At 41.6% G+C, this 57,594-nt stretch overlaps 1 protein-coding gene and 1 long non-coding RNA gene across 2 annotated transcripts; one reads left to right on the forward strand and one right to left on the reverse strand.

Annotated features, from left to right (window-relative positions):
• Positions 1-17,365: 17,365 nt before the first annotated feature.
• Positions 17,366-18,867, reverse strand: LOC108639502. The gene is made up of 3 exons (XR_001920566.2): positions 18,657-18,867; positions 17,895-18,120; positions 17,366-17,417 (listed from the first exon to the last, which is right to left on the reverse strand). It is a non-coding gene; the product is annotated as an uncharacterized LOC108639502 (long non-coding RNA).
• A 329-nt stretch (positions 18,868-19,196) lies between these two features.
• LOC103764165 (N-chimaerin) lies at positions 19,197-49,515 on the forward strand. The gene is made up of 7 exons (XM_018071804.2): positions 19,197-19,448; positions 32,411-32,495; positions 43,899-44,072; positions 44,779-44,856; positions 46,010-46,147; positions 47,136-47,241; positions 48,882-49,515. The coding sequence occupies exons 1-7, from the start codon at positions 19,197-19,199 to the stop codon at positions 49,051-49,053; spliced, it is 1,005 nt and encodes a 334-aa protein (XP_017927293.1). The 3' UTR covers positions 49,054-49,515.
• The last annotated feature ends 8,079 nt before the right edge of the window (positions 49,516-57,594 follow it).

Genomic DNA, 57,594 nt, shown 5'->3' on the forward strand with positions numbered 1-57,594 from the left:
TTTCTTGCCTGTTGGGTACCAGTAGTAGAGGGGTGGGTTATCACTTACAGTGCCTGACAGCTGCTGCTTTCAGCGTGCTGTTTCAAAAGGATTTTTTTTGCATATTATCATAGATGGTTTATTATAATGCAAAGCCTGGGTAAAAATCTTCTGTAAGACTTCTGGAAGTCACTGCTTTGAGTTTCTTTGGTAAAATTAAGCCTTCCTGCATTTAGAAACTTTCAAGTGACAACTGAACTCTGTTCTCTTACAACGTTTTTTAAATTGATGAAAAAGTGTTCATAGTAAAGGAATTTCAATGATTAGTATTGAAGAATGCTGGTTTTTCCATAGATTATGTTGTGTTATGTCACTCACCAACAAGGTATACATACTATTTTGAAATATTTTTCATTAAATAGCTCAAAGACTATTGAATATTTCTCAAATATTGAAATTTTAGGTAAAAACATTTAGACAGGTGAGTTGTGTAATCACAACATCACACCCTCTTTGTCTGGAACTTAAAAGCAACTAAAGGGGCTTCATCCACAACATAGTTCAACAGCAGTGGTGTTTTCTGTCCTGAAGCACAGCTTTTGAGCCTTTTCTTTTTGTCATGGAACCACATTGATGTGAACACACTGAGGCACACAGACATCACAGTATAGTTAATTGTGGAGATTTCAATTTGCTTTCTGAGTCATTATCCAGTTGGGATTGCTACCCATGGCTGCATGGGAAAGGTACAGTGTGATCTTTATCACCGTGGAGTGGCACAGAGGTGACATCTTTGCTGCCTTTGCAGCTCTTAGGATTTTGGTGGAAAATGACACATTGTCCTTTCACCCTGCAAATCTCCAAGGAGAGTAAGGCCTTCAACCCCATGACCAACACCTGATCCCAGAAGCAGTCTCAGCATTTGGAACGAGCTGACATTTATAAATAGGTCAAATGGTTTTTCTTTCTTTTTGGTGGGAGGAATGGCAGAGTGATTCCTATCTCTATAAAGAGTATATCATTGAATCTCAATGAATACAAAGAAAAATGTTCAGAGTACAACAAAAAAAACCTCATTGTCTTTTGATCCAAACAGCAAGATCTGTGTGTACATTAGCCCCATGGTGAGGATGAAAATTCTGAAGGGTGTACAGTATTTGACAATTAATGCATCTTTATCAGTTCTATACTGTAGTTGCACAGCTTCTCCCTACACAGTATGTCTCCTCCTCTGTAAAGAGAGAAAGAAGCCTGGGTCTTTAACTCTGATGGTACTGAGCCTAAATACGTTCCCAGATTTGCCGAGGCTGTTCAGATACGAATCTAAACTTTGTGCCTGTGACTGTTGCCCAATCATTTGTGGGTGGTGTATGAAATATAAGCCCTTCAGAAGAAGGAGAGACACAAAGACACAGTCGCAGCCTAGGGAACAGCTGGTGGGAATGGAGTTTCCCTTTCTGCCATGGAAACTGGGCAGCTAGAGAACACACCCCAAGCCTGAGAATGAAATATTAAAGAGCACTCACCTAGTCTTCAATATGGGGGAGGCAGTAGCAGGGAATGCCTCATATTAGTGTTAGATGTCTCCCAGCATGCACTAGAAATACTTCATTTGGTCCCCACTCCTTTCTGCAATTAACATATTGTAGAAGAATTCAGCATGTGTTTTGAGTGACACTTTTCATATGCAATACCTGAGCCTTAGTAAAGGGGAAAGATTTAAAGACCATAGGAGATGAAAAGACAAAAATTAAGCAATCATTAGATAAGGATGGTAGGACACAAATGGCAATACTCCTGAGTCCTGCAAAAGACCATATTGTGGTGTGATTTAAGATGCAGTTTTTAATAGGAAAAGCATGAGAATATAATCCACTGCACAGCATGTACTTCACTGATTATGAGAAGGAATATGACTGCGTACCATATACAAGTATATATTAAAAATTAAAATTCCTGGTTAATGATTTAATGCTTTTCATAACCTATGAAGAAATTGATAAATAGTCAGAGATAACTGGAGGAGTAGAGATTAAAAACAGGAGTGCTTGTCATGCTTGAGTGCCCCGAATAGACATGTTAGCTGCTGGGCTAAAAAGGTAATGCTGGTTCCCAAAACAGTCTGCAGATTGTTCAGAACTCAATTGTGGAGCCTTCATGGTCTGTGTAAGAGAGGGCTAAGATTAATTTGAAAGAGGGCTTCCTGTGTGGATTCAATCTGTATGGCCTAGTGTGGAAGTGAAAATAATACCAAGTATCATAAGATTTAGTATTCCTCCTGTGCCTTGAATGCTGATGGATCTTTGAACATTCTCCACCTTCAAATGTAATTATGACCTTAGAGCAGATGACTTAACTCAGTTAAATACCTTATAAAAATGGTAGCTCTCAGAAATTAGTAAATATCTAGATACATATATCAAAGTCCTTCTTTAAAGCCCTGCAAAACATGTTTTGGTTTTTTTTTTATTTTGACATGCTTTTGATTTCTTTATATTAATTTAAGAAGTTGTATGAGTGATTGATTCAAGATTTAATATTTGTTATGAGAAAATGAAATTATTAGTTATGAGTTATCCTGTATTTCAGAATGAAATGCTGAGGTTAATATTAGGATAGCAACTGAACCACATTTATTCATGTTTACTTTGGTGATGTGTGCTATTTCTTCATGAAACTTCAGTGGTTACAATCCAATTAAAGACCCCTTTTAGACTGTACTACACTCAAGTCAATTTCCATAGACAGAAGGAATTGAGAGAAGGTTTGTAGCACCAGTCACCCAACAAAGGCAATCTTCTGTTTTCAGTTACCTTAGTGGTGATACCATTTTTTCTCCATAGTAATGAAGGCTAATTTTCCACAGCCCCATCTGGAAATGTAAATCTGTATGATTTTACTGGAAAACATGCTCTTACATCTTCCTCCAAAAATAATCCAGATTACAAAGTTAAATGCAATCTCTCTGTACATTCCTAATGGATTCAGAATAGACTCCACATGAAAAGTCAAGGATCATGCTTATGGGTGTTTGCAGAGGGAGCAGTCTCGCTTTCCAACCTTGAACTGACACTGATACTTTTGTTAATGACACTACTACTTTTTTACTTTTCCTGTCACTCAGGTCCGTTGGTAAGATCTCCTTAAACCTTTCCTTTACCAAGGGTTTTTGTTTTATCTTCAGTGAAAGGACATGAGAAACTGTAGCGGAGGAAGTTACAGCAGGCTGTCATAGAAGCACAGGCACCCTTATCAAGGTCTGTGATGGAGGAAGACAGCTTTGTACAGCACTGTTTGGTGCCCAGCAATGCCAATTCTGGAACTGATAGGAGCTAAAAAGAAGACGTGGTTGTAATAATCAGGGAGGAAAGTGTGGCTTGAGACTTGAAGCGATCTTCATGCTGGAAATTGTTTGAAATATTTCCATTTACTTGAATTAAGAGAAAAGATGGGCATATAATGTATACAACATCTAAATGAGCCATAGCTATAACAAGGGTAGTGATGAAGCAATAATGTTCAGGAAGGATATTGAGGTGCTGGAACAGGTCCAGAGAAGAGCAAAGAGGCTGGTGAAGGGACTCGAGCACAAGTCCTATGAGGAGAGGCTGAGGGACCCGAGGTTGTTTATCCTGGAGAGGAGGAGGCTCAGGGAGACCTCATCTCTCTCTACAACTACTTGAAAGGAGGTTGTAGCCAGGTGTGCGTTGGTCTCTTCTCCCAGGCAACCAGCAGTAGGACAAGAGGGCATGGTCTTAAACTGTGTCAGGGGAGGTTTAGGTTGGACATTAGGAAGAAATTTTTTACAGAGAGGGTAATCAGACATTGGAATGGGCTGCCCAAGGAAGTGGTGGATTCTCCATCCCTGGAGGTTTTTAAGATGAGACTGGATGTGGCACTGAGTGCCATGGTCTAGTAACTGCAGTGGTGTTGGATCAAGGGTTGCATTTGATGATCTCGGAGGTCTTTTACAACGTGGCTGATTCTATGAAAAGTACAACTAAGAAATGTTTACCTTAAAGTACGTTTAAAAGATGCAGGAGACTGAGGAGTGAAGAATCCCATGGGTTAACTTGAGGAGATTGTCAACTCTTTTCTCACAAATGTTCCTTTCCAGTCCCTGCGCGGGTGTCCATGACAATCACTCTGTAAGTTTAATGTAATTTATAAATAAAACATAACTCTGTGGAAGGCAAAAACTTCTATTTATTTCTTCTGGGTTTAGCCCATCTTTCAGCAGAGACTTCAAAGTACAGACAATTTTGTCAATACCAACAAAATTCTTTGCAGGATGAAAGACAAGCCTACTTTTTAGGTAGCTACTCCAGCATATCAGCAACACTGTACTCAGAAGAGTTTGCCCCGGCCTCAGTCTTCCTCATCTTTCCTTTCTATGCATTAGCATTTATGGTGGTGGGAAACTAGTGTCATATATGTTTTTATATATGGCACATGCAGTTCAAGCTAAGACTGCAAATGGTTACAATGCCTTTTTATAGGCATATATGTCTTTAACTTAATCCTATATTTAATAATACCCAAGAAAGGAGAGTTAAGTGCATGTGTTGCCCAGCATGCAGACATCAGCACAAAGAAAATTCTTTTCTACAAACTGCAGGGTGCTTTTTCTACTCGTAATCACCAAGAGTAACCTCAGCCATTATTTATGTTCATTATGGCAGTAAAATTGATTCACTGAAAAAGATTATATAAACTGATCTTGTTTTAAGATTCAGAGCTTCCAAATGAAGCATACACTTTGTTAATTTAAACCCTGGGTCAGACACAGAATATCTAGTTTACTCTTATCAGTATCTCATGCTTATAAAGGATAAATTAGCAAGCAAGACTTGTTTTTTAAGGGTCTCTAACTGGACCTGTAGCTCAGCTCCAATGCCAAACACTGTCCCATAGCTTTTCTGTTTTTCCCAGACCAAATTCTTTATTCTCCTCTTGGTGCCAGCTCTGGTTGGTTCTCAGCTGTGCACTGTTAGTTCCTGCAGGTTACTAATGCCGTGGAAATGGCATCCCAGCTAATTCCAGTGAGCCTCGCAGGACCTTGTTTGCCTGCCTGCCTGCCTGCCTGCCTCTGGGGGGAAGGAGAGGGGGAGTGTCTATCTGTCTGTACATACCTTCAAAGCACATCATTGTAATGCTTACACAGTAACGTGGGATTAATGTGAAGTAAAAGTCGTGTGTTTGTGCTGGTACCCTGATTGTGTGTTGCTGATCTAGTATGATGAGGTTCAAAACAAATAAGGCTCCACAAACTTCAGCCACTGAGGAGTGCCTTAGGTCAGGTTGCATTTCAAGCACAAACTGCACCTCCTGTTGCTATGCAACTCCTGTAGAGGTGTTTGCTCCCCTGTGTAGGTAAGCACAGTTGAGAATCCTGTTTCAGCCTTTTGTTAATGGGTACAAGTCACTTCACTGCTTGCTGAGATGACCTTTCTAGTTACTTTCTGCTTTTTCAGCTAAGTGTGGCTCTCTTATGATCTGGCATGTGGGATGTGTACACAAAGATACAATCTTCAGAAAGTTTGGTGTCTAATTATACTGCAACAGGCAGCTGCCATGTGAAATCAGAGGGGGGGTTAGTCTTTCAGACTCACACATCAGACCCTCAGCAAAAACGTGGTGAGTAATTACCCTCAGCATATGCCCTGTGCCTGATTGAGCCTTTCTAAGATGAATAGTGTACATAACTGTTAAAAAGGCTGTAAAGCATTACAGTTGCTGTGCAATTAATTCTGAAGAATAATGCTTGTTACTGATAAAATGAAACCATTAGCAGTGAATAAACTACTCTTTTCCTGTTTCTCCACGTGATGAGGTCAGTCAGTGTGAATCCCTCACCACAGTTCTTTTCAGAGTTTCTAACAGTGGGTTGGATCTGGTTACATTTTACTGTATAGCCCTAGTCTCTCTTACATATACTGTCAGAAGTCTCCTTCCTTTTTAACTGGGATAGGCTAGTGCAAGAAGACTCACAGGGAGGGAGGAAATAATCTCCCTTCCCTCTGGAATAGCCAAAGATGGTAGCTTGCTTTGTGTGCTCTTCAGGGTGAGAGAGTTTTCCCATCCTGGTGGATCTTGGTAGATGGGACATAGAAATACAGAGGTCCAGCTCAACTCCCAGTGAGCAATGGAGAACCATCGTGGCTTCAGCCTTAGCACACTGTGGAGTCTTCTTACCTTCCCTATGGGCCTCGTACGTGAGGTTTCCAAAAAGGCTGCCTAGATGTACAGCGGGGGAGCCCCATAGACATATATAAGGAAATTATAATTTTCTTTCCCTACTTTTTAAAAATACCCTGTGGTTACCCTTGACTTTTTATGCCTTCTCACAACTGAATAATCCATGCAGTGGCCAAAGAAGGGAGAAGGTGGGTCTCTCTCAGAGCTGCCTCTAAAGCAGGTGTGTGGTTCTCATTTATTGCTTATGCAAAGGGCTTTCTGGCTGGTGAGGGACTGCAGTGGGTTGCTAGCTGGCAGCTCCCTCGTTTGTTGTTCTCATTCCTTAGCTGTGTGAGTTTTGGGTCTTTTTTTTCTAACTCCTCCTCCCATCTGGCATCTCCTAATTATTTTCTATTACTAATCACTTCTACAGGAAACAGACTGGACTGTTGAATTAAGAGCCCTATAAAAGGATAATTTTGTTATTTACAAGTTTCTTACCTCACTTAGACTTTATAACGTGACACTGTATAGCTGGTGATAATCACCTTGGGCTACGATTGCATCCAATCTCATAAACTGGGCAGGGTCAGATTTGGTCAGTAGTAGAACATGAGAGACCCAAGGAAAAGCTGGGGCTGCAGGAAGTGCAGTTGGTTGCACCTTTGGCTGTGAACTAATATCTGATATGTCTTGTGTTTTATGCCTTCTTCAGCAATGTGTAGCCTGTTCAAACCTATGCTCAGTCTGACTAGCAGGGATTTTCTTTGCTTACCCCTCTCTCTTTTCAGATGAACTCCTTTCTTTCCTTACTGTTTGCTCTGTCTGTGTGTCTATGTGTATAGGCGGGAGTGGAAAAAGCATTTTACACTGGTCACTGTTAACATGCTCACAAGTACAAATCCATGTCATTTGGCTTCTGCACAAAGATGGAAAGGACATGAGTCTGTGGTGGTCTGGTGTGTCACCCCCCATCCAGTTAGAAAATCCCCTGATAGACAGGTGCATCTGCTCCACTAATAATTGCCCATTCATAAGTGGTTACCAAATCCTTAAGACCCATGAAGAGTGAAATGATTGGTTTAGAAGTGGTAGCAGAAAGAGTAGTAGTTACGGGTGCCTAAATGAAGTATTAGACTATAAAAATAAAAAAGAACAACCATTTATGCTTTGCTTAATGCCACAGCTGATCTGTTCTGACCCTCTTTTCTTTCTTTTTAATCTTTTGCAAGAAAAAATATATTTTCAGCTGAAACATCTCATGCTTAATTTTAGTCTCTAGCTGAATGTTTTCTGACTTTGAACAAAGTAAGGAGAGCAGTTTTGTTACTAACTCAGTAAACTACTTGCTCCTATTATTTCAAACCTGTCACATTTGTCATCAGTGAAGACAGCAACTCTTGACAGTTTTGCAAAGTCTTCCTTTGATCGTTAACTTTTTAGAACATAAAACTTTTCCATATTTAACCTTTTTTCTGCATAGCATCAGCAGTTAGAAACAGTGTTGCTTTTGGCATTTACTGTTCCTACAGTCCTAATGTTTAAGCAAGGTAAGAATTGCCACGCTGAAAGATGTGGTTCTCAGTTGATGAACAGTTCTTGCTCTAATCTTCATCATTTTAGTATTGATATTCCTCCATAAAACTTCCAAGATAATTACAGGATAATGTGTTTCTAATAGTGAAGTTCATATTATAATGCACTTTGATTATATTGCTGTTCAGTGGGGATTATTACTGCATTTTCTTAGAGCTTAAGCAGTTTGAAATAGGTTGCCTAAGGAACATTAGAGCTAGTATCACAGACTGAAATGTCCTCTATTAAGCCTTAGTCATATGTGTATGTGATTTAATAAATTTTTTCATGTTTCCCAATTTGTGAATTAGATAGTAGCACTTAGAGGCAAGCAACTTTTACCCTTCCTGAGAGATGATTGGAGGAATTCTGTGAAAATATGAAAGGCCGTGTTCCCAATTTCCATTTTGCGTGTAATGGTGCAATATTTTAAAAGCTCTATGCTTTATATCATGTATCAAATAGTTTATTGGTAGAAGATTTCTGATGATTTTACATTGCTGAAAAATGTTGAAGCCATTTCCCAGAGTTAATATGGTAGTGAATTGCATTTGCATTCAGGCATTTCTGTGAACTGGCTGATAATTAGAGTAGTGATGTGTTTAATGCAAATGCACAAAAATTGCAAAAAGTATTCTGTGTTTTTATGTTTCACAGAATTTCAAGTGCTCAGTCTCTTAAGTGACAGCTTCTCATTCCCTCCAGCCTCCACCCAAATCCTTGCTAGCGTTCGTCGCAGTGCTGCAGCCGTGTGCCTGGGAGCTTCCAGTCACCTCTGTCACACTGAAGTTTGCCAGGCAGACTCACTGCTCAGCAAGCTGATCATGCTGAGAGCTTATTGGATAATTATTTTCTTTATAGGCTTTATGGGTTAATTCTCTTGGGCTATTTTTATTGTTGAAAATTCAAACCACCTCGGTGTTAGAAATAAGCAGTGTCATTTAAAGTGCTAGTTGACAGTGGCAGTACAAATGAAAAATTGCCCTGTAAGATGAGATGAAAAGCACACTAAGAAAGAAGGAAGCAGATGTGCTGATTTAACATTTTGTTCATTTCCAATGAATTTAAGTAATGGAAATATACCCCAAACTTAGTCTTTTAGCTTTGATGTGACTCATACTCACAATAAAAGCTGCTGTTCAAAAATTGTGCACACCTGAAATCCCAAATGTACTGATTGGGACCTGGGACTAGTGTTTTTAAACTGAAAATAGACATCAGTTAAACATTATGTTGTAAGAAACCACAGACTTGCTGGGAGGGTGGGAAAATAAAACCCCCTGGAGTCTCTCCTGTGTAACAGAGGTTGTATAACTTGTCCACATGCCAATGCTTCTCCCTCAAAAGGTTAATATTCTGTGTAGCCCAAATTTATGATGGGGAGTTGCGTTGCCAGCCCCATTTTGAATCATTCAAAATCATTCAATTTTCAAATCAAGTCATTATTTAAATTTATATCAAAGATGCTGTGTTTGACCATTTGAGATGATGGTTTCTTGAGTGCCTGTCTCAAAAATTTTTAACAGTCATAGCTTTCTGTAGGGAAATGGGATGTTTCCTGCTCTTACACGAAAATTTTCATGATAGAAGCACTTTAAAATGTCAATTAGGAAACTAAGAGGGAATAAATAGGAAAGATGAACCATATGTGGAAAAGGAGAGAGGAGAAAATTGGAACACTGGTTAGCAGAAGTAAAAGGGGCCTTTTCAGAGAAAGTGATCAGGGATTAGATGATTTTATGGGTGGAAATAAACTGATAATTTGTTAATAACTGGTAATTTGAGTTTGGGAGCAGAGTATAATTCCACTGCCAATGCCACTCTGGTATCATTCATTGCAGGTTTCAGAGCAGTCTTGATTTAAATAGAGATTTATGCAAGAGTAGTGGGAGCACACACGAGACTCATCTGAAGGGTGATCAGCCCACCTCATTCTCCAAGTCTGCCTAATTACATTGTATAAAATGAATAGACCCTGACCCACAGCACTGGTGCAGCTATGCCCAGGGACACATATAGACCTAGAAAACTGGTAATTGGGGTCCACAAAGAGTGCTGGTGAGCACTGGGAGTCACCCCATTTTTTAATTTTTTTTTGCAGTGAGATGGTCCATAATCAGGTTTTCACCATTATAAATTTTGCAAGAATGTTGCATATATCCATGTGACAACTATAATATTCCTTCAGGTTAAAAATTGTTTTCACCTTGACTCATGGGTTTGAATCAAGTGATAATTGAGGAACAATTAGGAGACTTTGCATTCTTAGTCTTATTTATGCTAAATAAGTATGATTATGGACTGAAAGTATGTTTAAGAAAGAAACTGTGACAGCACACGTATCATAGCAACATAGCTTATTCAGGAAGAAGAGGATGGATTTGAAATAGAGGATATGCCAAAGGAGCAGGTGTAGTCTGAAATACAAAGAGTGTTTAGAAATTAATGAGCTGCAGTTTTCAATTATAACATTCATTGAATTATTCCAAATTGAATTACTGCGTAGAACAAAAAAGGCTAATATTAGATGCATTAGACTGCCAAATGAGGCTAATGTGAAATGAGTATTATACATCAGGTAAGAAAATATCAATGAGACATAAAAAGAAATTTCCATACTCTTGCCCATGTTATACCAGTAGCCCAAGCTCCTATTCCATAAGGAATAAATTAAAAAAACCTAATAAATACAATAATAGAAAGACATTGTAGATTACATGGTTGTCATTATCCCTAAGTTCATTTTCAGTTCTAAAAAGATATAGAGGTTGCTTGTAAAAACTGCTTTTATCAATATGATTCTTAAATTGATATTATAAGGGAAGTGTTGTAACTTATGTATTTCCTCATCAAAAGGGTATGGTTAAACTTTTTGATGTGCCTTCTCTTTTATTTTTATTTTTCCTTTTATTTGAGGAAATCCTTATAACAGTATGGGTCAGATGAGGAATAAATTATTACCAGTCCCTTGTGGTTTCGGAAGATTAGTCTTAACAGCGTGTTTTCTCTTATGATACTTTAATGTAGTATATCAGTAAGAAAGAGCATTTGCCAGAAGAGTGGCATTCATGCAGCTGCCAATTTGTGTTACATTTTGATTCTTATCACTGCTATAGAGCACATGGCATTTAAAAATTACTTTTAAGGTCTTTTTGGAATACAGTCTGCCTTGACATGTCACGAGTAAAGAGGCTTCTGCTGGAGTGACCCCTCACTACTGTGAACGTCAGTCATGCCTTGGTCACAGCAGCACAGCTCTCTGCAGGCCAGCAAGGAGACACACCACAGACCAAGGGATGGGAAGGAAACACAACACTGTTAGCTGAAATAGAAAATGCTGACTCAGTGGGAGCAGGATGGAGGAGCTGTTGAGGAATAGGCTCTCTGTTGCTGACCAGTGTGAGGATTCCTCCCTTAGGCAGAGCTCCTTGTTTCAATTCTTCTTCCCAAAGGTCTCATAGCTGCAGAATAGATCTCTCTAGCCCTGATTTAGTGATGTATAATGGTATAATAGTTAACTTAAACTATGTGAGTAGTCCTCCCAGTATTTCTGCTTCTGCCTTTCCCAGGGAGAAGAGTACCTGGCACAGGCCTATTCTTTAATTGCTTTAACTCACTGTTTAACTTACCACCTTCATGGCCCAGGCTCCTGGCAGGAGGGAGGAAGATAGGATGGACCAAAACCAAAACTATGGAGGATGGAAGGGTGGATGGAAAGGATGGAAAGCAAAATTGCAAAGGACAGTCTTTGTCTGAAGGATTTACTGGAGACAAATTCCAGTGTTTAATGATGCTTCTCTTCTTGTTCACGAATCTGGAATGCTTTGCCTGGGAAACAGTGAGGCTGACAGCCCCCTGAGGCAGGGAGGTGGTATCTTCTGTGCTCTACCAGTTCTTGGTCCCTTTCTGTACTTTGCAAGTTTGGCTGGAGTTGGCCCCCTGTTAATGCAGTTTGTTTTCCCCGTGGAAGAATGGAGTTGTGGTAGCGAGCTGCTACAAAGCAAGGAGACAGTTGCTGAGGCTGATACCTCAACTTGAACTTGTGGTCGTGGGGAACTGCTTTCCTCGCCACAGTCAGAGTTAGGAGTGAAAAGAGCTCGTTTTTTAGCTTTCTGGGTAGCTTTTATCATGGTGTTTGATTGGCATCTCCTGCCTCGGTGTCACACAGCTTGGTAGCAGCTCCGCTTTTGTCAAGCAGTCATATCCTGCCTCTTGCAAGCAGACTGGTAGTCTGTCTTTAAGGAAAGGGCTGGAGCAGTTGGTTATTTTTACAGAGGCAGCTGGGGTCATGGGGGCATCTTGCATTGGGGTCTGCAGGGAAGAGCCCTGTGGCTTCAGCTGGCTCAGGACAAGGCAGGAGCCCTGGGAATAGGGCAGGACTGCACTTTGTCATCCAGAACACAATCCTGTTGGGAACAGGAGCATATTATTATTTATACAGCGTAAAGGAAGTTGTAGCTATAGCTTATAAAACCCAGCTTAGCACCATTATTGATTGCAACATTCACACCCCTACCTGTGCACATTCTCACATGCCCACATACACCCCTGTAGTGAGAGTTGTACCTATGGAGTGTGGAGGAAATAAACCCCTGGAATTACCCCGCTCTGTCAGTGTACGCAGTGCGTCAGTTACTGACCTCCCTAAAAACTAAGTTGCTTGACATTAGCGAAGTCCCCCAGAACTAGACCAAAAACAGAACTTCTTAGTGGAGGCACTGTGACATTTTTATTTTATTTTTGCCATGGCTAGATCCATAGTTATATACCAAAATAGCCCTCTCCCTAAGGAGTAAAATGGATTGTATTTGCCACTGAAAAGTATCTTGCTTTTGTGCCAATATCTCCAGAACAATAAATGTTCATTTGCTTTGTCTTGCCAGTTTCTGAAAGAGAGAAATAGTCACATGGGTGCTTTTTGCCAGTGCCCAGTTTTGAATTGTCATTTCCAAAGGCCCATATTGGTAACTGCTGGGAGCAAATCTGCAACCCATCTTGCCACCAGGAACAAAATAAACTGGCTGACCCAGATCCCAATCAACTGCAGGGACCAGTAGGTTAAAGGACTAAAGCTGCAGAAGAACTTTTCTGTTGGCTTCCTTTAAGATCTCTCTGCTTTTTTATGAGTATGCTCCCTTGTTAGGAAAACATGGTAAGCACACCAGTGTGAACATACAATCTTCCCAAATAATGCCAATACACTTTAATTATATTGCACAATACAGTACTGAATGAACTCACTGTCAGTGCTGTAGTTTCTAGCAGCAATATTGGGCAACATTTTTTCCATAATTTAAACTAAACTAAATTTATTTTTTTAATTTAACAGCCATACTTTAAATCAAGACAACATTTTGGCTGAATTTGTTTGATTAAATTTTCAATTTAAAAATTGAAATTTAAAAACAACTTCTAAGATTCTAGATATAAAAATATTCATTACTTACTGTGGAAATTATATACACTTACATAAAAGATGTAAATAGCCATTTTATTGGATTTTGCAATAAGTATTTCATTGGAGGGGGTGGGGAAAGGTCTGATTTAATTAGAATTCAGTCCATTTGGAAAATTTTGTTATAAAAACCAGAACTTTTCTCAGCAGTAGGTTTTCATCATTTAACCGTGTCTTAAACCCCAACTCCCCTGTGGTTAACTCTGAACTGAAAGCGGGGTTCTGTGTTGCCTGAGGATTCCATTATACTTTGAGCACTGTGGGAGCCTGATGGTGTCCATGTGCCAGGTAAACGTGGTTGTGTTGGAATGGCAGCAAGAGAAATCCAGCCCTGATGGTCCTTCCCACCCAGCTTCTGAGATTGTCAGCTTTCAGGTTGGCCTTTTCTTTGAATAGCATTCCTACCCTCTGCTCATGCCACATGTCTGTGGGCAGAGGCTATGCCTGGTATTAGTATATCTACAAGTGAAGAAAATTTATTGAAAGCAGCTGATCACTACTTTTATTTAAGAAGTAGCATTTTCCCCCTTGTAACAATCCTATGAAAGATGACTGGGGAAAGTATATTTAGCATGGAACAAGCTTCCACTAAGAACAGCATTGAGGAAATTGGGCTCAGTTTCACAATCTGACTGATTAGCTTTTGAAAATCATGTACTGAGCCCATAAAATATGCTCATAAAGTGTTTAGACAAGGAAGGATTTTCTGAGCACATGCATTTGGCTAAGTTAGCTATACAGAATATGGTAAAATGTACAGTGGCTCACTGCATAGCAAACCAAATGTCTTGTTTCTTGATATATGTACAATAGGGCATCATCTTTGATGTTTTTAAAAAATGCGTGCAATATAACTGCTGGCTAATATTATTATTAAAATACGTTCCTTTGAGGGAAGGAATCATATTATATATAAAGTCTGAAATAATAAAGGCCTATTTAGTCATAACAACATGAAAATACCATATGAGAATGAAAAGCCTGCTGTCTACTGCACATGCATTCCTGAGACTGAAGAAAACATGATAATGTGTTTAAGAGCAGAGCCAGGTGCTCATGAAACTAAACACTCCATTGTATTGGAAAGGCACACAGTCTTCAGGAGACCTGATCAACTCTGGTCTGGTTATTTTAGGACTTGTGAGCTTAACTTGACTTGAAGTTTTCTGGTTTGGTTTGGTTTTTTGGTTGTTTTTTTTTTTTTTCTGGAGTAACTTCAGTGTATTACTCAACAAATGGGAATGCATTGGTTTCGCGTTTTAGAAAGATAATTTGTATGATGTTGACTGAATTGTGTGACTGGATTAAACTTCCACAATATGTCTTTCAGTGAGTAACTAATTGGAATTTACTGCAAGTCAGGGATGACTTTTAAATCAATTCTGTGGAGGCTTCATAATAAGACTTACTGATTGGGAGATTAGGACCAGAAAATACGCATACATTATGCAGCTAATACTGAGAGCAAATAGTGCTCAAGAAAACAGCTGTTTCTCCTGCACTCTGAAGGACTACTCCAGAGACAAGTAAGGAAAGTGGAGTCCCAGAAGAATCTATACTGAACCACTCTTACAGTTGAGGTTTTATAACAAATGAGAACATTTGAAATAGCAGGTTACAGTCTTTTCCTTTTTTTTTTTTCCCTTCAGTCCATATGTACAATGTAGAATCTCTAAACAGACATCTTGGTTTAAAGGCTGTCGTGTTGCTGGGTTTGGTTTTTAGTGCTTAAGTCACTAAAATGTAGAGGACTGAGAGGCTGCTCTGGTTGCATGTTCTGCTAACAGGCTGCTTGGCTATTGCTTCCAGTCGTTCCATTTTCATTTCACCTCAATCCTGTGAAATCATGTCCTGAAATTAAATTTAAGAATGACAGCTCTGCGGTTTCTTTACTCCTGGAGTCTGCACAGCATATTGCTCCTTACACATGTAATGATGGCACGTCTGTCACAAACAATTAATAAAAAATAAAATCAAGACTTAGAAAAGTGGAAGGGAGATTACTTTCCTCCCTGGATTTCTGCCTCATTTTCATCCAGTATGTAGCAGGCAGTATCAGATAATTGTGCCCATTAAGATAGACTTCAGGCACAGCAAGTTAAAAAGATAACTTGTTGGAAAATGAAAGGGCTCTGGAGAGGAGATTTTGCTGGCGGGTGGGAATGCAGGAGCCAGTGGTGGAGAGCAGGCATTGAATCAAAAGCCATCCAAGGGTGTAAGGAGAGCAGGACCTACAGACTGTAGGCAATAGAGACAGCATGGAGCGCCTGGAGCAGGAGAATGTCTCAGGAGAGTATAGCTTCCTGCAGGATTTGAGTTGAAGCCCCAAGTCTGTGACTTCACTTGTTTGATCTCAGGAATGATGACTCACCTCTGCAGTGACTAGGGCTACCTGAGGACAGTAGCTTGCTCTCTCTTACCTTTTATCTCACATACTGGTTAGATCTGGGCCTGCCTGATGACCCAAAACGTGGTCAGGAAGCTGAGTACAACAGAAATTTCATTCTTCATTTTGGTTTTCGAAAAAAAAGGGAATTGGTCTGTGTTAAGAAGAGCACTACGTTGCAAAGCCAAACTCCCAAAGTTAGGCATACGCATTAAAAAATTATGTCATTCGAAAGCAGCTGTATAAATTTTAATTATAGCACAATTTTATGTTGGGGAAACCTATGTAAGAAATAGATAGCATATATGTATTTTTTCATAATTTTTCAGTTGCTGAATTTATGACTTTAACTCACTGTGATATAGGAAAGATATTAAGCTATTAGAGAGCATCCAAAGGAGAGCAACAAAGATGGTGAAGGGCCTTGAGGGGAAGCCATATGAGGAGCAGCTGAGGTCACTTGGTCTATTCAGCGTGGAGAATAGGAGACTGTGGGGAGACCTCACTGCGGTTACAACTTCCTTGTGAGGGGAAGAGGAGGGGCAGGCACTGATCTCTTCTCTGTGGTGACCAGTGATAGAACCTGAGGGAATGGCCTGAAGTTGTGTCAGGGGAGATTTAGGCTGGATATTAGAAAAAGGTTCTTCACCCAGAGAGCGGTTGGGCACTGGAACGGGCTCCCCAGGGAAGTGACCATGACAAAGTTTGTATGATCTCAGGCACGTGGTGTGACTCTTGGGGATGGTCCTGTGCAGGGCCAGGGTTGGACTTGATGATCCTTGTGGGTCCCTTCCAACTCGGCATATTCTGTGAACTTCCTTTCAGTGTAGGTTTCTGGTGTACACAACTGTAGTGCATATAGCACAGGTGAATGTCTGTAGGTGTAGGTGAGCCCAGTATTCCTTTATTTGTAAACAGGAGAAAATGCTTTGCACTGAACAATGGGAAGCTGATTTATGTATAACCAATAAGCAGTCTGAGTTAGATTACTGTAACACAAAGCAATGTTAAAATTAAAATTCATAATCATATAACTACTTTCCAGATTATAACACATTTTCATAATTACAACCATGAGATAGGACATTTCCCTGTTGGGTAGTTTCACTTGTCTTTTTATTGGCATTCTTAAATTTAATTTTCCAGGATCCAGAGATCTGTTTCTGCTAGCATGACTCTAAAGTGCCATTGAAAGTAACTCAGTTCTTCAGAATTAGGAAAAGGGATGCTGACAATTAAGGAGTAAGTATGTCAAAAAACCAGATACGTGCTCTACCAATGATGAACCAAAGTTCAGCATGCTTTGTCTGGCTTCTTAAGGTAGATTCTGATAGTAAATGTATTATTGGAAATCACTGGGTTATTTATTTCCAACAAATTAAATTTTCAAAGAATCTATTTCCCAATATGAAATTTTGTTGATGTATTTTTTCCCTTTAAAAAATAAGAGGAATTTTGGGTTGGTTCCAAGGAAAAGTGTAATGAAATGTTTCTAGAATTCACAATTTGCTTCCTGAGCCTGTTGTTACTCAAAGTTGTCTGGAGAGGATGACTCCTCTGGGGCAGCTGTAGGTCCACATTGTTCCATGAGGACTTTTACCTGACGTAGTTCTTGGGAATGAAACTGTGAAGTGACTTTAGCTAGAAGGAAAGGAAAGAATGAGCTCAAAAGCCTGCCTGCTTCCTCCTCCCCTGAGAGTCCCTACTATTCTCACACTTACGTAGATGAAGTGGTCAGTTTTTGCCATCTCTTACTTCTCACCTCAGTTTTCTTGATCTCCTATAGCCATGGAGTGTTATATTTGCAAGGATGTGCAGAAAAAGGCCAGAGGAGTATTTATGCACCTGCAGGAGAAGGGAGTGGTTAAAAGCAAGACAGGCAGATTGAGGTAGTCATTGGAAAATTATTTCTTGATAGGATGGGTCAGCCAGCCCCCTGTCTGTACTGAAAGTGGGAATTGAGTCAGGTAGTCCTAATGCCTGACAACTTCACCCTGTATAATCTGTAGCCAGTGTTTTGATTATTAGTTATTAACTTCTATTGCAGAGTGTTTGGTGAAGCACCAGCCTTGATCCTTAATCTCTGCACCCTGACCCTGTGCTGAGACCCAGCATATTTTTAAAACGTGTAGAGAAGGTACAGGTGGCCATGCAAGGGAACAGAAGAGGGGCTCCCAGTGAGTATTACTCTCAGCTGTATTGGCAGGACTGAGCTAACCTGTAACACTCTGATCCAGCTGCAAAGCACATACCCATTCCACCCAGAAGCCTGTGACAAACTGTGCTTGTCTTTGGTTACTGACTCAGGAGAGATAAAAATACCTTTGCTGCAGAAGGGAGAGCAGTTGCGGTGCTGCAGCCTGTGGCAGGGGAGGGAGGGCTGCGCTCTGACTGCACAGGCAGGCTGTGCACGGGGAGAGGTCTCCTGGCACCCTGAATGTCAGGATGGTGGTCAGCCCCACGGTGTAAATCCTGGCTGTACTAAGTCAGATCAAGAGTCCATTTTTGCTGTGTCTGGCAAAGACCGTTCACACATGCTTGGAGAGCACTAGAAGAAAAAGCAGAGGAGTCGAGTGGCCGTCTTAGTGTCTCCTCCCGACTGTCAGTGCGCAGCTGGAGGGAGCTGCCTGGGTGAGCAGCTCCGGGTGGGTATGTCATGGTCTGCCCTGTCCTTTGTGAGCCCGTTGATTTTTGCTCCTAAGGCAACGAGTCCAGGGCTTTAATGGTTGTGTGAAATACTGTTTCCTTTACTTTGTGCAAGGGCTAGCCAGGACCTGACTGCCCGTTGCACATTTCACTGTCAGTTGCACCCGTCCAAACTTCGGGTTTCGATCCAGTTGGAAACTGTGGTCATTCACCTTCTGTTAGTGTCTGTAAACTCCTAAAAAGAGGCACCACCAGCAAATCGGGGTTCGGGTCTTTGGTGGATGGAGTGGTGCGATGAACTTTGAGTGGCATTTGTGTTCGCATCCCTACATGATTTGAGATTGGTGACCCTCTTTTTATATGAAAAGAATCGAAAAATGTAATTTTAGGGGAAAAGTGATGAGCGTCAGCGGTCTCGTTAACCGCTCCCGGCCGTACCTCCTGGTGCACGGGCCACGTCAGACGGGGGGATCGGGGAGAGCCGCTCCCTGCCTTGCCCCCTGGGGCTGCCGGTCGCTGCCCCGCCTGTCCCCGCACCCCCGAAGGGCGCGGAGGTGCCATTTTGCAGCGGTGCTTGATTCATCCCGCGGGTGCCTCTCCCGGAGCCCACCAGGCTCCATTGGCTCCCTTGGCTGCGGCCGCCCCGGGGCGGTGCCGTTCCCGCTCCCTTCCCCGCGGAGCCGCGCGGGAGCGGGGCGTGCGCAGGGCACGAGGCGTGCGCAGGGCACGAGGCGTGCGCGTCCCCGCGCCCCCCGCGCCGGCCGCCGCCGATGGAGGAGCGGCCGCGGGCTGCGCGTCCCCGCCGCCGGCTGCCGCTGCCGCGCGCCCCCGCCCGCCGGCCGCCCGCGGGCGCGCCGAGCCCCCCGCCGCCGAGCGCCGGCCCTGCATGGCCGCCCCTGCACCTGAGCTCCGCATGTCCGCGCGCCCCGCCAGCCCGAGTGTGACGGGCCCGGGCCGCGCCGCCTCCGCCGCGCAGCGATGCCGGCCAGGGAGCCCTGGGCAGCGCACCGGGCGAGCGGCGCCGCGGGGCACCGCGCAGGGCAGCACAGCCGGCAGCGCGATCTACTGCTCGCAGCCTTGGGCATGAAACTGGGCGCTCGGAAGTCGTCCGTGACAATCTGGCAACCTCTTAAACTCTTTGCTTATTCACAGTTGACATCGCTTGTCCGAAGAGCAACTCTGAAAGAAAATGAACATGTTCCAAAATACGAGAAGGTTCATAATTTCAAGGTAAGAAATGTTCCTACTTAATTTCTTTTTCGGGCATAGAGACTATAGCTTGTGTTCTAAAATGGGTCCGGTATTGGAAGGAAATCATATGTATGCAGACTACGACTTTCTAGGAACTTAAAAGCTGCAATTAAATCTCATTGTCCATTAAATCAATTAGGCATCTTTAGAACATACCAGCAGAAGAATGAGGACTTTGTTCTTGTCTGCTTGTGTGCGTATGTTTGTTTCAATAATATTTGCCATATCTAGGTTATCTCTTTTATTTAGAATTGGTTTATACTGAGGGAGATGCTAAAGCTGAGAAAAACTGGCAAAGTTTTCTTTCAATCCAAATTAATGTAGTTCAGTTTTACTTACGATGCAAAAAAATCTCTTAGATCTGTGGTTAGATGATTACACTGATCTTATCTCAGTTTGTTGCTGGTAAATAGCTTTGGAGGTAAGAAGTGTGTTCTACTGCATCTGGATCGGGCAGATGGTCTGCATTTCCCATAGTTTCTGGCTTTTCTCCTCTGTCAATGAATTGAGTGTGTTGATACCAGCATGGCTTATGCCATGGGGCTGTTGAAGCTGCTGGCATGAGCAACTGTTTTAATAAAATTTACTTAGTCTTCTGTGTAGGTTCTAATTATTGTTTTAATTGTTTTAAATAAACAACACTCTTTGATAAGAGAGAGATATGTCAGTACAACATATGCATGTTTTATGTCTGTATCTGTAATAAGCATCCGGTAAGGATTTAGTAATTTAACCTTTTGGTGGTCAAATGCATTGGATGATAGGCAGTTTTAATTGTAAGACTAAGTAAATTGATATTATACTGAATTCCTGTAGATGATGGTACAAATTTCATATATAGTATCGGAAGCCCAAATTTTATCTTTAATGTAAAAAAAAACAACTTATCTTTTATTTCTTTTAATAAAAGGGGAGATTGTTAATATAATACATGCATCTGATGATATAAGAATCTGTTAAATGTCTCTTATTTTCAGTTTTGATTTCCATCACATGCCTGGGCATATGTGAATGTACACATGCATGCACATATGTAAATTTACCTATCCTCCATTTGATTTTAATTAAACCACATTTTGGCTTATGAGTTCAGATAATCACCAAAAGTGGAAACTTTCTGTGATCAGGATGGTTTGTTTGATTTGAGTTCTTATGTAAAACATGAATTCAAAAACCATGTACAAAATGGTATGTAAGAAATGTTTTAATATGAACACTTGGCATAAAATAATCCTGACTGTCAGTTAAATACAGAGCATTTCTTCACAGGCTCCTGAGGTGTCCTAAAGATATGAAATGTCTTGCATGTCTCGTTTGTTCCTTAGAGTTTGAAGATAATTCTTGCAGATGGCAGCAGATAGTGATCTTTCCATGTACTACAGTGTGTGTAGGATAATACGGATTTAATTTTGTGCACATCTGTATTCCCTAGTTGTTTTCTTTAACAGCCTGAAACACATCTGTTTTGAAAATAATCTGATCACCTGATTTTCATTCATTTGGATTTGTTTATTTGTTTTTCTTCCAGAAATTGTTTATGGAAAGTTTGGAAGCTGTGAGCTTTCCAGTCTTTTTCAAAAACAGACTGTATGTCTGCTCCAAGGTCATAGCTACAGTACAAACTTTCCACACGGATTTTTTTCTTCGTGATAGTTTTACTGTAGTTCCTCTATATGTACAGTTACCAGAAAAATATACCTTGAGAAGTAACTCTTTTCTCCAGTAAGTGGAATGGAGTCACACAGATAATTTTTGCTATAAAAAAGCAGAAGAGGACAAGCCTCTTACTGCCTTAAAGGATGTGCTGCAACGAACCTACCTGCTGAAGGAATGCTGCTGATGTTCATGAACTCTAAATATGGCAACTCTCACACTGAAAACAAAAAATAAGCTCTTAGTAATTATTGTGTTATGTATCTAAAATGTATGACCATCATTAGCTCATGTGCTTCTCTCCTTTATCATTTCTTGCATCTGTCAAATTTTTCTTCTCACATGTATAGATGTCATCATTTAGAATGTCTGCGCAAGTCTCCTAGGTTGCCTGGCAAGTAGCAAATGTGCCACCCATCTGGGAAGGAAGGAAATGTCATGTCCAGAGTCTTCAACCTAGAATTTTGAAACAAAACAAGAAAAAACAACCCAGAAACAATATAAATTTATCTAGTTCAGCTAACCAACAGTGACTGCTGTCCCCAGAGGCTCCACGGCAAACAGGAGGACTCCCGCTGCTTTGTACCTCTGCGGCTAATCTGCTTTTTCTTTTGCAGGCACAAGGCAACAGATAGGGACCCAGCTGCTTCTTTGATCAGTCACATCACTAGTCACAGAAATGAAGGGGGCTTGGAAATCCTTTTATACTGGAAATGCTCTAGCATCCTGGCAGAGGGGGAGAAGTGAAGAGTCATTAATGCACAATAATAAGCGCCGTTGTCTTGGAGAAGGGAAGATGACAGCAGCAGCCACTCCAGATGCAGGCTGGGGTTAGCAAACACCCGAGAGACTTGGCCGCAGGCTAGGAGACCTCAGTTCTCCCTCCACCCCTACAGCTCCTGTCTCTTTGAGGTGGGTAGGTGGAGATACAGGTGAAGTTTGAACCCTTAGTCCCTGCTGCCTGCAGCAAAACTCAGGTAGAGGAACACGTTGGCAGAGGAGCAGTGTAGCAATGGTCATCATAGAAGTGCAGATGCCTAGGGGAGGGGTGAACATGAAAGCTGCTTTTAAATCATCGAGAGGATTCCTGAATAAATCTATTAACCTATGTTTCGCTCCAAGGGTTGTTTGAAAGAAGAATGTAAAGATAGTTTTGCTAGGAGTGCTGACACAGCTGGGGTTTTGAGAGATTTTAATCTTATTTAAATCTCCTGGAATGTGAGTTGTCTTCTGCCTGAAGGGAGCAGGCTGACTAGCCAGGGTGACAGGGAACTCTGAGGGCAGAGCTGGTCGGTAATGATCTTCAGCTCTGTAATATTCTCCTGACTGCAGAGGTTTGGTCTCTGATGAGCACATCTCAGATGCAAATACAGAGTGGCTGAATTCTCTTAAATTGATCTCTATAAGTAAAGAAAGGGATGATGATTTATAAATGTCAGTTCTGACTAAGTTTTTAATTCCTGTCCCTTGGGGTGAGAGCTAGGTATTAAAAATATTTTTAAGCATATTTTTACCTTTTCAAATTTATTAAAAAAAATTAGCATTTCTGTGTTCTCCTCTATAAATCTAATATAGACGATTCATCTTCTATTAATTCAAATATATCAGCTGAAAGAGACTTACATTATTTGACACAGCAATTTATTTAGCTCTAATTGAATAATGGGATTCGAAGGTGAGCTAGGACTGTGAGTGTGATTTGACTGGGTCTGTCTCTTTGCATATTTGATTACTTTTGCTTTCATTTACTCTGCTTTTCTGAAATCCAGCACACCGAATGAGATCTCTTGTAAAATGAATCATTAGACAAAATCAGGACAGTCACTTCACAGTCCTCAAAATTTCAACCCCACCTTCTCTCACAGAAAGGCTTTTTCTTTGTTTCAGTTTCTTACCCACCATGGGGAATAAATTTCCCCACACTCTCTGGTACAGACTTATCCATATGGACATGTGTGTGCTCATTCTTCCACCCAATGTAGATGAACAAGAGCATCTTCTGTTTAGAAGCACTGGGAGACCTGTGGTGTGCTCTTTGAAATACTGACAGGGAGTATAGCTGAAGCCAGTGGCATTACTTTCTTACAAAAAGAAGCTTTATCATGGGGGAAAGTTCTGTAACAGAAGAGTTACAGAGTTCTGTAATTTTATAGAAGTGGACAAAGTAGAATCATGCTTAGTTTTTCCCTGAAACATATTTTACACCTCAACCCAATAAGAATGCTGTTTACTGTCCCTTATAAATCTCATACTTGCTTATCTTGTCCCCAAAAGGCAGTAACTGTGATAGCTTGTAAATTAAAATCAAATTTCTTGACCCAGCTGATATCTAGTCTGTTCAATAACTTTAAGGTAGGAAGCAGCTGCACACCTCCTGGGCAGGCAGGTGAAAGAGGAGCTTCAGGCAACAGCAGAAACCACAGATTTGAGGAGAAAATGGGCCTGTGGCAAGGTGCCATGTGGATTGAAATGTTCCAGGTTGGTTATTGAGAGGAGGACTCAGTGGAGCTCTGGGTTGGGATGTGTGAGGTGGGCTCTAGGCCAAAGGACTTACACAGCAGGGTAATCCAAGTTGTGTTTAAGGTTTTCTCCGTCTTCTCTCTCTGGTGAGGCAGTTTATTAGGGTAGTGAATACACAGGATTCCCCTTGCTCAGTCCTCTGCACTTTCCCACTCTGCATCTTCTCATCTCTTCATCTCCCCTCTAAATCCCATAGTTTTTTGCTGACAAAAGAGAAGATACACCTAATGAGATACTTCCTGCCCAAGTCCATCCCTACCTGACATGGAATATCTTCTGCACCTCCTCGCTACCTGGTGCTGTGCTTTGGACTTGGGCACCGACCTTGCTTCTTTGCCTGTCGTTTGTGTGGGGTTGGAGAAAACAGTAAAACTATGCTTAAAAAATGTTAATGGTAAGGAGCACAGTTGTGGAAGAGGAGCATTAGCTGGGAGTTACGGGATAATAGCTTAAAAGGAAGAGGAAAATGAAAATTTGAGATTAACAGCAAGAAATCCCCTGGGTAGTGAAATTTGTCAGTCAGTGCAATAACCTCCTTATTGCTTGGCAAATATAAAATAAGCCTTGACAAAACACCTTAAAGGTCATCCCTCCCCTCCAGCTTTTGTGACTCATGGACCCTGGGGAATTTTTAGCTTCCTTAGCTGGTTACAGGTATTCCTTCAGACATCTCTGGCTCCTGATGATTTGAGCCAGCGGAACACCCTGCAGGTGTTTTCTAACTGCCAGTGGTCCAAAGCACAGACCCACTCTTCTACCTACATTATTGCTGTGGTGCTTCACTGAAGCAAGAAGGTGTCTGTGCCTGTCAGAGCTGAACTGAAATCTGTGTTTCCATGCATCATTTTCCATAGGATATTGTCTCATTTCTCTCTTACGGTTCACAAAATGGATATGTCTCCAGAAGACTATTTTTTGCTGTGTTTCTGTGCAGTACTTGGTACTGTCATGCTGTTTCCTAGTCACTATCTTACTAATACCTGACGGCACAGTCAATTAATTGTAGTAAATAACAGTTGCGAGTTGCCGCTTGCTGAATCGGTGAACATTCAGAACATAATTCCCTTTCAAGCCAACAGTTCTTCCAGAGAGGAGAGATGTTTTTCCATGGTTACTTAAACTAAGTCAGCCAAGATGCTGATGAGCCTTGTCTGTTGAGATTCCTCATCTCCCTCCTCAACTGAAGCAACATCCTGGCTTTTTCTTTGAGGGTGGCACATCTGAAAGGCTGAATGGGAGCTCCAGATTAGAGACAGTGTGCTTTTCCGGAAGTAACTGGAGAATATAGCCTTAAATATGCACAAGAAGTGAAGGCTCAGGTGAGGATCAGTCCTTACTGCAAAGAGTTTGCTAGTATAGACAGACTTAAGCATCACTTTAATGGAGAGACTGCTGATTTTAACAAGAGTTGCTCTGCCAGTGAAACTTGCCCCGCTTCCTTGAAACAAATAAGCCGCCCTGGCTCTGATTTTACTGGTGCAATTGTATCTGTGCTAGGTGCTTTGCTAGTCAAAAGGTCGTAGCAAATTGCTTCCATGCCACATCTTATTCTAACAAGAGCTGCTCAGCAGAGCCATGCCTAAACACTAGGAAACTGGGAGATGGAAAATGCAGAAGTGCTGCAAAAAGACCAGAAACTATAACAAACGGTTACTATATTAAGCAGAGCCATTTTTCTGTGGCTTGTACTGTGAACTTGTTTCTATTTCTGATGATCTGAAAACTGGGGCAGATGCCAATTTGGGGTAAATTGATCTAGTTCCACTGAAAAGAGGATGCTGGGGTTTTTATTAGGAAGGGACCTGGCACTGAACATATTTTCAAAACATCTTTAATTGAACCACTGCACTCAAATGAATATTCAGAGAGAGAGCTGGGTGCCTTTAGCACAGTCCCTGGGGAGAGTCACTGTGCGTTCTCACAGATAAGAAAACCTCAGGAAATTCGATGTTTCTATTAGACTCCTAGTACTTCAGGGGAAAAAAATTGTTCAAAGGCAGAGAAAATACCTGGAGAATGTAACTGGAGGAAAACTGCCACAAAACTTCTGAGAAGACCTCATCAACTCTATGTTGTTGCTTCTGATAGTATATTATGAAACAGTTCAAGCCAGAAAAGCTTTTAAGCGTTGATGGATTTTAGTCTCCTAGGCTATTTATTTTATGTTACTTTTTTACTTTTTTTGGAAAATCCAGGCCTTTTCCAAAGCAGATTCCAAATAGCAAAGTATTACTTAACCCTTTCTAGTTTCCTAGTGCTAGTCCCTGAATTCAGGTTTTGCCTCTGTTAAGAAAAAAAAGTGGGGGGGGAAAGAGAGAGAGGTAAAGCCTTTTTCTAAATCCTTGATTTATTTAAGCTGAAATTTCTTGCCACCACACCAACAGTTTTATTAGTCCTCAAGTGTGGATCCTGTGAGTCTTCCATGTGCACAGCCTGAAACCAGAGCAGCTCTCCTCTGTGGTGAACCTAGGAAGTGCTCTGCTGGGGAGGACTGGGAATTTACCTTTTAGAAGCTTGTAGAGCATGTTATGCTCTCTTACCGTCAACAACTTTTCCTCCAAATTAGCCTTAGCATCATTGCAAAAGCATTTATTAAGGAATCTCTCAGGGGTTTATATCCCATTTACATCATTGCATTTATTATATTCACACCATTACATATAGCATATGTGGTATGTGTATATAGAAATATACAACTTTAATTCTGAGGATTTTATTCTATTTTCATCTCCAGTTTCAGAATGTTTTGAATGGACACATGTATCGAGTAACTTGGACCTGGAATAAAATGCAAAATGTTTCAGTTTCCAGATATCAATTTAAAGAAAATATGCTATTCCATCCTGAAAGAAAGGTGGCCATTTTTATTCAATTTTCAAGCAAAAAAGCCAACAACCTGGTATTCTTGTTTACCACATTGGCTCTCATAGAACACAACCTAACCTCAATTTCCAGTTGTTCCCATCTCTGCTGACACAGTCAGTGAAAACCAGAAAGTAAACAAGACATGACAGTGCTCCTGGCTCTGAGTGGGAGAGGACCTGGAGGGAGGTTGGCCTGCTTCACATTCGTGTCAGTGCCCACTGGCAATAACGATGCTATTTATACTCCATGCTCTGAATGAGCGTTCTGACAGCTCTCCTCTCAAGAGCTGCTGGGCAAAGTCATTGGGGTGGTCCCAGGCTGGCTTCCCGTGGTTACCACCCCAGCTGGGCTAGCCAAAATCAGGTCTAGTTTTGGAGAAAGGTATGTTCCAGTGGCCTCGGTTACATTCATTTCTGTTACATCTTCACATGAAAGCAGTTGTCTTGCAGATATCTCTGCCGTGTGGGTTGTCATGGCTGTCTTTTTGCTTCTTACATTACTCATCAGCAGCAATATTTTCCTCATAGGAGAAATGTTGTGTGCTGGAATATTCAGAGTGCTTGAGACCTTTGTTTTAGAGGCACTATTTAATCATCATAATATACAAAAGGATTAAATCGAAGCATTACCCAAACTTATGGTTGAGTTGATTGACTTTCGCACTCATATCTCTTCTGTACCCTTCACACCCAGGCTGTGTGTGTCTGGACCAGGGATGGATGAAAAGGACATGCTTATTGGATGCCAGCAAGGTTGTGCTCAGTGCCTGTTAAAATCAACTGTGACAGGGAAGACGTTAATAATACGGGCTGAGTTCATCGTTTTAATTGAGATTTACAGAGTCTCCCTTATCCATGTAGAGTCCCAACAGGCAGAATTCAGTTGGTGGAACTGCAAATCAGCTAGGATCACTGAGCTGACAGTCTCCATCAGCAATGTCCCATCATCCTTGGGAATTTGTTTAAAAGACAGTATAGCCAGCAGAACTGTACCTTTGGAGCACCATGTGGTGCAAAGCTGGGTGCGTGCCATGTATTCAGTCCCTGGTCGACTTGGTCTCCTCTCTGAGCACCAGCAAGCCTTCTGCCTGGAGTGTAGGACTCTGGTAGCCCAAGAGGGTAGATCGGCAGTATTTTTTTCCATCCTTTTTCAAGTTGATGTATTTCACCCCAACATAGATGATAGTGCCTGGATTTTCCAGACCCTGTTACTCTGACCAGCAGTTCAGTGTGGAGAGCTGTGAAAGAGATGCTCTGTACAGAGCAGGGTCCTGATGGAGCAAGCCTTCAGGGAGACCATGGCAGCAGCCTTTCAGCAATGGAAGGCTTTTTTGTATACTGTCACAAACACTTCTGGTTTTTGTGCTCAGTGTTGATTTTCCATAACCATAGTTTTTCAAATCCAGCCCTGCTTCTTCCCATCAGTGGCTTAAGCTCTGCTGATTCACTGACTTCTCTCATATCACATTTGCACAGCACTTTGCTGATAGTTCCTCGTTCTCTTCCTCCTTGCCTTGACAACTCATATAAGTCTCCCAGTTAAGAGTATGAATTATTTGCTGCCTCATTCTTGATTTTCAGATAGCAATCAAGAGTAGCTGAATAACTGCCTAGGAAAACCCAAAAATGTAAAAAATAAGTGTAGTTATACATGGATAACTAACTTCAACAGTGACCTTAATAGAGCTTGAGAAATAATGATGAGAGCTCTGCTTGAGGAGTTCACAGCTTGTGGGATAATCTGTTGTCAGAGCCACTGGATCATTTTTTATTTGATTCTCCTAAAAATTTGTCTTTTCTAAGAAATATTTTAATTAAATGTGAAACAAAAGTAAGTGAAATTCTGTAACACAGTAATTAATCACAGGAGTTAAGCTATTTTCCCCTTTGTATAAGAAAATATCTTTCAAGCCTAAGCAAAAAACTGTTCTCCTACTTAGATCACAGTAGTTAAATGCTTATTATACCTTGCTGATATTGCAGGAGACTTCAAAATAGAAATGCCTAGGTGTAAACCCAGTGTGAGGCTCTCCTCTTACCTCAAATTTGCAGGACAGCTTAGTAATAGTATTTTTGTCTAGTTTTTGAATTGGGTATTGTGCTTTAAAATTATCTAGACTTTTCTTTTAAATTTATTTTTTTCCCTTGGAATTTTATAAATTAAAATTAAAACTAGTTAAACTTGTTCTCCCACTCACTCATTTTCCAGATTCTTAAAAAAAAAAAATCACTTCCATTTGAAGCCTTATGGAAAGAGAGAGAAGATTTTTGGGTGGGAGTGAGAATGGAAGGATTGGGAGATATAAAGCCACAGTTGGCAATCCTGCTTTCTCACATTTTATAAGACAGTAAAATCTGCATATGGCAGATGCTCTTTTTATAAGGAGAAAGAAACCTCTTGTAATTTAAGTCAGGATCTCTGGGACTCTGCTGGGTGTGTTTTTAGAAAATTTTCTGGAAAGCATCTTTAAGTTTTGAAAGCAAGCAAGTTGCTTGGCAGGTTTTTAGAGTGGGGAATTAAATATAAAAATCAGAATGCTGTATTAAACTGTATCATGTAGTAAATGCAGTATTGTTTGCAGGTGCTGGCTCTTGAACTGGCTAAGGGATGCTAAGGTGTTTTTTTTCAGCATGCTGCCAGGCCCCATCCTCCAGGAAGAACTATGATTAGTCTGTTATGACCTCGGAAGACCAATTTTTCAGTATTTTCTGGCATCACTTACTGTATCTGATTAAATTCCCAGAGATGGCGTGTATTCAGACAAGTGCAGGGTTAGCTGTCCAGTTCCAGTCCATGGTAGTGGGAAGATTGATGCTCTGGCACTACTGAGCTCTGGGAAAAGACAACACTGCTTAGAAACCCCAAAAGAGACTTCAGAGCTGCTCTTGCGGGGTTGTGTACACCAGGGGTGGAAGGACAACATGACCTTTGGGCCTCCTGATTAATATTGCCAGAGAACCTCCCTGTTGCATGTCAGATAAAGGATGAAGCAAAGTAGAGCATTATGGGACACAGAAAAGCCTACCTTCACCTTTTAATCTGTTTGAGTTTGCAATCAGAATAATGGATGAGAAGAAGTAATTTGGATGGGGCAGCATAAAGCAGAGCAGGCTCTGGATAAATCTTCTCACTGATAATATGGAAAGGCATTTCAATATTTGGATGAAGCCTGGCTGCATGGGATGAGAGAACAGTGCTAATGATGCTGAAACAGTGGTCCTGAAGGGCAAAGTTAATCCTGGTCTTGTGAAGGATGACCAATACATGCAGTGTTGGTAGGGAAAAGGAAAGTCTGCTTTGTCCTTGTCATTTTTAAGTTGATGATGAGTCATGTAAGCCCTTTTGAGGGGTGAGCTGAGAGCCAGGGTATTGTTAGGGGAACTGGTTGTGGTAGAAAGGTAATTTTTTGTTTGTATCTAGGTGGATCATAGTTATTAGACACATAAGAGAAACTTAGGTCATACGAAAAGGTCATAATAATATAAATGGAGGCAAAAGATTGGAGTGGCAGATTTGGGATGTGATAGACTCTGCTGAAGAGTTCCTAAGGAGAGTCAGGAGGAAGTGGAAGCATGCAGACCATGGTGGGGAGCAAGATGCCAAGGAGGAAGGATGTTCACTGCTCAAACAACAGCCAATTAAGAGACTGGACATCTGAGGTTTAGTGAGTATCAATGCTGGAGACAGCTCTGGAGAGGCCATGTTAGGACCTCAGCACCTAAGGACAGCATTAGAAATGCTTCAGCAAATAGCACGTTTGGTGAATTTGATGAATTGAAATCAGCAACCAGAGAGGTATAGGGTAGGATAGTATAATTCTTTTTATTTAGCGAGAAATATTAATGTGTCAGAATTTGTTCTTGTTCTGCCTAAAGAAAGAAGTCAAAATGTCATCATTTCAAGGAACGAGACAAAATCCCTCCCCTTTGCAATCAGAGATACTAAAGCCAAAATAAAACAAAAAAACTTATAAAACTGAGAAGTGTTCTGAAAAGAAATTATTTGTTGTCCAGACTTTTGAAATGTCACTTTTTGTTTCAATATTCCTCAACAGAATTATTGAGAATATTTTAAATAAGTGGGGTTTGAGGGGAATGTTACTTTGACACAGTCCTCCTCCCAAAAAAAAGATGGTAACTGAAATGAGGTGCTTTTTTTCCCTTGAAAAAGTTCTTAGTCCTGCAGACATTAAAAACAGTGTTTTGCTTGAGGATATTAGAATGTTCGTATTCTGGGAAGGAAATACTGCCAAAGACCTGAATAAAAAACACAAGACTGAGGAATAAAGCCAAGAGGATGTGGGTAGTGCAGGTGGGAAATGGAGAGAAAGTTGTGGAAAAATGGCTTTGTGGTGAGAGGAAAAAAGAAAGTGGAGCTTACAGCTGCCGACAATCTTGTCATCATTTGCTTTGCAGAAGTCAGCTGGAGCTGCAGGGAGCAGAGGGCTGGTGGAGCACATTGCACCTCCCAAAGGCACGTGGCAGTGGGTGCGGACGGCAGCAGGCAGGGCCGGGGGAGGCAGCCTCCGCCTCGCTTTGCACCATTATGCTTCCGTGGAGGCAGTCGGAAGCCCAGCTTAGCAAGAGGGGCATGTGAATTACTTGGTGACTTCACAGGTAACTGGCTGTCACAGCAATCTACCTTACTGCTGCTCTGGAGGCAGCAAATGCACAGGAGGCTGCAGACCTTCCTTTAGCCAAACCTGAAATGTGGTCTGAATTGCTCTGGGTTGTCACTTGGTTGGGGCAAGTATCAGCTGGGATCCAGCTGCCTCTTATGTCAGTGGTGTGGGCGACCCTTGGACCTCAGTCAGGCTATTTCACCTTTTGGTATTTATAACCAGAGCCCTGTGCGGATTTTAGGAACGCACATTTCCACCAGCTCCATCTCTCTTCTGCTCCACACTGATCCAGCCAGGCAGTGCACAAGTGTGAGGTTATGCCCGCTCCAATACCCGCACAGTAACTCTGGAGAACCAAGTGACTTAAGCCTAAAGCATTTTTACTGTGTTTCACTGCAAATTTCATTTCTTTATGATCATCAGTTACTGATTCTTTTTGTCAGCCTGTCTATTCTAAATAGCAGCTCAAAGCCTTTTACACTGGCTAAGGAAGTAATGATTTTCTCTGTAAAGAATCCTGTGGTTTCCTACAGCAGGAACTTTATCAAAATAAAATCAGAAACAGTTAATGGTGGCTGCAGGATTTGTAACAAGCATGTGAGCCAGGAATGAAAGCAGCATCGGGTGTTTTTCCTTCTTTAGATTAGTTTTTTTCCTGGTTCAGTGGATTCTTTTTTTCCATTTTGGATTTTCAATATGTAGCCTTAGTCTGAAAAGAATTAATTTCCTTTTAGAATTATTCTAAACCAGAAAGTCTCTAAGCACATTTGCAGTATTTCTGTGTGGCACTGGTATTTTTGCCTGGCAGGACTCCCTCCACCTGAGGTGAAATCTTACAGCCCCTACGCATTTCACACAGTACCTTATGGAAGGAAGAAGACATTTTAAATTGAAAGGTGAACTCTTGCATGGTTGCTGCAAAAGCCTCGCCTTGTGGCCAAAATCCTGCTCAGACAGAGGGATGCCGAGAGGCAGGAGAAGGGCTCTGCCCAGCCATTGCTTCTCTGCCCTATCTGGTCTTGGAGCAGACCCCTACAGACCCAGTTCTGCTGCTCTGGATGGCCTAGGATGGAGAACTCCTGTTTTCCATGAGTCTGCAAGAGTCTTGGTTCTTAAATTTTTCTTAGTTCCTTTCTTCCTTTCCTGCAGTGATAAAGGGAAGCTTCCAGCAACTGCATGTGGTGCCTTCTAAGAAGAGGAATTCTGCCCTGTTGAGACACATTGATACTGTGAAATAGTTGGGTCATTTTTTGTAACTTTTCTTTCTGCTGCTCTCTTCCAGGTGCACACGTTCAGAGGCCCACACTGGTGTGAATACTGTGCCAACTTCATGTGGGGCCTCATTGCTCAGGGAGTAAAATGTGCAGGTAACAGTTGTTCTATCTTCTTTTCCGAAGACAATCCTGGTGTTGTAGCTATGTAACATGTTGCCTTCTCCACCATAACACCATGGGGCAGGGTTCCAATCAGGCCCCTGTTAAATGGAAGAAGGAAGTGTATCCACTCTGCTGCTGATGTTTTCAGGTATCTGTTTCAGTAACTCACTGGAGTTACACAAAGCACTTCTCAAGGACTCATGGAGAGGAAACAGTAGTCATCATTAAGGGTTTTTTTTTTCCCCACCCTTTTAGAATGGAGGATGAAAAAGATAGATGCATAATTAGTTTTATTCCTTTTATACTATTCTGTGTATTGGTAGGTGTGAGAAAGTCGCTGAGGATCTTAATGGGCATCAGCAAATTTCATGTTACTGCTCTGAAATAGACATTCAGGTTAATTTTATATGTAAACCAGTAGACTCCCACCATGCCAGAGACCCTAAGTCATGTGTCCTACTTGCAAACTGAAAAGAAGGTAAGAAAAGGGGTGATGAATAAGGGATGCCTACTGAAATGTTACATAAGCACTCAGGTGCTGGTAGAGATCTATTACACGCATGGGTGTCACTGCAAGCATTTCTATGATAAAACCTCTCTGAAGGAGAACAGTTTACAATGTTATTGATAAGATTCTTCTGAAAAGAAAGGACAGTCAGCTTTTTTGAAAGGCAAAAAAAAAAGGATCAAAGAGGTCAAAATAGTTTACTGTATTTGAAAAATATTTTATGATATTCTAGCAAGGAACCATATTTGTAAAAATGGTGCAAAGAGATGTTGATGTATGAAGACCTGCATACGTTGCCCTGGAAACTGAATTTTCAAGCTAATTTAAGAAAATCTGCTCTGTCTAAGGCTTTCTGAAGTCTTGTCTCAAGCAAATAAGAAGACTTTTTATCACAGAACTGTGAAATAATGTAAAATTTAAAATAATTTCTAGCCAAGTAGGATTGGAATATTTTTAAATTCTTCACCCGTAATTATTTGAATGCAACATTTTGTTGTTATCAGTAACCTCTGCACTGTCCAGGATGGATTAGAGAGTGCAGCTCTGTTTTAAGACATGATTATGTAAAAATGGCATTTCCTTTCTCAGTATTTTCCCTCTACTAAGAATATGGGGGTGCAGCCACATCCTTCACTTGTGAATGAAATTGTACTTTTTACTGCTGTTGATTTTATACAATGCTAGGAGAGAAAGAAGAAGCTTAATTTTGGTTTTGAACTGTTATCTCATTAGTCATTTTTTGATGATGCTTGAATCAGTAAGTGTGCCGTCTTCCTTCCTTCCTTACCTCAGATTCCTCAGTTAGGGTATTTAGGAGAGATATCAGATATTTTTCAGATCAGTGTTTGGTAACTTTGATCCACAAAAACAATAAAAACAAACAGTATGAAGACTTGAAATACTGCATGTCACTGTAAAATTAATACTATTGCATTTACAATTAAACCCAAAGATTTTGTACTGCCTTTTTTTTTTATGAAGTAGAGCTGATTTTCTAGATTTATGCAGATTTTCTAAATTGTAGATTGGGAAAAGCTTCCGAAGTATTGTTTTCTTTTCTTCTTATGAGAATGGTAATAAGTACTTCATGTGTCCTTTTTTCTCCTTGCAGCGTAGAGGAACATATGTGTATTAGGTGACTTCATAGGTTCAGAAACTATAATTAGGGTTTTCTGTCTTGTGTGAGGTTTCATGTCGCTGTTGGTAGCTCCCAGTAATTTCTGTGATCTTATTTATATTTTTAAATCCCATGTCGTACAACCACACTTTCTTGCTGGAGTGACAGCAAGGTATTGGGGCAGGAGGATGCTGAGGTTTATTGAGCCATGCTGAAGGTCATGGGCACAGCTGGACAAGCTGCTGATGTGCAGCACCATGAGCTGGGGTGTGAGAAGGACCCATGGGGTAGTGAGGCTGCCAAGCAGTGCTCCTTCAGCCCAGAAGGTCTGGTTGCTGCAGTGTGTCCTGCCTGGCTCGCTTGTGTTTGAGGAGCAGAAGAGTCAGGCTTTCCCAAGGGCATGGGTTGCAGCTGACCCACCTGGCTTGTCCTCCCCTCACCACAAGGCTGGCTTTGAGCCACTGGCCATCCTCAACGATAGCTTCCCAAGGGCTTCCCAGAGGATTTTATTCTCATAGGTTTCATACAAATCAGCATCTTGGCAGAGGAGAGGAACCCTGGGCAGAGCCCTGTGGAGGTGGAGATGGCAGGGCAGGATCAGCAGTTCCCTGCTCTGCCTTGTCTGTGTCTCACTCCCAGCAGTGTCTGCCCATTCCTGCCAGCTGAGGCTGTGCAGGGCAGCCGAGCCAGAAGCTGTGCAGACCTGGGCGTTTCAGAGGAACGTTGGAGGTACACAGACATATAGTGAGGGCCTGTGTAACCAGTGTTAACATGCTAGTGTGGAAGAGCTCAGGCCTTAGTGTAGTGAGTTTGGCTGAGTTTATGTGGTCTTACAGTGCTTTAAAAAAAAAAAAAAAAAGGTAATTATTTTGCTTCTGAACTGAGATATTTTAATATAGAGACAATGAGGCACGGTAAACTAGGAGCCACATGAGGCCATTGCTTTTCAGAGTGGAGTTGTACTCCAAAAAAATTACAGCTTTTAGCAGGACACAGCCTACTTGCATTCAAATGGGGTTCAATGCCACTCCAGGGAAATCCACAAAATCTGTTTGATGGTCTGTACAATCATTTTATTGGAAATACCTATGAGCAAAACTGTATGGATCATAGGAAGTTTTATGCTTTTTAAAGCATCTACTTTTTATGGCAAACAGTTGTACATCTCAAAAGGATTCTGTTGTGCAGAAGTGGTAAGTTTAACAAATAGAAATGAATTACTGCATGGACTGCTCTCGACCATTTTAAATCCTATTCTCTGCAGAAGCACAAAAACATGCAAGAAGATAAGTGTGAGACAGTCCAAGACTGGACAATAAAGACAAATGTTACCCATTTCAGAAAGGAGGAGGAACTGGAAAAAACAGAGCTTATTTCTAATGGCTGATAGTTTATGTTACACAAACTAAGCCAATCCTTTGAAAAATAATAAACCAGAACTAAATATTCATAACAGTACACATGCCATAGCAACCAGAAGGATGCCTTAGCAACTTCAACTTGATTCATGCTTTGTTCCAGTCCAGTCCAGCATAGCTGAATGTGTCCCTCTCTGTCTTTTGGCAGAGCGTGTTCAGTATCTTGTCAGGTATGATTAACCCCTGGAAGGTGGATTCTCCCTAGCTTATCCTTGTTCAAGATTTATGGCAGACAAAGGAGGAGGACCGCATCTTTTACTTCCATAAAAATGAGGTGTAAACATAAAAATATAAAAACATAAAAAAAAACAAAAAAAAAATATATAAAAAAACATAAAAAAAATATATAAACATAAAAAAACATAAAAATGAGGTGTAAACACGTTGGACAGCTGGTGGATGATTATTAGTTGAAGTAAGAAGTTGGCTGCTATCTGGACTACAAGAGTTTGGGGATTAATACAAGCCACCAAACATGGGAAGAACTTCATTGTCTTCCGAAATTAAGACTTGGGGTGATGTCCAGGATCTGGATCTTGTAGGACATTAATTGGTGGACATAATATGTGGTCTGACTTCTGCTGAAGATATATCTAGCAGAAGAGGAATAGTTTCTTTTTCCTTAGATGTTATTCTCTCAAATTTGATCTTTATTTCATCAACTTCTTTAAAGACAGATTTGCTTCCTTAGAGTGAATCCTTAAAATAAGCATCTGCCCTACTGCCTGAGGGTCATACTTCTAACTTTTCCATCCAAGCCACAGGCCCTTAAAAATTTTGTGATATGAAGGCTCATCTGTATGCAAGGAACCTGCCTTTTCTGATGGCATACTCCATCTCTAGTGTGCTTTTCTTCAGGCTTCTGCCATAAGTAGAAATTACTGAAGAAGTATTTGAAATTATAATGCCACCACCTTGTGTGAACATTGAAGCTAGTGAAGGCATAAGAGTTTGCCCCAGCTCAAAATTGAGTGCATGAACTTAGAAAAACATATTCTTAATTACACTTCTCCCATGTAAGGCTCCCCCATCCTCATGGGGCTCATCCTGTTGCCCAAAATGTGTTCAGAAGAGAAACTATTAACAATATTCAAAGAAAATTTGCAGATGTGCACCAAGGAGTTCATTCTGTGAATGATACGAGCATGTAACACCTGGTAACGTTGACAAGAGAATAATGTGTGTTCTCAGAGACTAGAGCATTAATGGTGCTCCATTAGGTAGTGTACTGCCCAAGTGGACTGGTAGACAAGTAGATTAGTAGATTTATTAAGCTACTGCATGTGTCCAGCTCATCAGAACTCTCTAAGTCCTTGCTCTGTACCCTTTTGATTGTTGTCTTTAATGAATAAGCAATTTAATCAAAAGGTTTCTTTGGAACAGGCTGGTTACAAAGCATTAATTAGCTTATCTTAAAAATAATTTTATTTAAATCTATTTCACTGGATGCTTTTGATAGTGTTTTGGGCTGCTCCTTGTAACACCTGGCAGCACAACCTTCTGAGGCTGTACAGGAAGCACCATTTCTGCTGCCTTTATAGATTTGCTCCAAACCATCTCAGCTTGCCACCCATACACCACTTGCCTATCTTTTGCTTTCCTTGGAGCAAGTAACTTCTCACTGGAGAACTGATAAACTTGCAGCAGAACTATCAATGTGCAGGCAAGCAGCTGCCACTAGCTGAGCCCAAGCAATATTGCTGCCAGCCCTGAGCACAGTAAGCCCTGTGGTTCATTTTCAGAATTTTTAAAGTACAGTCTCAAAGTGGGATTGTTTTGTGAATGACTACTTAAGTGTTTAATTTCCCCATTTCATCCATTTCCTTCTCCAACAATTGAAAGATGTACAACTGCCCCATTTCCTTTTTCTATTTTGTTTTGCCTTGCTATGAAATCTTTTGTGTTGGACAGCCCTGTGCTCCTCCCCTGGTGTGTAAGGATGAAGGAGAGCACAAAGGAGCCTGTGCATCCCAAGGCGTTAGTTTTGTAGGCAGAATGCTCACGCTTTTAGTTCCTGGAAGACTGGCTGACAATCTTGTGACTTAAGTCAGCAAAGGGAAATGCAGAGTGGGCTCATCATGTTGCCCACTCTCAAGGTATTTTGGATGATAGTCATGAAAAGCTCCCGTTCTGCCCACACTTGTGCCTTAAAAACACATCCACGGTCCTTCTGAGATGTGCACCCAGAATCTGCTGGTTGTAGAACGCAGGGCACAGACGGTCAGCCCAATATAGGCCAAAAGAGCAAAGCAATGCCACAGGGGTCAGGGCTGTGGGAAGGGTACTGTTTGAAGACCAGTCCCTGCCCACCCCCAGCAGGTGGTGATGCTGTTGGAGATGTGACTGCCTGACAGGCTGTTCCACCAGCTCGGGATCTGGTGGTGTTCCTGTGAGGAATGAGCTCCAGAATTTAAAATGCTAATCAGACAGAGCCGTTCCCATGGGGAAGCTCTTCTGGAGCTATATATTCTTGAAACTGTAAGTCCTAAAAGCAGCTTTATCTTCAAGCCCACGCAGACCTGGAAACTTTGAGCAAGCCAGCAGCCCACTGCCACCAAACGTGTCCAGCTTGTGGAAGCACAGATATTATGTATTATTTTGATTTGAGATAAGGGGGAATTGGCTGGTTTGATGGGCTTTTTTTCATTTTTCATAAGCTCTGATTTTTCTGTAGTTTTAGGTAATTTTGTTGCCAAGTAACTAGCTCCCTTCTAGAAATTCCATTCTTAGAATGATGTGCCCTGTAGTGCATGATATAGTGGTGTGGATGAAAGCAGGTTTTAGGGAGCAATTTTTGCCGTGGGGCTGCTTAATGAAGTGGCTTAAGACTGGTGGGACCAAGGTTGCTTCCAGATGTGCACCACACATTAACAAATAACACATATTTGAGGCAGTGTGGCAGCTCTAGTGTGGCCACCCAGGTTGCAACAGCTTTGCCAAGGAGGAGGAAGAGGGCAGACCTTCACAGCACCCTGCTGCATTCTGCTTGGAAGCACAAAGTGCAGCATGTGGGGCCAGGGGTTGCTGCAATCACTTACTTGTTTGAATACTCTGCATCCCACAAAAACATTGCTTACTCTGCTACAGAAAAGAACATTAAATTATTAAAGAAAAGCTGCTAACTCATGAGTGATGTATGAGAGCAAATTCATTTCTAACCTGTTCACCCTTGCAAAAGTAACAATGCCAATACTCTGTGCTTGTGTACAGCCCATCATCTTCAGCTCACCAAATGTAAGGGTGTTACCCTGTCTGGTGGGTGCTGCAGTGGACCAGCCCAAGGCAAGACAAGATGCCAGCACCCCAGCTCCATGTTTCCCACTCTTCTACACTTACCATAAACCTCTGAAGAGTCTTTTGGAACTTTTTGTGGGTGATGTAAATCTACCTTTTAGCTCTTAAAGCTGTTCTTCAGCTGTGATAGAATGCATCGATTTTCTTTGGGATAATTCAGAAATGTAATTAGAGTGATGTATGTAGCGTAAGGTATCATTCCAATGGAGCTTGATCAGCAGCCATGTTAGCCAGTAAATCATAAACCACAGGAAATCTAAAACTGATGGAAGTCAAATCAAACAGTACAACAAAAGGTGACAGCTAGGTATATTTTAGTCTCTGCAAATATTTATATTGTGTGCTCATGGGGCAGTATTAACGTACATATATCTTTTGGCTCTGCTCAGGCATTAATATGAACGTGTTATTTGTTCTTTCAGCCCAGTGGACTAATATCAGTATTAGCTGTTTCTAAAACATTACCAAACCTTTTCCTAGGCATCATAGGAAACTATTGTTAGGCTGGTTGTAAATTTAGTACCTCTCCTAGAAGTAATGTCACAGCCCACCTGAACTCCTAGATCAATATGCTGTTAAAGCCAGGGCAGCTTAGCACAGACTTCTAAACCTGTCATCTAAAATTACTTTCTCCCTACCCCTCTTAAATTTCCAAACTTCCTATAAGCTCTTGAGTTTATGACTGCACTGGGTTTGATCACATGTGGTGTATTTGAAAGTTGGCCACAGTATCATAGCACTGTAAAAAAGCAATAGTAAGAGTGACTTACAATTCCAGTTCTGAGAAATTATCTCTGTATGAGGTGAAATTCTAATTAACCAAAGAAGTTTTACTATTGACCTGCAAGGGCTCATGACTGCATCTTTTACATCTGTCCTATATTATTATAGCAGATGTATATATATCAGCAGATACAATGCTTTAGGGGGATTTTTCTGTAGCTCCTCACCAAGTTATATACCCAGCCAGCTCTTAAGTGCTGATGAACTTCTGTAAGAAATGGATAAGGTTCATGGTTACTTCAGGTCCGGAGTAAAGCTGCTACACCAATTCAACTATTCTGGATTTGTTTTGACATAATGAAAAGTAAATAGACCCTCAGTTGGAAATTAAATTAATCCTTTTGGTCTTAATGAACTCAGCCAAATCATGAAGCTCATGTGTAAACAAGACATCACCATGCAGCAGCACGCAGAGGAATTCAGAACTTGGCTTTCTTGTTCCTTCCTAGTTGGTTCTAAAATAATGGGGTTTGAAGCTTTCAATGCATCTGCAATGAGAACAGAGGACATTTTTTATCTAATAATATTCAATTTGCAGGATAATTCCTGTCTTTTAGTACTAACAAGTAAGCAGAGTATAGTTAAGTACAAAACTAGCAAATTCCCAGTGCTCTGTGGAGGGTAGGACTGACCTCCTGCCATAGCTTTCTACCTTGCTGGAGTTAGCAAGACATTATGCTTAGTTATCAACTGAAGCAGGGACTAGTGACCAAGACATGGATGTTTTGCCTTTCATGAAGTATTGTTAGTTGGGGATAGAGGCCCACTTTGTAGGAAGCACAGTATTGGTGAGTTTCAGCTGCTTTATTGGGAAAAATACAATTTTTCTTATGCAAATTCACTGAAATTTCATAGAAGTATTTACTGATGGGGAATTGCTAAAGTAAGATGGTTTCCTACGCTTACATAAGAGGCAAAAAGCCTTGGTTATTAGAAGGACACCACATAGCCCAATAATATTGAACATAATGCTCACACGTTTTCTAAACATTAAGTATCTGAAATATTTCTAGGTTTTAAATGTTTCTCAGGAGTGTTGGGAAGCCCTTAAGCAATGGGGTGGTACAGAAAATCTAATCAAATGCAAAGGAGGAATAAAAGAGAGAGGAGAAAAGTTGACTTCTGCATTTGTAATTATTATTCTGGTATTAATGAGGTCAGATCAAAAGCCCATCTGAATCTATGGGATTAGCAATAACACAATTATTGTCAGAAGCAAGGTTTTCACACTGAAAACATTTCTGTAAGTTAGAGATTTTAATGAATCGAAATTTTCTTGTATATAAATATAATTAGGATCATCTCAGTCAAGGCCATAATTGGTTTAAGTCAAGTGTAAGATACTTGGGAGTATGATTTGATTTTTTCTCTTTTTTTTTTGTATATTTTATTCTTAATTATCCTTGGATTCCCAGAAACATAACTCTGAGCTATATTGCTGTCTGTGTGAAGCAGCTAATTTGCACGCACAGAACCGTTCATGAGTCCTCATGAGTGTGGTGCTGCCATTCCAGTCTTGTAGACATCATTTTTGCCAGACATGCTAGAGAAGTTCATGCATTTTGGAAAAGGTGCTTTTTGCAGCAATTTTAGGAATTCTGTGTACAATAATTATATTTGCATTTGTAAATACTGTTACTGAAAAGTTACAGTTTCAAAGTAAAGGAAGTCAAGAATTAAGATTTCCTATGTGGTCTCAGATTGCTTCCCTTGTGTGTGTGTTAAGATGTTGCCTCTAATTATTTGACTACTCATTATTTTTACTCCACAACTTCATCTATGTTTTGAAAGCAGACTGCTTTAATAACACTTATTCAGTATTTTGTCTTCTTATTTTTAAAAGTGCTGGTCTTACTAATGACGGAGGATTCAAACCTTACACCAAAGATGAGTAATTTTTCCTCCACATTTCAGCAAATATTTAACGAATTTGTTTCTACAAGACCCAGAGGAGACAAGAACAGCTTCTCCTTGCCATGTTACAGCTGAAGTAGTGACACACTAAAGGGCTCAGGTCACAAGTTTCCAGTGAATGTGGGTTCCCTATTTAAACCACAGAGGGACTTGGTTTTTCAAAGTTCAGGCAAAATGTAGCAGAGGGCATAGATATTTAAAGTGCAGGTGGAGCTCCCCTTGCCTGCGCTGGCTGGGGTGCTCAGAGTTTCGTTCCATGCCCAAGAACCATAGGTAGGGAGATGCTGGGCATGTACATGTTCACACACCTTCCAGTTTGGGGTCTTGGAGTGCTTGATTAAATGTGGGATTTAAATAAGTGCTTGGGTGAAAGCAAGACTGTTACTGTTTTTGCTCTGTCACCAGTGAGATGACTTAGCAAACACTGAAGGAACCCGAGTGCCCAAACTGCACTTCTCCACGCCTGGAGGGGCAGCAGTGGAGCCTGCCCCTGCCCAGGGCTCCCAGGCAGCCCACTGGGATGTGTTGCAGCTGAAGTGAGCCCAGAATAGGGCTGTGGGTCAGGGCAAGCCACCAAGGCTGCCCAGGGTGGGCCCCAAGGTACCCCCAGGAGTAACAGCATTTTGGGTTGTATGGTTTTGCCCACAGAGGCACTCACAGCACACAATTACAACCAGGAGGGAAATTCAGTGTTCTCAGTTCCCTACGTGTGCATTACCTGCTCCTCACAAGGAAGGGAGTTGCTCCTGCACAGAAATACCTAAAGAGAATTCTAATCAGCCATTTCATCTGGATCAGGATCTGTGCAAGTTTTGACTGATTGAAGGTGACACACTGAACTTTAATTGCAACCAGAGGTTCCTAAGTGACAAATCTTGTTGCTTTACAGGCCTTTTAAGTAAACAAAGTGCTTTTAGCAGCAGGCTGCAGCAGACTTAGTGGAAATTAAACTTAGCCATGAATTCTAGGATTTACTGTGTTGGAAAAAACGAAGTCAAATAATCTGGAGCTTTAATGAAAATACAAATACTGGCAAAATCAACAGGAATGAAATACGAACAGAATCTCAATAGATACCCAGTACTGCAGTGGGAGAAGAAAGTACAGATTCTCATCAAGGCATTGATCCTTCAAGCTCCTACGTCCCTTAATCCTGCAGAAATCCAGGGCTCTCCAGATGGCAGTGCAGTGAGGTACAGAAATGCTTGCAGCACTGGAGTCCCGGTGTATATGGAGTGCCCAGCAGAGCATGCCAACCACCCTGACTGCGATGTGCTGCCATTCTTGCCAGGTGCTGTTTCCTCACAAGCACCTGTGAGTCTGCATTGCAGAAGAGGAGAGATGGCAGCGAAAACAGTCACACAGGGCCAGTGCCTCAGGTCTGCTGCCTCATGGTGCTGATCGCAGTGTGGGCTTAGCTTCAGGGGTGCTGTATTGCTCTTCCCATCTTCACAGTATAATTGGTGGTGTTTTCCTAGATTTTTCCTTCCCAAACCCTGAACATTATATTCTCGGTGGGTTTTAGGCAGAAAAATATTTTCCTATACCCTGATCTCAATTAAGTTTCACTTAAACTAATTCTCATTCTCCATGTTTACAATAAAGCTGTGGAGTTATTTGTTTGTTTGTTTGTTTTTTAATTATTCCTAAGTAATTTTAAAGTAAAAAGAATCATTTTGGTGCCTTACAACACTGTGTCAGAAACATTCTCTGAAATGCCATCAAAATTCCAGCCACTTTAACTTAGCAAAACCCTTTGTCAGCTGCTTGGTAGCAAGAAGTCACCAACCAGCATGGTGACCCCCATCTTTGTTTTACAGCTCCCCTCCAAACAGGGGAACAGGCAAGGGCTGCCATACCTGGCCAGAGCATAGGGGTCCCTGAAGGGGTTCAGGTCTTGGCATTGCCTTGCCAGCACACACTGCAGAGAGGTTGTAGCCTGATTGTAACCCAGTCCCTACCTTCATCTCCCCCAGGAGATGTCCAAAGTGTCAGAGTCCAGGACTACACTGAAGATAGAAGTGTTAGGAAATCCCCAGTAACTTGGGAAGAGAGTCTATGTCATGACAGCAATGTATGTAATAGTTGTGGGGAGCCCTAGCTCCTCATTTGAAAAACCATATGGAAAGTTTGTCACTTTGTGTTAGACCTTCTAGGGGTAGAAAAACATCTCGGGTAGGAAATCCTTACTTCAGGGCTATCCCTGCCTCACACATTTGATGGTTAAGGACCCTCAGCAGAAGTAACAGTTGTGAGCTGAGGTCAGACCCTGCAGGAGCCGTTCATACTCCACAGTCCTGACCTTGGGATACATTTTTACCGAACACCAGCCTAATCATATTTTCATTTTTTTTTCTCAGATTGTGGTTTAAACGTGCACAAGCAGTGTTCCAAGATGGTCCCAAATGACTGCAAGCCAGACCTGAAGCATGTCAAAAAAGTGTACAGCTGTGACCTTACCACACTAGTAAAAGCACACTTCACTAAGAGACCAATGGTAGTAGACATGTGCATTAGGGAAATTGAATCTAGAGGTAAGGCATCGTTAATGGACTTCTGGTGCTTTGCTGATAATCCATTTAGATTGATCTGGGTCATCTGGGTTTCTGCTGAATGTATGATTGTTCAAAACAGATTTGCACAAGACATTTTATGACTGCCAATTACCCTGCACAGCTAATATTATACTTTGCATTATTTCATGGTTCATACCCATTTATAATTTTTATAGATTCTGCTAGAAATTGCTTAATAGACAGTTACTGCTTCATAGTTATATATTGGCACCTAACTTTCCAGTAATATATTTATTTAAAAAAATTAAGTGAATGTGGTAAAACAAAGGCAGTTAGAATTGTTGTGTTCCCTCTTGCTTATTCCCCATATCCACACTGAGTGTCCTTTTCTAGAATTAGCGTATTTGTTTTCATTCTGAAATAATGACCAATCATCAAGTATGTTAATCTCAGTTATTTTTAAATCAGTTGTAATTGGTTTAATATGTTTCTTCAGCTCTGAAATCATTTGCGTAAACATAATTTAGTGCTGCTATAACAAGACAGCTACTGCAAGGGTCAAGGTTAAAAACCCAGGATAAGGTTTCATTCTAGAGGAAAAACCTGATAAGGCTTTTAAAACATGCCTGCTTTTTCTGCCTTAAATGAAAAACCTGGCAAGAACCTGGGTAGAAGGAAACTAAAATTAAGACTAATTTTAATATTGTTAAAATGTTCATTGCAGGTCTTAATTCCGAAGGACTATACAGAGTCTCAGGATTTAGTGATCTTATCGAAGATGTCAAAATGGCATTTGACAGAGGTACAGCCTTTCCTGCATGCTGGAACTTTGTGCTGATGTATTAAATATACACAGCCTGTGTCTCATGCTCCACTGCATCAGTGGTCTGAAGGAGTCCGACAGCTGTGCTGGCAGGAGGGGAGACTCCCCGTCAGAAAAGCATATCAGCTTCACTGTGGCCTTTATTACAAAAAATCTACTTTTCTCCTTCCATCAGTATCTGTGCTCCAGTAACCATGTGTGTAGGAAAGGACAAAGCTTTCTGAACTACTGCCCTAGTTTGCAAGTAAAACTACGCTCAGAGGGCTGGGGGAGGGATAGAGGGTAAGTGGTGAACTGCCTTAAGAGGGCTGTGCAACTTAAATCCATCTTTCTGGATGAAAGCTCCAAAATAATAAGATGAATGCAATAGTGCAAACAAAGTTTGAATTATTACAGACTAAAAGGAGGTCAGTGAGAACAAACTCTTCTCTCTGAGAAAAGGCAGTGGGAACATTAAAAGCTTTCCAGCTGCAGTCCCCCTATCCCAATAGAAATCAAGGCCAAAATCTGTACTGGAAACTCTCTTTCCTGTTTCTCTGGAGGACTGGACCTATTCAGACAACATCTGTCTCCTCTGCAGTGTTAGCAGGGTGGGGATGTGCTGGGGAAGCCAAGTTCTCGATCTGTATCCGCTGCAGTCCAGAGTAGGTAGTATGTTGTAGCTAAATGGTGAACACATGTTTTTCCTATAAAAATGGGGGGCTGTGGACAAAGTTGGTTTTCTATCTTTTGCTTTTTTCCCCAGACTCCCCTGATTTTTCATTCAGTGTTGACAAATGTGTTGTTTGGCAACACAGTATGTTCAGAAATGGCTAAATGTCCACACATTAATACAAGACAAATTCTGCTAGATCAGGCAGGCAAGTTTGTAGAAAAAATCCAACAAACTGTATTTTTTAGTAATTATTTGAAACAAAGAAAGAATATGTTTCTTTATAAAATGCTTGAGGTTTTCACCCTGAAATGATGAAATTCACAATCCAGTTAACTCTGTTATACTTCTAAAAACCGAAATCTGTAGTCATGTCTGTTTCAATAATGTTTGCTTAACAAAGTTATTATTTTTCTTTTGAATGCTGTTTACATCTGTTTACATTTCCAAGGCTTTAATGTCAGTGCCTTCTCCACACAGATGGAGAAAAAGCTGATATTTCTGTGAATATGTATGAAGATATCAATATTATCACTGGTGCACTTAAACTGTACTTCAGGGATTTGCCGATTCCACTCATCACGTATGATGCCTACCCAAAGTTTATAGAGTCTGCAAGTAAGTATAACACATTTTGCTCCTGCTTTTCATTCTCCTTTTCTTCTCCTTTTTGTGCTGTACTGTCCTATTAATTTAATAGCTGTTCCATCAGCTCTTACCCTGCATGCCCTATTTAGTAAGGATTGCAGGAGTAGATATGCACTGCACATTATGACCTGACTGTGTGATGCTATGTGATTGTGGTTACATTTTTCTTTGCCTTTGTCACCAGGAATGCTTCCTTTTAATCACACGTGGATTACATCACTTGTGCACCTTGCATGAATCCCTGGTACTTGACAGTGTTATTTAAAGTCTGTTGGGGGTATGTTGCCAATAAGAAAGTGATTTATGGAAATGTTTAGAAATAAGATGTCATTTGTTTCTGGAGTTGTCCATTTTGAGTGTTTTCATAACCTGATAAGCACTCATCCTCAGGCCACCTTTGGGGCTGGCCTTGCAGAAACTGGCCTTGCAAGCACAGCAGTAAGCCCAGCTGGAACATCTCTCCCGAACATCCTGGCTGCCTGAAGCATCTCTGGGTTGTAGTAGTCACACCAGCCACACCTGGAAAGGTGTGAAGTAGCTGTGGGTAGAAAACAAGGGCTGGCCTTACTGCTCCTCTGGAGAAGGTTCTTCCCAAGTAGTATGGAGACAGCCAAAGGCACAGATGGCAAAGTTCCCAGTACCTTGTACTCTCCCAGAGTTGCACCTGTAGATTACTTGTGCAGAAATAGTCCAGTCAGCAAGGATTGCTGGAGGAATTTTTTTAGTAGGCTGCAGGGAATCTTTCAGTGGAGTGCAGTTTGCTTTGGGGAGTTTTCTTGTCCAAAACTAGTCACATCCTGATGGTGCTCTGAGCACCATTTTGGGCAGGCAAATCCTCTGCTATGAGTAATCCAGCAGAGCTGTGAGACCCTGTCTTCTGTGCAGGCGACCAGTTGTTGCCTTTCTGTGTGTGAATTCTGGCTGTACATGTGGTGACAGTTGAGCATCTGTGTTTCAGAAACCACCGATCCGGATGAACAGCTGGAAATTCTCCATGAGGCGTTGAAGCTGCTGCCGCCTGCACACTGTGAAACATTACGATATCTCATGGCACATCTGAAGAGGTAGGTGGAATAGCTGGAAAGAACTCTAAGCCAAACTCATTTTTAGCAATCAGTCCATGTTAGCACCTCCCGAAAAGTCTGGTCAAGGCCCACCAAATCCTTGAGAGGGACTGTGGCAGGGAGTGGTAGTGTGCACAGCAGCAAATACTCATGCACGGGAGTTCATCTGTCTTAAAGCACTTGAAGGAAATAAGTAAAAAAACTCCACAGTGTTGAAACACAAAAGTCATCTGCCTAACAAATATGTTCTATATTTAAGGTTACAGTGAATATTTACAGTAAAAAAGCCATTCGTACCTCTGCGAGTGATAAGTCACTCCCTGGTCAAGAGATTAATACAGCTTAATGATTATAGACTGGTGTCTTTTTCTGCTAAATCTCATCTACCCTTGAGATTCCTGACACCCTAAAAAGCATGTCAGGCACTTGGCTTGAGCTGATTAGGCAAAGTGTTAATTGGACCTCCAGCCACGTGTCCAGTGAGCTCTGCCTCATTACTGCAGAGCCTCTTGTTCTACCTGCCACTTTCTCAAAACTGTAGGAGCATAAGTTCTGTGTGAGGTTTCTCCTGCTCCCCAAGACATGATTGAAGTTGGTTAGTAGGCTGAAAAATTGTTAAAGAGAGTCTGACAGATGAATATCCAGTACAACAGCACAGATACTATTTCATTCAGGAAAGCGGGGGGGGGGAGAAATTGATGTGGCATGTTAGAGTATCCATTTTAGTTTCTTGAGTAACATGAACTTATTATCAATATTAAGAATCTTTCCTTTCCCTTAGAAAAATACTTTATTTTAAGCTCTCTTCTGCTTTTTTCTTTTTGTAGTTCTTCTGCAAATAGGAATGCGTTGACTCTGCTGAGTGCCTCAGGCAAAATTCAGCTACTGCGTTTCTGCCTGATTTGTCCATTTATTTCAATGACATTTCTAGCAAGTGTTTTAGAATGGACACAGGGATGAGAGACATGGGAACAAAAAAACACACCTTACAGCTTGTGAAGTGTGAAGAAAATTTTTCCTCACCCTGTTCAAGAGTAGCTGTTGCTGCTCTATTTAGCAAGTTCCTTTTGTGCATCACATTTCTGGTATAGGTGAATGATAAGGCAGAAGGGTGAGAAAATTCAGTCTTTTTAAACTTTTTAATTCTTTTGCTGAAAGAAGCTGTGAGCTGTTGTCTTGCTGCTGAATTCAGGTAATCAGACAATCAGGTAATCAGGTAATCTGGAGTATTTACAGACTGGAGACACAGCAGTTTGGTAATATCATCTGACTTTTTAAATAAAAGTTAAGGCAGAAAAGGAAAAATGGAAGAAAAACCTTGAGGTTTTATTTTTTGTATACCAAAGGATTTGTTCATGCAATGCAAGTGAGCACAGTCTGTGTGCGTGGCAAGAGGACAGAAACACTGACTCACCACAAACCCACACAGCATTTGCTTTCACTCAGTTCTGAGTGTTTCACCTGACACTCCCATATGTGACCTGCTGGAAATGGCGGTCTCTCCTTGGGGAAGGGCACACATTCCTTTCCGTGGGAAAAGGCACACATTTCTGTCCAGTTTTCTTGGGTTTCAAGCGTATATAGGCATAGTTTGGCACAAAAGAAATGTGAAAATCACTTTTTTTTTTTTTTTTTTACAGAGTAACACTCCATGAAAAGGAAAATCTGATGAGTGCAGAGAACCTGGGCATAGTTTTTGGACCAACTCTTATGAGAGCGCCAGAGCTGGATGCGATGGCGGCATTGAATGACATCCGTTATCAGAGACTTGTGGTGGAGATGCTTATAAAAAATGAAGACATTTTATTTTGAATATTTTGGGGGTTTTGTAATAAAAAAGGAAGCAACAGTGTTCTATGGATGAAGGAATATTTTAAAGTCATTTAATGGCTCTTGTCACTGAATTCCATATTTGCTAGAGCTTTTGGTGTATTCAGGATAAAAATGAAGGAACTCTTTGTCGTTTCTGTAGTGCCATTCAGCTGATGTTGAAAAAGGTTAACACATACTTTCCAGTACTAGTAATCATGGGTGTTTATCATGGTAAAATAAAAAACAAAAAGCCTAAAGCTAGTGCATGATTTGCTCCCTGTTCTCCCTGTTCTGGTGAGACTCATTCCATGAAGAAAACAACTGAACTGGTGCAGCATCTTTGTTCTGGATAGTTTGTGATTGTAATTCAGCATGTTTCTCCGTGTAAACCTGTTGTGAATTTGCTTTTTTGTTCTATGTAATTGGTTTCTGATACTAAAAAGAAGGCCAACTTATGTGAAATGGAGCCTCTGGCTATTTATTGACATTTTATATTATTCTCTTCCACTTTTGGGACTGATTTCTTCTTGGGTTTCTTTCCATTTTTTCATCGTATAGTAATTTGTTTTGATCAGAAACAAAGTTGTACTTTAAATGTTACTTTAAGTAATTCTCAATTATGTTTATGGTGGTTGCAGTGAAATCTGCAATGCTGAACAGTGTTCCTTTATTATTATTGCTATTTCAATTGTAATTTTGTATTTTTATCTGGCATGCATATATTAATTTATTAAATTTTGCTTTTAGAACTCTAACATTAAGCTATTTATTTTTACTTAATGAACATATTTCAAAAATACCACTTGTTTCATTTTTTACATTGGTACTTTAATCCCAAACAACCTCTGACTTTAAAGCAGTGAGTTAGACTTTTACCAGTCTTGACAAGACCATTCTGATCTAAATACTTTGGAGCCTGACACTTTGCTAAGGTTCCCACAAATTCCTTGCTGCTACGAAAAATCCTTTCTTCATTGTCCAAGATGCCTTTCAAAAATGCTTCAAAACTCTTAAATAAACCAAAAAAATATTGTCAAACCATCTACTTCCTATTTTATATGTATTGTTATGATTACCTATATGAACTGGAATTGCAGTTTACAATTACACAATTGTAGCTGCCCAGAGTAGAGAGATACACCACTGAATTTCAAATGCAGATACATCCCATAACATTTGCTTTGTACTTCAAACATTCAGCTCTGGTGCAAACACTTAGCCTGCCCTGCAAACATCATCTGGATCAGGAGGAGAAGGACAAGGAATAATCCCCTAGAGATCACAACCAGCTGTGTTCCCTCCTGTTAGTAATAAAGTGTCTCCCTGCATTCCCCTTCCTGCCTGCCTGGCTAGGAGAGGAAAGGAGAGAAAGTGGCTCTTCTGCAGGTCCCCTGGAAGTGGAGAATGAAGGATCCCAGGAAAAAAAGAGTGAAGCTGGAGCTGTACACTGGTAAGCATGTGGGAAATGCTGCTCTGGGCTGGGGCCTGCTGGGGAGGCAGAGTGGAGGAGATTTTGAGAGAATCTAAAGTGTCAGGGGCTTTTTTTCCAACCTTATGTAGTACTAAAAGTGACTTGCTGTTACAGCTCCTGTATTAATTAGTGCACGTTACCACTTTATTTATCCCAGTCAACTGACACAGATGGAAGAACTTATGTCTCCAACCATAGCCTTGCCTTCCCCCCAGCCCAAAAAGTGGCCCATACACCTCTCAGTCACATGTGCCTTGCACTCTCCTGCAGCCAAACATTCACGCTACCTCGTTCCAAGCCAGCATACTGTTGCCTTGATAGTATGTGATGCATTTCCTCACTCCTGTTTTGCCTAATGGTCCTGCACATCCCGCTCCTCAGACCCTCCATTGCTCCTGCCTTCCTTTCAAGATGCCTCACAGTGGCTGACCCTTTGCAATGTCCTGTCACTGCAATCAGCTCTCAGTTCCTTGCAATGGCAGCACTCTAATGTCATTGGGTCTGTGATCAGGAGATGGGATTTTTTTTCCTAAATGATGCTGGTGGGGTTTTGCATGCACATGTTGCACTGCAGCGTTTGCATTACCTGTTATGTGCTTGTCCTGACACCCGGTACCATCACAGCCAGCTGTGGCAGAAGCATCCTCTTCCTAAAGCACTCAGCAGTAGCTGACACGGGGCAGGGGCAGAGAAGGGCTTGGCTCTGCCACAGCAGCTCTAGCTGTGTGGTGGCACTGTCTGCCCTCAGCTTATCTGAGCAAAAGGCATCTGCTGCTCTCCAGCACTATGCAAGCAAACCTGAATTAGGTAGCTGTAGTCCCAATTCTAAATTCTATGTAGTAAATGGCAGTAATTAAGATAATTACCACTTCTTCTGGTGTGAAGTATCCATCTCGGTGCAACAGCAGGCAAGTGCTGCTGATGGTAAGAGCTGCTCCCCTTGCTTTGCTAAAGGTGCTTTCAACTGCATTTAGAAGTAGCGATGGCCACTGAGAGGTGTGAAGCTGGATCAGAGAGAAAACACCCAAAAGAGTAAGCACAGATGTGCTCTGGGGATAGTCAATGCACATGGGGCAAACAAGGTTTATTAGCTACTACCAAGCACCCATCTTCTGCTGGAGATGACTTCTTTCAAGCAGTTTAACAAGGAATTATAATAATAGAAGTTCCTGCAGGAAAGGAGAAAGTCTAAATAGGAACCCACTGCTGGGGGAAGGGGGGGTAACCAAACCAAACACCAAAGCAAGCAAACGGTCCACAACCCCCCCACACCCAAAAGTAAACAAAAACACCCACCAAAGACCCAGCTCAAGAAACGTAACTTCTCCTGGAAGCCTGTACATTCCTGCCCTAATGAGCAGTAGGTGCAGGAGCTCAGGGATCAGGCAGCCGGTCCCCTGCTATGATTAGCACACTTTATTTTCCCTGAGGAAAGCTTCAGAATGTGTTTGACACCAAATAATCTCAGTATTCAACTAATGAAGGCTGGCAGTGTTTGCTAACCACCCTGCTCACCCTACGTGGAACAGAACTGCCCCCACAGAGTCTCTTGGGTTCAAGTATATGGGTCATGTGCTGTGTTAGGGGCAGGAATGTGGAATTGAGGACCCCAACAATCAATGAAGTACTTGCTTGATTTGGAATCACAGGAATCAATATCCAGTGAGTATTTTTTTATTCTCATGAAGTGTGTAGGCAAAGCCTCCATTTTAATCTTGTTTTTGTTACCGTTGGAATGAAACTGATCTTTCCTGATGGGTAATCATTAAAACAGGTGGTACAGAAATAAATGTTGTCTTTGCAGTGAATTTGATACTTCTTTTTGCTAATCAGGAAGATATTTCCCATGGGCATATAGGCAATTACATGATTTAAGTTTCATTTATTCAATTTTTTAATTAAACACGGAAATCTGGTATTTTTACTATTTGTATTAGTTAAGTGACAATACAACAAATAATCTAGGTCATAGGAAGCAAAGGCTATCACTAAGTTGATTTGTTCTCCGAAGGAATTTATTTCCATGATAAATATGTGTTGTCTCCAGCGCCAAGGGATAGGTGTGGGCAGCTCAGGGTGAGGCTGGGCAGAGGAACCAACTCACTGGCAACATCTTATCACAGGGCAGTTGGCACAGTGAAAATGATGAGAAAGAAGGGATTAAACTGTGGCAAGCTTCCTCCTTGGACTTCTAAGGAAGAAATGAAGGGCACTGGCAAGACACATGAGTTGGCAGCAGTCAAGGAATTTGCAGAGACCATGAGGGAAAGCAAGTCCTCACCAAGGATAAAGAAAGGCAAAATTATTAAAAATTATGGAGGCAGTGAGTAAGTGTTAAAATGTATGTCAAAAAAATTAAATATCAGAAATATTGGAGAGGGAAAGCTATATTGGACAGTTTTTGGGGACATAATTAGGAGCTTTAGGATAAAAAGGGAAAAAGGGAAGAAATTTTGCAGCAATTTCAGGAAAATATCCCAGCACTGAATTAATCCAGTGGCTCAGCACACAGTTGACTGGGCCCAGCCTCTGAAACTCCATGGAAAAGGTGTCTCAGCTGGCAGCAGGCTGGCACGGAGTGCCTTGGTTCCGGGCTCCCTCCCTGTGAGCCCACAGAGTGCATGGCAGCCTGGCATGTAGCAGCGCACCGGACCCGCTCTGCATGGCATGTGTGCCCCATGGACCTGGTCTGGGGGCAGGGCTCCTTTCCTGGATGGGGCCACATCTGCTTCCAGCTCCCCACTGGAGGGATGTGTCACTGTCCCCATTTCAGACTGCAGAGCAGAAGGAAAATGCTGTGTGCTGAGGCTGTAGGAGGGGAACCTTTGGCGAGGCTTTAGGCAACCTCTGTGATGAGAGAAGCAAGCTGCCTTTTGAAACATGAACTTCTGCTAATGTCAGGTTAGCTGACAGGATGGAAAAGCCTGTTAATTATGATTTTATGCAATACCAAACTTTTCCTGTCCTTCCCCCTCCAATGGCAAAGGAAGAAAAAAAGGCTTCTAAAAGGCATATATGATATACTTGCTCTGTTCCTGACCTAATTTTTGCATGCTGATGAATGTTCTGCAATGTTTTTATTATAGCTATAATTATATCGCAATAAGGGGAAAAAAACATTTAGTGAACCTAGCAATCATGGGTTTCTTTTTTAGTCATGCAAAATTACTGCTTAGCAACTACACCTCAGCCCTAGAAAGCTTATGTAATGCATGAGGAGGAGAGTTAGGACATGTGTTCTGGTTTAAACCGACTGCTGAGCAAACCATGTAAGGCAAGAGTGCCTTCTGCTTCGGCCACTCCTGCTGGCAGGAGTGTGCCTGACCGTGGGTCATGGGAAGCTGGTTGAGGGGCTTGGTACTGTACCTCCAGCAAACCTCCCCAGGGTGTCCTCTCTGCAGCACTGGGCTGATTGTCACTGTGAGCTCTGCCTCCAGCTGAATCCCAGGACCCCAGACTGATGTGCTGAGAGGAGGAAGCCCTACATATGCATTGAGGGGTCCAACTCTCCTTCAGTTCTTAGCACACTCTTTATCTGCCTTGGTCGTGGACATTTGGGGTTATATATATATATATTTGGAGAACACTCCAGAGCCCTTGCATAAACTGATCAGTTCTTCATACTGGCCTGATTGTCTCTCTCCATGATGTGAGCTGCACCACAGAGATACTCTTCTTGATGTTGCCTTCTGTATTTCAGTTTGGACAGCATGGTTCAATTAAATTATCTGATGTCTGTTGGTGGTTTCATGGTCAGAATAACATTTTTATTTCTTTGATCTCTCCTAAGAGTGATGTCAGTAAGCTGCTAAAAGAACTTGGTTAAAAGGTTTTAGTTAGATGTCCTCTCCTATTTTACATGTATTCTGTCTCAAGAACACATGTAGCTCCTTACATTACTCAGGTCTTTATCAGTACTCTGCCTTGGTGGATTGGAGCAAATGGTTTTTAGGCCTCTGGGAGCCTTTGATTAATGTATTTCCTGAGGCAATTAGGCATTGTTTTGAAAAATACATTTGGCAGCCAACCAGGATTTATTTTCAAGCACTGTGTTGCCTGTAATTTCTCTTTCTTCCTATCAAGCCTAGAGATTGAATGCTAAGCTTTTTCTCTTTGCCTCTTTTTTTTTTTAGTTTTATTACTAACTGTGTCACTAATGCAAATAGGATTCTCTAAACTATTAAAATTACTCATTTTGTAGATTAATATTCTTAAAGTGGTGTATCCTAAAGCTTGCTTGAAGCATCACCCACTAAACTCAAAAGAACTCATGTTTTCCAGCATTGTGATGCTGGACGTACGCTGTTTGTACCATACAACACCTCTCACATGACATCTTCCACTAAACTGCTGTACACTGAGATTGCTGTAAGGTGAGTTGTCCTGCACCATGGTGGTGGTGTCTAAGATACCTCACAAAAAGGGAGGTTCAAAGCCCAGATGAGCATTTTTATTAAAAGTAGGCGGAGGCAAATAATGAAATACACGTGAAGGGGGGGGGGCTGTTGCAAGGTGAGTTGCACTGACACTTGCAAATCACTTCCTCACAGAAAACTGTGAACTTCTCCTGGAAGTACTTCCCCAGTCCACACATAATCTTGTCTTATGAAGAAAAGGCATAATTTCCAGTTTTGTTACAGTACAGCAGATACGTTGGTTTTAAATTTTGTTAAAAATCCCCACACCCCAATAGTCTATGTGCAGCAATCCAGATGCTCACTCTTCTTAATAATTTTAAATATGGTACAATGCTGAGTCCCTACAGCTCCTTTTTGCCCCCTCATTGGAGGAAGAGTTCTGGCCTGCCCGTGGTTTACTTTGAAGTTCTCTCTCTGTACCATAAAGGGTTGGTCTGAAGTTACAGCAAAGAAGTGGCTTGTCATTGCCTGGTGAGGATATTGGCAGCACAGGAGGCTAAAGAAAAAGCTGGAGGTACTGCCATGGAAAGTGTGGACTGGCTTGCTCCGTGATCTGTGTCCATCCTTGGTTTGGAAGTGTCTCCCAGCATCAGGAGGGATCTGATGTTCTCCCTCTCTTGCACTGGGAGAAAAAAACCCACTAATGTTCCCTTTTTCATCTGCGGCTCTGATGTCAGGGTTAGCCTCATTCCTAAGGCATTGTGTCGGTTTGCTAATAGTGTTAGTTAAGAATGAGGCTCTTGGTACTGTCATAACCTTCCTGGAGAGCCAGCAGTCAGTGAGCAGCCTTCCCAATACCCATCCCAGTACATAACCAGTGACCTACAATTGCAGGGGCCACAGAAAGAGAAGAAAGGAAAGATATCGTCAAGTTTTCAGAACTGACCCTGGAAAATAGTCATATGGAATATTCTCTTCTTAATGAAGACAGTATGGTTGGGCTGGATGTTGTAATGGAATAATGTGTATCACATGGACACTGCTAAGCTGCTCACACCACGAAGCCACTTGCCGTGCTGCACTGTAAGCTTTCATGTGTGAACGCAGGCTGTGTGCAAACTCCAGGGCTGTGTGACAAGTCAGTATAGATGTGGCTTTTGTCTGCTAGGAGGATGAATTTCACAATTAGGCTAATCTGGAGACTAGGCTTTGTTAAGAATTGTTAAACTGGAACTCTGTTCCAATGCCAGTTTCTCTCAAGCGACTGTTCCTCTGGCTCCTGCATGGCTTGGGTTACACTCACATTGCTCCCCTCACTGTGCTGTGTGTTTACCAAGATATTTCCCAAACTGCCCTGAGTGTGGTGTTTTGAATTCATGCCAAATCCCAAATATTGGTGAACAGGGAAACCTGGAATTTGGCTTCATGTGCAATTCCAAGTACAAAGTCCTGGGGCTGTCAGAGGAGTGGGAACCAGCCCCTGATTCATGCCCGGCGTGCAGTCCCACTCACGTGTGCCTCGCCACTGCCAGCCCCCACCCCTCCTGCAGCGACCCAGTTATCACTTGGAAGGTATTTCTGGAGTTTAGGGTATATATTCTTTTCTGTTTTATCAGTTATAAACACAAACTTGCAAGTTCCCTGTTGTCCAACACAAGAGGAACATGGTAAAGATCTTACAGGCTGCCAAGAAGGCAAAATAAACTTTGTATGACAGGTGAGAGCTACACACCAGAAGTTGGTATTTTCCACTAATTACCAAGAAAATGCTGTGTGTGCTGGCAAATATCCCAGTGTAAGCAATAAAAGTGAGTATTTGCCGTGAGGTCAGTCCCGGGTAAAGCACACATCAACAAATCCAAGTGTGTCATGTGCAGGAATAGAAATCTGTCCCTGGGAGCTAATGGACAGCATGGTTAGAGGGTGGCGTTTCCTGCTTTAAAACGCTGTGATGGCTCAGGTAGCACAGTGAGGTAGATGTTGACTTTCTAAAAGCAAACACTGCAGCCCCAGGTGAGAGGGATGCATCACAGAGATCTGTGTTAAGTGTTTTCTGGGATCAGTGAGGGCTTATGGAGGGGAAGCACCATGTGTGAAGGGAGAGTGCTCTGCCACTCAACCTACTAGCAGAATTAAAAATAAACTTATTTCTATGTGTTTATCCAGATAATACTGGCAATGACAGAACCTGCACCTCGAAGCTAGATGTCATGGGGTTCTCGCAGGGTTACAGAGGTGTTTTCAGGATCACAAAAGTTTATCCTAGTTGCACTTACTGCAGGTGTGATGTGGGGTGGTTTAGCATGTCTGCCTCTTACCACAGTGTAGGCACCCCATGGGGAGCAGATGACATCCAGATGGATGTTTGTGCTCTCATTCTGTAGCTGGGGTTATGTGGGGAATGTGCTGTGGGGTGCTCCATGTTACAGGAGTTAATTGCCTTTGTATTTTGGAGTGATGACATTGTGAAAGGGTTGTAGTCAATTATATCCTTGTGGGCCAGCAATCATAGAACAGTCTGTGTCAGTTAATCCATGCAACAGTTTTTAAGCATTAAAACATACTTCCCACATTGCCAGCTCTTCTTTCCACTGACTGTTTAGTGGAGCACCCCTCAAAATGTCTTCAGGAAAACTCTGAGCTGTGTAATACTGGCCAAAACATGTCAGACCTCATGGGAGCTGAACAAGCAGCTTGCTTTCATGTAAAGCT

The sequence above is a fragment of the Manacus vitellinus genome, unplaced genomic scaffold (genome assembly GCF_001715985.3).
Source record: "Manacus vitellinus isolate BGI_N305 unplaced genomic scaffold, ASM171598v3 scaffold_20_pilon, whole genome shotgun sequence".
In the NCBI taxonomy this organism is placed as follows: domain Eukaryota; kingdom Metazoa; phylum Chordata; class Aves; order Passeriformes; family Pipridae; genus Manacus; species Manacus vitellinus.

Excerpts from the sequence above, each read along its gene's own strand:
- LOC103764165 (XM_018071804.2), top strand. The coding sequence starts at position 19,197 with ATGCCGGCCAGGGAGCCCTGGGCAGCGCACCGGGCGAGCGGCGCCGCG. Across the intron at positions 32,496-43,898 it reads TCAGGGAGTAAAATGTGCAG|ATTGTGGTTTAAACGTGCAC; the intron begins GTAACAGTTGTT and ends TTTTTTTCTCAG. Across the intron at positions 47,242-48,881 it reads CTCATGGCACATCTGAAGAG|AGTAACACTCCATGAAAAGG; the intron begins GTAGGTGGAATA and ends TTTTTTTTACAG.